We start from the raw sequence: 72,089 nt of genomic DNA on the forward strand, positions 1-72,089 counted from the left end.
GGTGGTTTGTTTCCTTTTTTTTTTTTTTTTTTTTTTTGGCTAAATTTTAATGCAAATTGAGTAGAATTACCTGAAATGCCTGTTCAGTTCTGAATCTTTGCTATTGCTTTATAGCTTCACTACCTACTGTAAAGCACATCTTCCAAACTACAGCATAAAAAAGCCTTCCAAATTATTCCTACTGTATGAGTGACATAAGAGCAATCTGATATTGGTATTTAATTCTTACCATGATGCCATCATTGCCATCAAACAAGAACACCTTATAGTCAAAAAGCATTTCCTTCTTACTCATTATCAGGACAGCTCTGTCTGCATCTTTGCATTTTTATGTTGAATTCTTTAACAGATAATTTTGTGAGGATTGGACATCTCACAAACATATTTCACATTTCTTTACAGTACCTGCAGACAACTCTAACTTGAATTTCAACTGCAGTGGTTGCTATACAGTAGATGAACAGACACAGTCTGATAAGAACTTCCTTGTTATATTGGCTGACTCTTGCCCTCTGAGAGCTTTAGCTTTCCAATTTCTTCCTCCTGGAAAAAAATAATGAGGTCCCTTCTGTGCTGCTCCATATTGTCAGTCATTCTTCATTGCAGTGGTCTTTAAAAATTTTTTCTGTCGAAGAAGTTGCTCTAAAGGTGTTGACTTGGTATACTGAAATAAATGCATTCATTCATCTTAATTATAAAAACGGTCTCTCTTTAAAACTCAGTAAAAATCTGGTTGGGTAAATAATATTCTATGTTATGATCCAGTTTTAGCTCACATTTTTCCAAACAGAATTATTTTCCTTTCATTGTTGAGAGCAGTATTGTTCACTATATAACAGCAATTATATTTAGTTTACCTACTTTTTCTAATTTTGTATAATATTTTGAATAAATCAAAACTTTGAAAAGAGGCTGAGAGTTTTGAAACCATATAACCTGTGTTTCTTCACCAAAGGCCTCTCAAAACTAGGCTGCTAATCCTGTGCTTTTGGCACCTGCTATTTTACACTGACTTTGTACTAGTAAATATTTTTCTCTAAGTGCACCCACGTACACTAAATAGTCTAGAAGGTACAGTTAAAGAAGTTTTATGCATAAAACATCTCCTGCCACATTACACATGGAAATTCCCACTTGAGCTTTGTGTCAATCCAAGATTGTTTTTCACTAAATGTTTGCTTTGATTAGGTTTCAAATGTATGAAGAGGGGTTGGTGAGGCATCTCCTGTTTGCAGCATATCACTCTATAAAATCTTGTGGAGGTCAAGCTCATTTTAATGAACTGTTCTACTAAAGAGTGTCATTAGCAGATTTCTTTTGAGAACAGGTCTTACATTGACTTGTACATTAATTTACTGAGGAGTAAACTATGTTGTACTTTTTCTAAGTTTAAATTGTTTAATTAAGCTCAGTCACAGTATTGAAAAGGCTGGTGCTTCCTATATAAACATTAAAATAGACATTAATGTTTTTTTTCTAATTTTAATTTTTTTTTCTTGCAGTAGTTGACATTTTAATGATTTCCCCAGCAGTAAGAGAAATCATTGATATAAAGTTCTGTCAATGGATTGGAGGGGAGATGGCTCTCAAAGCAAAATCCTACACCAAACACCAGAGAAACCTTTTTAAAATGTCGAGCTTCTATTTAAAAAAGTACAGGAATATGCAGCAGGCTGTCTTGGTGCATTCAGTGTCACTGCTAACAGGCTTAAGAATGGGTATTTGTATAACATTTGTTAACCAGGTCTAAAGAGATATTTAATTTCAGGTGCTGAAGTTGCTGTGTGGGGTTGTTTTATTCAAAAAACCAAAGTATTTTCTTTATATTTCTAATGACATCAATGAAAGTTAAGGAAATCCAAACTTCTCCTCCCTCACAACTCTCATTAGAACATGATGGAATAGCTCACAGGGGGATGGCATTCTAAATCACACAAATAATTTTTAATTAGATGCATAAATGTTGATAAAGAAAAAGCTAGGTAATTTCCTAGCTTTCAAAGATTGCTTTGTATTTTAATTCTGATAATACTGTATACTGTTGAAGCCATATTTAAAGTTCTTTATTCTGCTGTTGAATATATACCCAGATCCTCATTACCTCCTGACACAATGATAATGACTGGAGATATTGATTTTGGCTCCTTCCAGTCACCCCACATGACTCCACATGATGCTCTCCATAATCCTGTTTCTCCAGTCCTGCTGTGACAGAGGGAACTGGCAGGTCTGTCTCTCAAGGGAAATGGGAGTGAGGTGCAGGATGGGCTACGTGATTACATTCCTTGACCTGCTAGAGAGGATGAGCCAACCATTCTGAGTATTTCACTTTGCTGGTTTAAATAATTTTCAAGGCAGTCCGAGTTTGTAAAATATAGTTTTTGATATCTAAAAACAATCAAACCCCAAGAAATTAAAGGACTCTTGCCTAAACTACTCAACTGTACTTGCTCAGTTAGTTTTCATGGTTGACCTAATTTCTTCTAATAATACACATGAAAATGCCAGCATAGAGCAGGGAAGGAAAATGGGACTGATACGAGGATCCCACTGAAAATCCTTTGCAGGACAATATGCAAATCTGATAATGCAGAAAACACTGACTATTCCACACAGCCAAGGCCTATTCTTGCAGAGATGAGAAGGGAAAAACAAAACAAAACAAACAAAAAATAATCAAAACAGAAAAAGCAAAGGAGGAGCTCAATATGATGTTAGAAGCATAGATGCAACATTATAAATCAGAGAAACTCATGGTTGACATAACCACATAAACTGATACATGCAGATCTGCCCCCAAAAGAATTCTGAGTGTTGGGGACATGGATGTCTAAAATTTGTAACATCAGCCTCAAACACATGTTAAAAGGTAAGGTGAATTAATATAAAATGAAATTTATGATGAATATCTAAATCTCATAGGCTGGCTTTGCATTAATGTGTACCATAAACCAGTAAATTGAGGTATCCAGAGCAAAACAGCTGTGGATCATTACCCAACCTTTATGAATTTTGAGAGGGTGACTTCTAGTCTGGCCCTGTAGGCTTAATATGACCCCATCAGATACACACCTGGAGATATCACCATTGTGCTTAATTTGCAATGATTTGAATTTTCATGTTCTGACACTCTTCCCTAATTTGAGCCAAACTGCAAGGAATAGGAATAGCCACATTTGCTTCAAAAGGCCACAAGATACAAATAAAACACTAACATAAATCCATAAATTTATATAAGGGATTGATAAAAAAGGCTATCTTAGAAGCATATTCTGATCTTAATTATTTTCCATCATTTAGATTGTAAGAGCTTGTAAAATATGTGTATTCTTGCTCTGCTACCTAGAAAATAAAAACCTTTGAGATTTAATGGAAAAAACTGACCTACAATCTATTACCTGCTCCCTGTATGTTTCTACAGAAATATATTAATGGAAAAGAAGTTTTAACTTTAGACAGTAGAAATTATTATGCTTGATGAATACATGTTTCAAAACCAGGGTAAAATGACTGAGTTGCTTGGGTAACTGATACTTTTTTTCTGTGTTACTTAATTGCAAGGTCAATAGAAAGATAAAACAACAAAAAGTTGAACAAAAGTTCAAATGAACAAAAAGTTCACAGAAAAAACATGGAGGTAAAAGTGTGAAGAGTAAATATTCTTTTCTTTGAAGAAAAAATGGGTAGAAAAATATAAATTATAGGCAGAATTATTTCCTTAAGCACCTTCTGGCTGATTCTCCTAAATTACAACAAAATTTGCCATTTTGACAGAACTTATATTTTACAGCAGATATTTTGTGATAGCGAATTTTTTGCCTTCATGAGACTTCCTTAACTTCTCTGTTCTGTTTTTTTTCTTTCTGGGGAGAGGAATAGTCCAATGCTGAGCCTTTTCTAGTTTCTGTCTGCCAAGGATCAAGCGTTAGGAAATTAGAGTAACTACAATTCTGTTGACTGAACAGTTTTATTTACAGGCATGTGCTGGTTTGCTGTCCCACTTGATCAGTTTGTATTACTGTCTCCAGAAAAGAACCTCTAGTCTCTTTCTTTAGCATCCAAGGCAAAGCATACCTTGGTATAACTTAATTACTAAAGCAAACCACTCTGCATACTAAAGAAAATTCCAGCAGTTTTGCAGTCACGGGGCCATTGGCATCCCCAGCTGATCAGAGAAATTCATGACACCACTACAGAGGAGCTGAAGGTTTTGTCACAGAATTTCTGTAAGAAAAATGTCACATGCCAATTGTCATATGATTCAGCCTTAAGTAATTTCAACATTTAGGTGTCTCAAATTATTGTTTGAATTGCATATGTTAGTGAATGACAGTTTTTATAGTTTTGAAGGAGGAACGTATTTCCACTCTTGACAAGAGATGCTATACACCAATATTGTTTGGGGGTTTTGTCCTGAAAAATCAGAGGAAATTGTCATGGCATCATCACACATTGCTCAGTATCAAAACGTTGTATTGCATATTTGTCCTCAAATTCTCAATTGAGGAGACACAAAATTAAAAAGTGTAAAAAGTGCAACCCACCAAAGTTGCAATAAAACAGAAGCAATATTTTATAGGTCTGACTTTACAGACTTTTATTACATTTATTAAGTTTAACAACTAAGTTTTAGCTAAATGTTTATTGGTATTGTGAGAGTACATCTCATCTTTTGTCCACTACAAATGGTGTCTACATGAGGCTTTTAAGGTTTTAATTAGTCACAGCTGAAGATAGGTGAGATGAACCCTGCCTTCAATAACCTGCAAAACAGTTTTACTTTGAAAATGAGCAACTTACTGCTTTAGCAGTTACCTTAGCACAAAGTGAGAAAGTCACAATAATTTTTTTGTCAGTCTCTGAAATACTGTTAATAATTACATTGATTTGTCCAAAGCCTGTGCAATCTCATTCTCTTTACTAAGAATAGACCATGGCAATCAAGAGGATGGTTCTGTGGACCATGCCAGCAAGTTACTCCCAAAAATACAGACCTCTTTTCCCCACAGCAGAACACAAGTGAAAAGTGACTTCCCTCCCAAATATTCCTCAATAGCCCAAACATTCCTCAAATTCTGATTGCCTTGCTCCTGATTGGCAGCAGGTAAAAAAGACAAAAGGCTCAATAACCATTTTTAGGGAACCAATGCTGACCTAGGAGGCTCTGTTTCTATGCAGACACATTTCCTAATTTTCGTTAGCAACAGTTTAAATTCTAAATAAGAACCAAATTAATACTGGGACATGGAATCTCAAAAAAGGTAAAAATGCACACCAATATCCCTGCAGCAAAGACTTGGTAAATATTAGACTTTTTATGAAAGCAGCAAGTGAAGATGCTGGACGTGACTCCATATGAATTTGGCTGCCACCTCACATATTACCTGAGCAAGCCTCCCTGCTTATATCAGCTCCCAGTTTGTTTGAACAGGGTGGTGGGCAGGGACCAAATTAAGTAAAACTCAGCTAAACTCAGCTTGGCTGGGCTGGTTACACGTACTGGGCAGCTAATCCTTACACCTACAAAACTGCTGATACTATTCAACAGTGAAAAACTATTGGTTGCATTCAAAAATATCACTTGGATCATCTTGGATTATCAGAGACCTTCAGAAATTGTATTGGTAGAGCTCTCCCTTAGAATAAAGGGCAGAATTACATTATAAAACAGTTTAAATTCCAACTAATATTTACATTCATTAATAATGTCCAAAAAATACTGATTTTCAATTGTTTGGGGTTTTGACTCTATAGCCCAGTGATTTTTTTGTCTGCTTCTGGATGAAAATAATAATTTCCTAGTATAATATAAGCATCCATGCAAACTATGTCAAATGCAGATTTGATGTTGCAGAGCTTGTCATATAAATACAACTGTGAGGTATTTTTCTATGAATTAAATAGATGGAATAGGAATAGTAGTTGAATCAGTGTGGTTCAATGAACAAGAAAAAAAAAATTAAAAGTTCATCAAGCAGCTCTCTAGCTAACATCAAAATTTCACTTCTGCCTAACACCATGTCAAGCTTCCACACACCAGGGGCTCTGCAAGGAAATTCAAAACATAAAAATCATTATTTAATTTGTAACAGCAAAAACAAACAACACAAACCAGAAAATAAATCAGGAGAAACCCACCTTAGAGGGCAACTGAGGAGAAACAAAGGAGCCCTGGGCAGAAGAAAAGCTTCTATCTACCATACCTTGCTCTTCTATTGCCTGTAAATGTCTGCCACTAACACCTGCAGCTTCAATTCCCCAGCACAGCTGCTCTGGAAAAATTACACAGGTTTTACCCATGGAATTTCAGTAGGTATAAATCTAAACATAAATAATTTTAAAATAGGAGGAGAATGAAGAAGAATTATCTTTTGGATAAGGACTGAAAAAGAGATGAATGAAAAAGCTAAGCTAAAAATCATATAATTACATCTCTTTGTTAATTGCCCCAGTGTACTCCCCATCTCCATTTGCTATCCCTCACTACACTTGGATTTTTAGCACTTAAGCAGGTCATGCAAAAATTAAATTTGAAAATGTGAATATCACTTAAATATTCACGTGGCTGTTTCTACAACAGCCTTGGACCTCTAGAACAGGACGGTGCATGCAGGGGAGCTCTGGCAGCACACTGCAGCTGCACCAGCAGAGCTCCATGCAGTGACATCAGCAGCCAGGAAGCATATGGTGCTCCCAACTGGAAGAAAAAAAATCATCTGATGAGTCTCCTTGTCACCATCTCTAGGAAGTGAGGAAGGTGCTGGAGTAGGAGGAATGGCTGAGTCAAACACTGTGTCTCTGACTAGGGTGGGATGCAGCACCTGACAAGGCAATGTGTGCGTTACCTTTGATTCACAAACTTCTGTGACTTCTAAACCATATTTGCGGGAAAGTTCCAGTTTAACACTGCACCCACTGAAATCTACAGGCATTTGGGCTAATTGAACTTCACAAGCTGCAATCTTCTCAGTCCAGATAAAGGCACCAAGGCAAGGAGAGAAAGTAAATGTGTCTAAGGTCACCTGAGAAATTAGCACGGTATTTGGCTTGCAAAGCAGCAAAGCAGCAAAATTCAGCCTACAGGGACACATTTAAGTTTAAGAATATTTATGACCCATGGCCTTAAGTGGATTCTGAAATATTTGGCTGAAAAGGGATGGATTTGGACATGTTTTAAGCATCTATCTAAATATAGATTGAGATATTCTGACTACATCTTTCAATTCAATCAAAGGCAAGTATTTACAGAAGGATAGGTGAAGTTTTTCTTAATGATTTTTCGTTAATTTTTTTTAAAATATATTTTATTGTTTCTTATTTCTGTAAATATTTATTTCAGTTTACTCACATTCATTTCATAGACACTATTTTTCCTTATCTTCAAATAATCAGTATCAAGGGCTTCTTAATGCACTAAACATGGTATGGTTTGAAAATTTTTTTAAAGGAAAGAAGTGTAGACCTTCAAGATTTTTGAAAAATCTAGAGCTTCTCCTTTCATAGAATTTTGTGTTATCCAACTTTAGGAAAAATCATCATTACAGAGCAAAATTTTACTTAAGAAAATATGAAGATTCAGGTGAGTTCATTGGTCCATAGGAACATGAGCTGTCATTAAGTATATCAAGCTGCAAGTCATCATTCTGAGTCCTAAACAAATCTTTTCTTTTATCTGCAGAGCAGGAAGTACAGTAAGCCACAAAATTATTTACCTATTTTTGAAGTATAACTGATTGACACACCATGATGCTAGGAGTCCACTCACTGCTCTCTGTGGGGAGAGATGCCTTGTTTTTTAAGGACAGCTGATGTTGTACCATGAAAGCTCCAGAAGACTGCAGATCTCTAGCCAAGACTTCCCCTCAGCAGCAGCAGTGGGAGTGCAGGAGATAACCCCATATGCTGCTGGTATTCCTCTGCAGATAAATCCAGCTGTTGGAGGAAAAGCCTCCTGACAAAGATCTCATCAATGATCACCACTGGATTTACAAGTCTTCTGTAATCCCCAAAAGCTCCCAGCTGTGACCTTTGTTCTTTTTGGTGGTTTTTATAAATTCCACAATGGGTTTTTTTTAGAAAATAGATTAATATCCCATTCTTCCTTTCTGAAATCAAACAAGAAATCCTGTTATTGTTTAGGAAAAAATCCTCAATTTTTGGCTTTACAGATTAAACTTTATGGTGATGTTTGGCAACAGCATGGCAAGGCATAATTAATTGTTGCCTCTGAGGATTAGAAAATCTGAGAAATTTATCAGTAACTGGGTTTTCTGTTTGAAATAGTGTACTTAAAGACTTTAAAACTCAAGAGACAATCATCATCTCTAAGTTTCTGGACATCAGCTATTTTATCTCGTTATTCCATTTTTAATAGATAATGGGTTCAAAGAAGTGCTACTTCCAGTTTTCAACACAGTTCTAGAAAGAACAGTCATATGTCTTTAACAGACATTGTAAGTGAGACTGACTTTGAAAATAGTGCAACTTGTTTCATGAAGATTTCAGTTGCATGTCCCTGAAAGTTTCTACTCTTTTTTCTCTATCTCCTAATTTTTTTAAGATGAAAGAGATGATGAATAGAACCTTATTTTAAAATAAAAGAGGCATAAAGAGACTTATTTTTTTTAATATATCATCACTTGCCTTTTACCAAAACAAAACAAAAATCCACCACTAAGTGACAAGTATATGTCCCGTTTTCTCTACTGTGGCTGTAAATTAAAGGGGGAAAAAAAGTTAAGCCACTGAACTTTGGTATGTATACTACAGGGTTAACAACTGTGCTTTGATATATTACTGAAACACATTAAAATAGAAATCAAATTGGAGTCATATATTTTACAAAATATTTCCATTCAATCACACTAGCAGGACTTGTAAATAACAGAGCTCAAAGCTTTGGAGCAGATGGTCTTTCTGTTCTAATTCTTCATCTGATCTGCTGTATGCCAGTAAATCTCTGAGTTTCATTTGCTTTATTCAAATCCCTTGGCTATTCAGGACACATTGTGTCAAAGCATTCTGCTGTGGAATTTCAGTTGTTTTATATATTCCTAAACTAAAATAAAACACATGTATATTTTTCCTACTCAAATTAAAATACGATAGAAAGCTAAAGACTGAAAAAATTATTCTTTCCAGGTGACCTATTTAAATACTATATATATGTATATGTATATATATGAAAGGAATAGGCAAGACTTCAAAAAGTGCTTACTAGAAACTTAGAAGTAAAAATAGTTCTAACTACACTGAAAATCTTTTGCTATGTCAATTTTAATCCATCATTTAATAAATATATTTTACCACATTAGGATTCAATTGGTTTAACTTCACTGCTACTAATCACTTACACTAACATTAGGGTTCAAAGCATTGCACAGAGCTGTGCCAGGCTTGCTTTGGCTGACTGTTTATATTTAATAATATTGTTTTTAAAAGATATAGTTCTACATTCCCATGTAACATGAAAGACAAACTCTTTTTGAAAACTTTATGGAGTCATAAAGATGGCTGGAAAAAAACATCTGCCTGACATCTTCCTTTTCCAGATGTGACTGTAAAACTGCAGATATGCACATCACCTAATACTGAGTTACCTGGAGACCTATGTTCAAAGGCATCTTTCCTTTCTCATTTGAACAATTTGTTCAAGGATGAAATCATATGACCCTAAGGCTCACTGGTACTATGCACATTCCTATATATAGCTTGAGATTTTCAAAGATATTCTCTTAAGTTAAGTGCCTGAAATCCACAGATGGACTTGTTTGATAAGTGTATTACCCTTATTTATGTTTGGATTAGGTCAGTGGAATTCAGATGGAAAAGGGAAAAAGTAAGAATTGCAAGACACTTAGCTTTTTTCCTTCAAAAGAGCATTTTTTGCTGGTAATGACAATTTGTATTTTATTTTTTTAAGCAGTTGTTTTGATAACACAATCCATCATAAACCAGCCTATTTGTTTGATTACATCCGAATATTTTTAGCATTTACTATGGAATGACATGATAAGTGCAATAACAGCTTTTGAAAGGAAAAGATAAAATCTGGGTTACATGTGAGCACTGACGGACAGGAATCTCAGCCATGTCCTACTTTCTGAGCAGATGCGAATTAGAGAAAGAATGAGCAACTTCCAATTTTAGGTCAATATTTTCACTCAGTGAGAACTCAGGAAAACATATAATCCTTTGGCACACACCAATTGTGTCCATGGAGGCAAAAAGGCAAAGAATATCATGTGTAACCCTTGAAATTTTAGTAAACTAAAACCAGTTGCCATTGTTTCTATACTAATTAAATAAGTCAAGAAAACTATAGGATGCAGGGCTATGTCTCATGGGCTCTGGAACTGCTTCAGCTTTTCAGTTGCTCCAGATTTTAGGGTTACATTAGTGTACTCAGAGGTACATGAATCCCTGTCCATTCAATCACCTGCTTTTCAGCCTATCTTTCTGTCCAGCTACCTATCACAGACACACACAAAGAGTAAACTTACAACCTCTTTATTCATGAGTTATGAAGGAAAAAATTAAATACGCTGAAATGAAAATGAAAAGCTATGTTGACAATTGAATAATTATTTATTTTTGTAAACATATTTTATTAATCTAGAAAAAGTAGTTTAAGGTCATTGTAATGACTTAATTAATGCCTTATTGACAGGAATCTCAGTGGTTTTACAGCCACAAAATGTCCATGTACTTTAATAAAAATCCATTGTGGTGTTTTTGTAAACTCAGGTGAGGATCTCAGTTTACTTGTTGCTCAAGCAAAGTTCTCTTGTGCATTAGTACAATAACAAAAACATGGTAAATTGTGTTAGCTAAAGGCAAATGAAGGTGCAAACATTGCATATTTGAAAAAAATCCCTCTAACCACATAGACTGTGTCTATGCAATAGTGCTTTGAAAAGTCACTCCTTATAATTTCCTTGGGAAGTGGGTAGGTTTTTCTGTTCCCTACTTTTCTGTACACTGCTAACAGCCTTGAGTCAAAATGAGATAAGCTGTATTGGAAATGCCAAGAAACTAAGCAAAAAGTCCATTGTAAGCCTTTAAAATAACCTGTGGCTATTCAGTGCTGATCGTAATGACTGGGTAACTTGGTGCACTAGAGGACTTTGATAAACAAAATTTCAATTTTCCTTGTGCTTAGGAAAATCATTGCAGTGTTTAGACTGTTATATCAGGCACTTATCCAAAATGACTGCCACCTTGGAAGTTATTGCCAGCTTCAGCTATGAATGTCATTGGTTTCTTGGGTCAAATGCAAACCTTCTTGTGCTGTTACACAGACAAACAGATCATGCATTTCATGAGGATGCAAAGAATGTGCAATATTTAATTTAAAAATCTGGATAAAGCTTGCAAAAGATAGCTTAACTGTAATATAAGATAGCAATTCAGGTTATCTCTGACAAGATACATGGATTTCGATCTCCCTTGGAGCAGCATCATAGGAGGGAAGAGAAACTGAATCAGTGATGGCGTTGGGTGGAGAAGAGGGAAAGCAGATGGTATTTCAAATCCAGTAGGTGCATATGATATAAGGAATTTTTTTTTCATCCCAGAGATGCTGGTTGTGCATTATAAGGAAGAGATGCTTTGAAGAAGGACTTCATTTTATCTTTACATTAACCAGAGAAAGGACAGGTGACCATGCTGTGCTGGTGGCAGCAGTGTCTGGTGTGTTTGCAGAGGGCTTGGAGCTGGTGAAAGGCGCCTCGAGCTAAAGGCACGATAACCTGTGCCGGGCAGGTGAGCGCTGCCTGCGTTCCCCGCACACCGACACCTCTCCGGACCTGATGCATCCAACTTTCTCCTGCTTTCTCCGCAGAAGTGCAGCCGTCCGCCGCGCTCGCCCGGCTCGCTCCTGTCTGAGGGGGGGAGGTCTGGATAGGGGTTAAAGTGACGTTCTTGTGGGGCAGGACTGTGCCCCTGGGTGACGGCGGGTGGGGCAGGGCAGGGCAGGGCAGGGCAGGGCCACCGCCCGTGCCCGCGGGGCGGCTGAAGCCCCCCCCATCCCCGCCGCGGTACCGAGCCGGGCGCTCCCCGGGCTCTGCCGGGGCCGGGAATGTCCCGGCTTCGGTGTCCGGGGGACCCCGAGGGATAGCGGGACAGTGGGCAGGCAGCCCTCAGCTGAGCCCCGGGACCGTGCCGGGCAAAAGTGGCACCTGCCCGGCGTGTGGAAGTGGGGGAGAGCCGCCTGCTCCTGGAACAGATTTCCTACGGGTCTCGCCCAAAATGCGTGTTACCTGCGTTTAATTAGCATTGCACAGCATCTCTGTCCCCGTCTGGTTGCAGCCGTGCTCTGCCGCCAGGTCCCTATAGGTACACACGGTCTATAGGCACACGCGCGTAGGGCTGCATCCTCTACACCTCTGGCCAGCCTTCATTCATATTTATGCTGAGACTAAATTCTCGATCAAAGGTTGAACACGAACGCAGATCGGTTATATTTTTAATGTGCGACCCTTAAAATAGACTGTTTTGTAAACTGCAAGTGTCTAAAGATGCTCAGCGCAGCCTCCCCCGGCCGCGCAGCCTCCCCCCCAGTAATAATAATGCTGCAGATTGTAGAAGGATTTGAGTCTGCAGCCAGAGAGAAAGGGATTAGGGCGAGAGCACTGGAAGTTAAATTGTGCTGCATATAAAAAATGGGCGGATTGGTCTCTAGATGAGAGCTTGGTACCACCTTCCTTTCTAAAATAAAATCTCTCTGGCATGAAGTCACAGCCTATTTCACATCCGGTTTACCCTGGGACGTATTACTACTGTCTTGGTAAAGAGAAAGCTTTTGTTGTATAGCGGCGGTCGGAATATTGGGAAGAGAAATTTGGGTGCCCGGAGGAGCGGAGCAGCGGCGGCGATGGCCGAGGCGGAGTGAGCGGCGGAGCCGGAGCCGCGCAGCCTCCGCGCCGGCGGGCGGACACCCGGCAGGGCAGCGCCGGGCAGCGGCGCCGCGGACCCGCGCCCCAGGGCTCGGTAAGGGCGGCTCGCACCCCCGGCCGCGCACGCGGGCACACACGGACACACACGGACAGACACACGGACAGACACACGGACAGACACACGGACACACACGGACGCACGCCCGCACCCCTCCGGGCGCTCCCGGCTGCGGGCACCGCGTCCAGGCGCGCGGGCGGCTCCTCTCTCCTCTCCTCTCCTCTCTTTCCGCAGGTACCGCCGGATCGGGGTGATTTTTTTTTTTTTCCCCTCTATCCCTCCAGCTTGAAAATCCGCAGCGATCGATGGGCATTGTCAATGATGTTATTTATTTATTTTTTATTGCGGACCGATTTCCGCCGTTCTCTCGCAGATGAGTGTTGTTTGGGTTCGGGTTTTTCCCTCCCGCGGGCGCGGTGGGAGGGGTGGCTGCTCCGGCAGGGGGATGCAAAGTTGAAATGCCGGGAGGAAAACAAGTCTTGATTTGAGCCTCAGAGAGGAGCAGATCTCTCACCGTGAGTCAAAATGCATCAAAATGCCCCCTTTTTGCCCCCGATTTTGTTTTTAATTCCACCCCCCCCTTTTTTTTTTTTTTTTTTTTTTTTTTTAGTGGGCGCTGCTGAAACGCTCCCAGAAGCGTGGCTCTTGCTCCCATTTTGAATGGGAGAACCGGCGCTGGTTTCTCAGGCGGTGCGGGTGGGGGAGGCCGGGGTCTGCTGGGCTTTAACGCTGATTCAGTCTTTATTAATATTTGCTTTTTCCAGCTGCAAGAAACTTTCCTTCTTCGGGATTTATTGTGCCTGGATGGGTTTATGGGTTTATCGATGCAGGGGGTGGTGTTGGGAGAAGGGGGGCGAGCGTGGAGCTCAACAGATCAAAATAGTTCAGAATAATTCACTTTCTGTTCTTCATCCCGAGGAGCCTTTTGCAAAGGCAGAAGTTGGCAGGACCGGGAGAAGGTGATTTTTGAAGCCACAGATGTTGTCTTTCCCTTTCTAAAGGGGCTGATTACAGGGCAAGTTAAGATGCAGTCTTGTCCCTGAAGATCTTTATCCACACTTTCCTGCCACATCCAGCTCCTTCCTGTCCAGTTAGATTAGCTCAGCCCCACTCAATGAATATCTGCTGATCATTTGGCTATAAACACATTAATTATATCTCATTGCTTACATACCGCTTTGTAGTGGTATTTTATTGATTTAAATTGTGACTGAGCGTGTGCAGTGAATTGGGGGAGCTTTATTTATAGCTACAACATTTCTATGTACAGTGCTTCATTTTCTCGGGCACCTAAAAACTCCTCCAATTCACTGTTGGGGGAAAACACAGGATTCATATTTGTTAACCTTATTTATGTAATGAATCCTAAAAATCGACTGTATTCTGGGACACATTGAATTGATATGTAAAGGGACCTGCAACATCTCCTGGACAATTAGTTGAATCTGCAACAGATTCCACAAATATCAGCTAACTTTTTATTTTATGGTTTATTAGAAAGCAGAAAAAACTTTTTGAGTTGTGTTACTTTTTACTCAAAGGTAAATTGAGAGTAAAGGAATGAAGTCTGGAGAGAGTACAGGAGATGTTTGGAGAGGAGAAGGCTGCTAATGCAAAAGCATTTCCTAGCAGCATTCAGAGACTGGTAGAGATTTAGGAGATAGTGTGGAGGCTGTCAGCACACCATTTCATTACGAATTGTGCCCTTTAGCCCTAAAGTGTGCTTATGTAGCAGCAGATCATAGAGTTAGAATTTGCTCATTTTAGTCCTTTTCTGATGCTGTATTTCAGGGGAGGGGAGGATAGTTGTATCTCCAGAAGAAAGTTGCTTCCATCACATCAAAGCAAAGCAGTGGTTCTGAGAAAAGCACCACTCTCCTCAGTCACACTACCACACACTGACACCTTCCCAGAGGTTTGGAAGGGCTCAGGCTGGTTCAAGTCAAACAAAAAAGCAATTACACTTGTTTATCTGGAAATGCAATGGAGGTGCCTTGACACATTTTCAGCATAGGGAAACTGAGTAAGAATTGCCACAGAGTTTGGGGACAGCAGCTTTTACTTGTAATTGTTTTTGCTAAAGTTCAAGAGTAATGCATAAAGAACACACCCTTACCACAAAAGAAACCTCATCCTCGGTCTGTGGGTCTAAAGATAAAAGGTTACCAGAAGAACAGCCAAGGCCATGCACCCTGATTTGGAATGGCATCAGCTCTACTCTTGTGAGGTCATTGCATGACATCAAATTATTCTGCAGAAGTTTCCAATGTCAGATTTCTTTTTTCCCCTAATACCTGTTTTAATGTGGGGGATGTTAATGGTTATTTTCCTTCTAGTTCCAGAGTCCACCATGAAGAGATTTCTGGTGCTTTGTGACTGCCTCTGGGCCTGGAGCCTCCTCTTGAATGCACTGACTGAAAGAAGGTGGGGAGATATTTTTTATTGCACCAACATATTTTTGGAACCTTTAATTTAATGGAGCAGCATAAGACAAATACTGCATGGGCTGCACTACCACTAAGTGTATTGGGGGCAGTTAATCCCTGCTCAAGTCCCAGCTAAATCTAAGTGAAGTTTTAAAGAAAACTACTATTTGTTTGCATGAAACTTTTTTGTTCAATATGATGAAGAAAATAAGCAAAAAAAAAAGCTCCCTGAAATAAATTGAAACTAATCTACTCTTAAACACCTATACAATTTTTTTCTATTCTTATATAATGACTACTCAGAAATATAAGTTTCTTCAGAGAGGAAAAAAGTACAATGAAGGATTGTTTTTAATCTAATTTAAGTGCTTTTAGTAACTTTATTGTGCCTGCAAGCAGAGGCATAATTTAACTTTCTTGGGCAGGACCATGTGCTAACTCAGTAGTTGTATTGAAAATCAGGGAGACTGCTTGCATGAAGAAGAATTTGTAAGCTCAAAGCCCATGATAGTTATGTTTGAAAGACCATTCAGCACTGAGTATTTATGGAATATTTGTTGAAATCATAATCTAAAAATAAAGTTAGTATTAAGAACAATTTGTAATCATACAACACCTCGTCAAACAACTAGCAGCTTAACTAAAGACTATGAGCAGTTTGGAGCATGCTTGAAGTACTGTCTGCAATTCAAAATTCAGTGAAGACATTTAAGAAGACTCTCAGATATGCTTTTGCATTACAAGAAACATTAATGTGCTTGTCAATGATGTTACCTAATGACCAAAAAGCAGTAGAATATTTTTATTGTCAGTAGTGATCCCTAAAAGATCTATTTGTGCCTTGATCTCCACGGTATCTTCTTATGCATTCACAGTTCTAGAGGAACTTATTTTCTGACTGCCTTGAAGATTTAAATTCATGTGGAGTGGTAATGGGCAAAGGTTCATCTGCACAAGCACTTCCTTTAAAAAAAAATTGAAATAAGAGTGGATGATTCATGTAACAGCTGCTGTATCAAATAACATTTTGGAAAAAAAACACTTCTTTTTATAATATATTAAAACAAGATTTGAAGTATTCCTATTTGTCTGACCTAGCTAGAGAATTTTGTGAAAACATACTTATTGTATAGATATTTGCACATATATCTATGCACATAGATTTATTGTAGCTGTAATGGGTGCATGTGCATTCCTGATGTGAGAATTAAAATGCATTGGACCAGAGTTTAAAAATCCGATGGTGTGTCAGGAATATAATGACCTGTAGATGGAGTCCGTGCACAGTTTTTTATGAGATTGGGGTTTAATGTGAAAACACAATTGCATGCAGTAATTTTTTTCTCAAAATATACACACCTTACACTAAGTAGATCTGGGTTTAAAGACATTTTTTTGTTGTTAGTTGCCTTGCTTTCCCTCTGGAATATTGATAATGCTTTATGATTAAAAACAACTGATAAAGAAAATACAGAAAGACAGTCTTCCTATGTCACTCTTGTTATCAAAAAAAAGCCCAGCAATAGGGCTATTTTCATATGTGTGTTTTGAATTAAAAGTCACAATCCCTCTGGACTTACAGTCTACTCCATACGTGCACAAATGTTCAGAATCTTCCTGTTGTGACCATATGTCAGTTAAACCCAGCCCTCACAGTGCTTTTTACCTTTGCTAAAATGGTGGGAAGAGCAGGTGAGGGCACTGACAAATGTGATTTCCAGCATGGGAGCAGGGCACGGTATCCAACTGCACTAACTCCAGCCCATCTTCCTGATGCCTCCTCACAAACATATTCATTTACTTACCATTAACATTTCTGAAGTGTTTTCGTATCCTTTTTCTACCTTAATACTCATGACCTTCTGCTATCCTTGAGATATGTATGAAGAGCAGCTTTTTTTCTGACAATAAGTGTTAATATAAAATTTAATCCACTGAAGGTCCTGTGTTAAAATTCTGGGGAAGGTGTATGAGGAAATATCCTTTAAAAGATAAAATGCTTGCTAGTGACAGCAGGAGAACTTGTTACTTGGTAACATAGAGAAAGCATAAAAATATTGTCTGTGACTTAAAATTCAATTGTAGGCATGATCAATAAATATAAATCAATCTATTTTTTTCTTAAATGAAGTTGTATGATATGGCTAGAGGAATATTTTTTAAAAACTGTTAGGTATTTTGCCTTTTCATTAGAAATAATGATTAATATGCATTAAAACATCACACCCTGTAGAAATAAACTAAAAATTCTTAAAAGTTCCGTGGATGTCAGTCCTGAAACTGATTTAAATTTGCAGTGTTAATTACTCAAACCTGTGCTGCAAAATAAACTTGGAAGCATTTCCAGAGTACCTATGTACAGGGTATCCTTCCTCCTTCTCTCTGTATTTGATCCAAGTGGAATGTAAGCATGGAATACACAAAGGGTGTCTGACTGATGCAGCTCACAGAAAAAATATTTCATAGGTATTTTAACAGAACCTGATCATTTTGTGTGACATCATATTCCTCCTGAGAGGGTCTTTAGTGGTTAGAGCAGGAAAGACTGGCAGGGCACCAAGAACCATGTACCCCAGACACAAACCAGGCTGGCCAGTGGAAGAATCACTTCTGTCCCTAGACCTGATCCTAAGGAAAGTTTTTGGTGCTGTACTGTTTCTCCAGTTCAGTAGCAATGTGGGCAATAAAATTATGTTTTGAAAAGCAGCACTTGTGCTTTTATCCCTGATGACTCCACGTGTTTATAATGGAAGTCTTCCCAGCAATGAATGAAAAACCACTACGGGGTTAGGATTTAAGACAAGTGTAATCTATGATTAAAGGAATCATCTGTGACAGGGTATTAGGTAAAGGTCTCAGATTTAAGAGAAAGGTTGATTCTAGTGTCATCTACAGCAGACAAAAACCATTAAGCCTAAGGATTTTATTCTGATTTGTATTGATGGAATATTGTGGTAGCTGAGTTCAAAGAGCTTTAATTTTATCCTTCTTCAAGTAAAATTTCAGGACTTTTGACTGAGTTAGAGATATACATAGTGATCTGTAAGGGAAACTTTATATACACAAGAGATTTTCATATCAACAGATAGTTTTGTTATGCACTTGAAAGGCAAAGATGGAGATACTCCTCCAAATCTAACTGCTACAGGAAAATGAGAAATAAAAGCAAAATTACATATAGATCTATGAAAATGTACACACACTCAATCTACTTCTGTATTTAAAAAGAAGATATCTCTATTTTTGTCAGTACTTGTCAGTGTTCTAAATTACTGTATCTTTCTTTGTATGCAAACCGTTTATAGCTATTATGAATTAAACACATTACTCTTTGCTGACAAATGAGCATTTTCCTGAGGAAAACACATATTAGCACATTATAAACATTAAGAAATAATGAGATAAACATTAAAGAACTGGCGTTCTATTTGCTCACCATTTATAGAGGGACACTTTTTTATGATTTAAAATCTTGCAATTTAAGGAGAAAAATGTAAATAAGCAAGAACTTTACAAAGAACTACAATCTTGTTATATGGAGGAGGTTATGTGACCATAAACCAGTATAAGTGAGATTAAACAGATTTTGGAATTACTGTTTTCTAAGGTTATGGGTGGATTAATGTTTTTCAGTGCTAACTGATGTATATTTCAGCTATGGACAAACCTCATCACAAGATGAACTTAAGGACAACACCACAGTGTTCACCAGAATTTTGGATCGTCTTCTGGATGGTTATGACAACCGCTTGAGACCAGGACTGGGAGGTGTGTTATGGATATTATGATTTTCAATGTTGCACATTAGATAAATCAGTAAAAACATAATTTTTTTTTTCCATAATATACTTGTTTTAATTCTGTTTATATATACACATAAAGTAATGCTTATATATAGCATTTTTTTCCCCAAAAGCCATACCTTCCCTGTCTTTTGCATACTTGGTTTTCTCACACTTATACCCAAAAGAAGAAGAAACTGGTTCACAATTCAAGAAGATCTCTGAATGGGTAGTAAAACTTTGAATGTATAAAGAAAAAAAGATAAAAAAATACAACCTGTGATCTCACAAATGACAAGCTGAAGAATGAGGCCTAAATAGCCCATATATCTATGACTATTTTCATGAGGATTTGTTCTTTTAGAAGTGAAAGTATCAATCTACCCTAGTAGATTTTCATAGAGAAGTTTTTAAGATTATGTTTTTTCCTACTTAGATATGTAAGGATTTGTTTCTGTAATATTTTTTCTTCACAGTTTGGTAAAAGTCTCTTCTTCTCTTTTTCTCTCTTTTCTTCTTCTGCTCTTGGTGCTGAATCCAGAGAAAGGCATAAAACCACATATGCATAGTAAATATGTCTTTATAAAAACATTGTTACAAAGCCTGGTCTTCATCAACATCACTGTGTTCACTCTTTGATTTGTTGTACTGTGACATGAGCCCAAAATTGGGTCTTAAAAGCTTACTGTTCACAAACATGGAAATTCTAAATGGACAAGCACAAATCTGTTCTTTCCAGTGCATGGAGAGGTTGGCTTTGCTTCTTTCAGATGTCTTTTTTTCTGTTTTCCTTTTGGACTCTTCAGATAAAATGAAACAGAGCAACCCACCCCACAAAGTATAGTTCAGACTCTTTTCCTATAATCACTCTTAGAGGAACTGCAATATAAGGGGGTATTACATGAAGAATTCTTATATCATCTTCTGAGGATGAAATGGAAGGTGATTAAGCATAAGGTTATTCTGTAGTTTGAGGCTACCATCGTGCAATTGTTCTTGAATTGTGAGCCAGACTCTTCACTACATTGACTTCACTGAGTTTGAGGAATGGCTAAAGATAAAATTCTGTTTAAAAGGTATTAATTAACACATTTAAAAATGTCTTGGTCTGCAAATCTTCATGTGCAATTTCAAGTAATAGACAACAAAAAGAGTATTTTTTTACTTTTATCTACCAGTATTATTGCCTGCTTTCTTGTGAACCCTTGACCTAGGGTAGATAAATGCTCCTCTATTCTTTGTTTAATGGAACTGTAGAGTTCAGTCAGCTACTCTATCAGAGTAAATAAAGCACAGAAGACAAGAAATAAATGACACTCTGTAAACTGAGTCTGGTACATATCTACAAAAAAATCTGAGCATATGATGATTTATTATATGAGTTTTATAGCTATTATGGTTTTTTAAACATATACTAGAAGGGAAAACATAGGGAGATGCAGAGAAACGATTTTCACTCTCTGGATTGCAATTTAGAGAACTAAGCACATCAGTATAAAGTCTTATGTCTGTGTCTTTATATATACATTTCTGAATGCAGACTTCAAAGGTGTACTCATGAAAGAATCATCTGGTCCATTTGAGACTTACTCCTTAGAGAAAGGAAATTATTCTCTTCACAAAGTTAAATAGCAAAGTTAAATAGCAATCTGTATGGCTTTTGAAAGAAACAATGATTGATGGGAAGTGTGGGGTGGAGGGAAGGAAGGATTGGAGTATTTTCTCTGACTAAGGGTTAAAGAAGTTTAAATAATATTTGCATCCTTCCTTTTTTGAACTGTGTTGCCTATTCCTGCCTACAACCAAGAACCTCGAATATCCAATTTTCCTTCTGCACAGTATACTGTATTTTCATACTGTTGGTTCAGCAAATTTCTCTCTTATGTTTGTCAGCTTTGAACAGTAGAAATAAGAGTTCCATGGCTTTAAAAAAAAAAAAATTCCTCATCTGATTAAATTGTGGGCAGTAAATTAATGTTTGAAAACAAGTATAGTAAGAAGCAGATAATACTCTTTTGACTATTGAATAAGGCATTATTCAAAAGATATAAATTATAGATTTCAAAAACTAGGGACAAATAGCTAGGCTGATGTTTTCAGTCCTGTTAGCAACCTATAATAAAGTGTGTGCTCAGGAATTTGGAAATTCACATCTTCAAAACCTTCTTCCTAGGGTATCTAAATCTGAGTGAAGCACCTCAGGATGACTCAATTTTGACAGTTGATTTAGAATCTTGGTGTGTGTGGAAATGTATTCTGAAATGTTCCATGCATAAAAATATCCAGTGAGAAATCTAAATCAATATATAAAATATAGCATGGGTTTTGGAGTTGGAAGTTCAGTAGCCTCTCATCATAGCATGACTTGATACTGGAAATATTAAAATGTATGAAAAAGCAGTGGCTTCCATCATCAATGATGGCTTCTTGTTAAATATTTTGATCAGAACACATTTTTTATCCACTCTGAAGCAAAAGTTAAGAAATCTACCAATGTAACAATATTTTTAGATACATAGAATTAGCTGTAAAACTCATTCCTTCCATATTAGTTGTGATGTAATGATCAGAGAATTTAATTATATGCTACGTTGATAAATTTCATGCTGTTGGGCACAGTGTAAATCAGTGTATCACTGAGTGCACTATAGCACTCTTCCAATCATCCAAAACTGTCTATTCTATTCTTTCTATGCCTTCTGAGAAACAGCAGGTGAAGTAAAACAATGTGTGGTGCAGTTAGTTTGTCTTACAGAAAAGGGCACATTGCAGAAAACTCTGGTTATCCCAGTACGACCTCTCCTCCCGTAGTGCAGGTTTTCAAATCTCTACACCTACAGAAACAGAATTGTGTGCATGAACAGAAACAGAAAAGAGACCAATTTCTCTCTTTCTCACCTAAGGAATAAAAAGTAGATGATAGTTTCTTCAGTAAGGTTATTTGGTTTTCCTTCCTTGCCTTTATGTGTATGCATGAAGAATTCAGTGATGAAAATCTATCTTTAGTTACAGAAAAATTGTAATGAATTGTGAAAGGGGTTTGATCTTGGCTCTTATTTAGAGGAGTAAATTCATCCTTTTTGAAATAAAAAGCATGATATTTCTCAATCCCAAGTTTGCAAACATCTTGTTGGTGTGGTGAGCGGTTTTACTATTTGGTAGAAGAATTCTGGTGCAGCTGATGAGGCACCATGAAACCAAGAACAACCTTCTGGAGAAATCTCTTTACAAAGATTCATTGTAGCAGCTATACTATGTATTATGGGAAAGCCAGGATAAAAGGTGGAGCATTAAGATAATGAAAAATGTAGAGGTGTTGAATTTTGAGTCACTCTTTGAGCATGCATAGAATATGCTAGATTAAAATTAACTCTGCCTTTTCCTGTTTTTATATCTTCTTTTGAGGTATTACTTCAAAAGGAAAACTAAAAATCACATATGCTCTTAAAAGAGCACTGGAATGGAAATTATCATCAGATAACCCAGTAAAGCCATATCTGAAATTAAATGAGAACCTCTGAGCAGTTTGCCATTAAACAAGAGGAAAGAAAGAATTATTTCTCATTAACCAGAATATTAAACAGTGGAGGGTGACCTACAGGGAAAAACTATAGTGATTGAATATGCTTGTTATTCAAAAAATGGCATAATTGATAAAATTAATCTGATTCTGTTTTAAAAGAGCATGCAACATCATGTTATGCATTAGCACTTTTGCACTTCTTATCAATAATTATTGATATAAATTATGTTATTTACTTGTTTTGCCTCCTTCATATGTGGGCTTAGTCACTTAGTCAGACACTGCTAGGAAATAGCATCTGTTGTACCCATCCATAAACATGAACAAGTAGTCAGATTTGATTATTTATGCATGGAAAATAGAACTTCCAAAATGAATGTAAAAATGTTGTGAATGATACTAGAGGACACCTATTGACTCTATGAGTGGATAATCATTTGCAAAAGGCAAGGAGGAGGATTTGCAGAGACTAACATTGAAGCTGAAAAGAGGAAATCATGTCAGACATTAGGGAAAAAAACCCAAGGGAAGTCATGGAGATTATGGCATAATTTTCTGTGGAAACTACCTGGGCTGCAGAACTAGAGGTGATCAAAAATGGCCTAAATAATAAAGATGCTGATCTCTAGTCAAATACACAATCCTGAAAAAAAGAAAAAGAAGGATCAAATAGTACTGGGGAGTAGTGAAATAAGAAGCAAAATTCACTTCAGTGTGTAGAGATCTCTCCTAGTAAAGCACCGTGTCTGGAGTGAAAGTTAAAAAAATTGAAGAGCAATGAAAAAGGGTGGAAAAAATAAGTTCCTTGGGTAAATGGATATGCCATTTCCTTTTGTACAGAGTTGTCTTCATGTGGGGCATAGGGATTATCCCTGGGTTGGCACCACAGCAGGTTTGAAGTGCCACAGTGCAGACAGGGAAGACTTGCTTAGGGCAGGTTGTATTTGGTGATGAGATCCATTAACGTGAAATCAGGGGCAGCTACAGATTTTCTAAGACTTTCACCTTTTCCTAGCAAATCTCATCTGCCTAAAACTAAAGGATACCACTTGCCCTGGGACATTTTAAATTAGAATAATGATAAACGTGGCTTATCCCTTTGAGAGGGATTTTGTAGTAGAAAGATTAATAAAGAAAAAAAAAAAACAACAATGGGTTTGATCTGACAGACCAGAATCTTCCCGAATTAAATTTGGTTTTATTGTTGGGTTGAATGCCCAATGAATCACCTCAAGTGGATTATCAGCTTGAGTATTGAACAGAATTATACTTACTTTATGCTGTCATTTGTTGATGTCTCCTGTGTGATGTTTATCAAAATTGAGTGGAGCTGTCCTTAAGTGGAATATCACTCAATCTCAGACAATTCATTACTTCCAGAGTGGAAGGGATGGGAAAATGAACCTCACAGTACTATGTTAATTAGATTTTAAGATTCAGTTGTATGAGAACATTATATATACATGATAAAATTTCCTCTTGGTTATTGAGGTCCCAATGGAAATCGTTGGATTTTAACATATCTGAGCTAATATAAAGTTTAGGGAAAATAAGGGTTTTGTTTGTATGCATAATAAAAAGTTAAACTTAAATGCTTCTACTCTGAATGAGAAGGCCTCACCCCTACACATTATTCTGTAAGTAAAGAAGGACCAGATGCTACACTTCATAAAACTGAAGGGGCTGATTTTGGTCGTCTTTTTTTGCACTCTGTAGGCACCAGATTAATGTAAAGACAACTGTAAAAAGCCTTAGAAAATCGTAGGAAAATTGATTTAATACAAGAGTAGGGAGGTAGGTAGGATGTGAGAGCTTTGAGCTGTGAATTGGCATGTGCAAGTCCCAGTAAACTCAGCACAGACTGCAGTGGGTGATCACAGGACAGCTCACGCTTCTCCCTTTTGGTCTCTACTCCTAATAATGCAGCAGCACAAAATTCCTATGAGTTCATTTGTCGTGGTTCTTCAATCAAACTACCTTACAGGACAAAGCTGGGCTGATTGGTCTAAGTGCACACTGCACAGATATCAAAATTCCTTTCATTCAAAGCCAGAGGAAAAGTCTCCTCCATATTAATAATTATAGAATAATAAGACAGACATGAGACATACGGGAAGAACGAGTGCGTTACCAAAAACTAGAATTAACTTAAACCACCAAAATGTGCAATTCAAATAAATCTTGTGCTCAGACATGGGCAGATCATAAAGGGAAATATTTTATGTATGGTTTCTCCTGACTAATAGGCTTATTTCCTGCTGTTTAAATAATTCTGTATTTCTTATTTTGTTCTCAATTTATAATCCAGTCACAATTCTATAAATAATGATATCCCTGGAAGTTTAAATCAAAATATTTATTGTTACTAATTTTGAGTTTACTGTAGTCTAGCATCATTAGCAAAACACAGTATTTGTAAAGAGTAAAATTACAGTAGTTGAGGCTGACTGATGCTTTCATAGTTGTACATGGATCAATTGCCCAAAGCTGTGTTCCAGAGTGTGTACTCAGCTGCTTTTGTGCTGCTCAGTAACTACCTGGACCCTGTGGCTGCCTCACAGTCAAACCAGTAAGTCATTATTAATTTTCTTAAGGTTTTTTACTGAAATTGTTACATATTCTACAGGTATCCCTATATTACTGACTCTTGGTTCATGAGATAGATGTCATAGCCAAGAGACATAGTTAATGCATTTTTAAAACTGCTGTATTTCTCTTCAGCAATCCAGCCAGCTCCTGACATGAGCCTGTTTTGGTCAATGACTAAGACTTTTCTTTAGTTCTCAGGGATATTGTGAAGGTTTTGAATACAGCTCAGGATTTGCAATTCCTGAAGAAAAACTTTCTGAGTATTTGAAGCACAAATTCAAGCCTTCCCATGGTAATCAAGATGCAAATTGAACATGTATAACCTTGATTCTAAATATATAGCTCAACTGTATGAGTAAACACATGTCCTGTGCCGAAGTGACTCACAACTTCTGAAGCACTTAACAAAGCACAGTTGAATCATCTAATTAGTAAAACAGTAAACAAAATTTTCAAAACTTCCATATGGCTTTGGAGTGGCTAATCTTTTTCTGTGTTTTGATACACGCTTTTTCATTGGTCTTGAAAGCGAGGTACACGCCAAAGAAGAAAATAATTTGATAATCTGTAAATTGGTTTATCTGCATTTGAAGGGATTAGGTGCACTGCAAAGGTGTAATCAGTGTGAAGATAACAATCTCTTCTGAGTTCACAATCTGAATTTTCTGTTTTTCATGTGATTTATGTGCCACTTAAATTATTTTCAACATTATACAGAAATAAAAAGCATCACTTATATTTTCCCTCCCTTGGAAACCTCCCTTCTTAGTGCAAAAGTCTTAAGTTTCCATTTTGTGTCCTCAATTGATTTCTTTAAGTCTCAGTCTCTCTTCTATCACTACATGTCTCCCAAAGCCAGAACTGAGGATAGCACAACACAATATGCTGCTGATTCAGAGAGCATATTCTGTGCTCGTGCAAGGCAAACCAGCTGAATTATATTAAATAGAACCTTGCTCAGAGCTGGGACTCTTCAGGACCATCCTGTTTGAAGAGCTTCTAGAATCTTTTCTCTTCCAAAGTACCTCAGAGGAGAGAAGAGGGGTGAGGAACAAGGATGAAAAATTTTTAAAAGCCATTTGAGATTCACTTTTCAGTCTGTAAACAGCTAATAGATTTCAGGATGGTATCAATTTCTCAGTCTTAAGAAAAGGTGATTCAGTAGCTGGAGTCCATTCAGCAATGTTTTACTGGACCCTGTGGAATCTCCATTTTTCTGTCCACTGTTTCATATCTGACCACAGCCTCTTGAACTTTTGTGAAAGAGATGGGCTGAAGGACAGAATCCTTTCCTCCCAAGCCAAGTAATTTCTGAACAACCATATGCCTCTTTCAGTTCCAGAAGTTCAGATTCTCACCATGAATTTCTTTAAGTCCAGAGACAATTAGATGTCATGATACTGTGATATAATACTGAAATTTCTTTAAGTCAATTGAAAAGTTTTCTTTATGTCAATTGAAAAGTTTGTAAATAACAATTAGGTTACATATTAATTCAACTGGACACCCAAAGAGGAAATTTCACCTATCCAATGCTTTTCTTAATGTCACTGTATTTTTGTACATGTCTCAGTCACAGAATATGTTTATATCTACACACATTTATAAAGAATAAAAATAATATTAAGCAGTTCAGCCACATCACAGTATTTTACTTTCCTTGACTGTGAATAATACATTGGAAATGTCATAATTTTAATGAGTCCTGAGGATTACTTTTGATACCACCTAATTTTTGCATTGATTTATTGACAGAAGTCATCAACTGCATTCCTAAATCAACAGTAGAATCATATCTAACGTTGTTTTTTGATTTTTGCTGTCTCACAGAAAGACATATTTTACTGTATCTATACTAGATATTTATAGGAAACTGTTTCCATTTTTACATATTTAGAAGTTGCACACTTTTTTTTTGAATGAAAGACCTGTATCAGCATTATGGAACACTGATTCTCATCAGAACTTTTGCACTGATACAGAAATGTGTATTGTAACTGGCTGCTTAACCCTGATTCCTTATTTTACTTCCCTTCAGTCTCAATTTTCTTGTCAGGTAGAACAAATTGTATTTAAACAGTCCAAAGTCTTTTGAAATCAGATTGTTGTATTAAATCAGGGGGATTTCATTAATTATTTTCAATATTTAAATAACATTATACAAATAGCTACATATATATTTCTTAGTCTTATGAAAACTTTTGTCTGCTGTATGTCTGCTTACTATACATGTATTATAGTGTTTTCTTTAGGATTACTTTTAATATTCCAGGTTGCTCAATTTATTTATTTTTTTTTTGAAAGTTATTTCAGAAATGTTATCACTCGTTCCATGTTTGAAACTTCTACCAAAATCCCTATGCTGGCTTGTGGAGCACAACACTAAATGTATTCAGACTTATGTCACCCTAACTTTGGAAAGGGTTAGCTGCATTTAACACTGCTCGGATTCCTGCCTCCAGGTGGTGTTACTACCTGCATCTATATTTAATTCAACAGGGTTATTTTGATATATGGCATTCTGGATGAATATTTTGCTATGTGTGCCCTAGAAAATACCAGTATGCTCAGAAATGACAGATCCTTTGTGTGTACAGGGAGAGGAGAGGAAGGGGGGAAGTTAAGCTTGGGTGTTTCTCAAAGTGTCTTTTGCCAGTCCATCTAAAGAAGTCAAATGTCTGACCTCTTTGCTGAAATCAACACCAGTTTAGGCATCTCAGCACTTGTGACCGCTAAAATCACTGGTTTCTTTTGAAATGTCCATTGTGCCATGGAGCAAATGGACATCTGGAAATCACAGAGGGGTCCAGCTTTATGATCTAGCATATGCATATAATCTATGTTATGTACATGTTACAGATTTCTGAAGTATTAGTTATACTAATCTATCATTTAGGCTTATAGGACTGGAGAGCTCATTTTCAGAACACATTTGCACATTTGTCATGATTTCAGTGCAGAAGTTTAGCTGATGTTTATTTGGAAAAGTTTAAACTCCTTTTTATTTATTGAAATAAAGGGTAATATAACCATTTCCAACTTCTACCAATAAAGTATATTCTTGGTTGTATACACCATAATGTATTCTCTCTCTTTCTTCTGTATTCTTGGTCTCAATACAAAATACATCACTTGCAAGCTCAGGGTTAATTATTAGAGACCTTATTTTAGCTTGCTCAGGAACTGAGTGCCCAACGAGGTTATAGAGTACTGTGTACAATATTCAGCACTGGTTATAGTGTCAGACAAGATTTATCAATCAAAGAAAGAAAAGGTTTCCACAACAGCAGAACTGCAGCTGCTGTACTGTTGCATCTCAAAAAGTTCTGTGGAAAAACTGTAATAAAAAAAATGGTTGCTGCCAATATTGACTCTGAAAATACTTCTACAGTAAATTCTCAGGATCGTATTGCAGAACAATTTCAGAATGGCTAATCAAAGCCAATAATTTCTCTATTTATTGTGAGAATTGTTAGTGGTTAGATCTAATGAAGGCTGTTTATAGACACTCACTGTCCTAATTTCCTGCTTCATCAGAGCGTGTAACTGAAGTGAAGACTGACATCTTTGTCACCAGTTTTGGGCCTGTTTCAGACCATGATATGGTAAGTGATGGCCTATATTTCTACAGCACTCATTTTCTCTTGTCTTTTTAATTTGGAGGATGAAAGATCTATGCAATAACTTATTTACTCCTTTTAAGGCTGGGGCTTTCTTTAAGCCCTTGATCCGAAAAAGCCATCAGCTTTTATGTGCTACCATTCCTGCTGCTGTGACTGCATTTAAGTGCCCTGAAGTTAGAAGCCTCAGTGACTTTAATAACGTGTTTTAACAGACTTTATATTTACTAGATAATATATTATGAAATGCATAGGGTTTGGATCTGTATTCTTCTGAGAGTGATTGCTTAGGTCCTTGCTGGCACAATCACTGATCCAATTTGCCAAGAAAGATCATCATCTTAAAATGCAATTAACACTTATGCCTATGGTGTGACATCTGTACAGTCTAACCTGTATTTTTATATTAAAATCTACTGATCAATGGAAAGTGACTTTCCTAGATCTTGGCTGCTAAAAAGAGAAGATTAATGAGAGAATTAGTGTCACTTCTTTACGGAATGAATATTAAAACCAAATTGCCAGATAACTGCAGGGAATGGAGATGTTCAGAAAACTGAATGAAGATGTTGTGAGCCCTGGTCTTAAGAGATGCTAAGAGTTGTGTAGAAATATGGATAAGGTACTTAAAATTTTGCATATAAATGAGGTTTTCACAAGTAGGTTGCTATTGAGAGGGATAAAGCCTGGTCTGCAGCCACCAGTATCTGCTGGATGCTGTATTAGGATGAATACTAGAAACATCCTCATTAATTTAAGTGACGAAATTAAAGCAGTTCAAACTTGTAGTTGGATACATTTAGCTAAATACACTTGCCACAAGAACGATTCAAGAAAAAAAAAGAAAAAATAAGTAGAGGAAAGGGAACAAATTCCATTTCTGACTGCAAAATTGTCAGCTGCTAAATTTGAACTTAAAATGTAGACAGGCCTTAAACACCAGGTTATGACAAGTTTCTGACTACTCATGTTAAGGAATGGAAAACCAGAAAAAATAACTTTTACAAGACAGTTTATTTTTCTAAAGAAACTTTATGAAAATACACTATTTTTTGATTGCTTGTACAAGCATTTATAAAACTACAGTCAAATTTATAATTGCAACCAACGCCATGATACCCATACCACATTGACTCCTGTCTTTCTGCCAGGTAAACAGGAGAAAGAATTCATCATCCTCTTAATAAAATGTGTGACCAAGAAACACAGAGGCAGGTGTTCATATATTTTGAAAACTAAAGAATTCACAGAAAAGTATTTGGTGTAAAACTCCTACTCGCCTCCCATAAAAAGTAACGTGTGTGCAGCCTACTCATGTTAAACCTTTTATTGAGGAACCAGGTGTGAAATCGGAGACAGAAAGATAAATTGTTTACCAGAATAAAGTGTTTATATTAATTTCACTGTACACTTTGCACAGGGAGATGTGCTGTGTGCACAGACAGGTTGGTAGTAGCTACCCTCACAGGTTTCCCTGTGCAGCCCAGGCTGTGGGCTGTGGGAGGCTGCACAAGCAGCAGTTTTGGCAGGCAAGGGGAGGATGTGCTGTGCCTGAGCCCGGGCTGGGGCTGCCCAGGGGATCTTCCAGCTCACTGAGTGTTAGGAAAGCACAGCCACACCGGGATGCTGGCACACCTCAGCCATCATCTGTCTGCAGGGATCCAGTCAGGCATTTCCATGGATAAGGCAGGGAGTGCATGGTGCTCCTACCCACTCTCAATACACTCTTCTAACAGTATAGACATAACTTGTTATTCTATAAATAGACTACCTTGGGTTGCTCTTATACTTGTGAATAAAGTTAAATGGGAGAAAAGCACTTTTAAAAATAGTATCATCTCTTTTGGAAGAACTTTGCAGGTTTTCAGGCATGTTCACATGGTGGACTGAACTGAACAACAGATATTTGGCTATTCTCATAGAAACTGTCATTTTTGTGAATTTTTTTGATGTATATTATCTGGAATAAAAATAATTTCAAAATTAACTTTTTCATAAAGACAGATTTATTTTTTTCCTAGTAAACTTTTATTCCCAGTTTTTCTGTACTTTTTAGCTTTTTGGGAATGGTTATCTCTCACTGCCTTCCTGTACTGAACCTCATGTAGACCACAGAGTGGACTACCCTGTGAATAAACAATCTCCAGGGAGAAGTATTAGAAGAGTAAATTAGAGAACATTTAAGTCAAAGTGTTATGAATATTCAATACCATATAATTTATTCAAAGTGCATATAGGAATATTCTTTTTTTTTAACCTGAACACTGTGGAATGAAGAGTCTCCACTGTGGAGAAATTATTCCAAATTCCACCTCACTCATATGTCTGCACATAGGCTACTGCTATTGTACATAGTCTAGAGAAAATCCTTCTGCTCCCTTGTCCTGTATGCCCCTCTGCTATAGAAGAAAGTCCTAATCAGAGTATCTGATGGCTTGGCCCTAAAGATCAGCTGTCTGTCAGGATTCATTTGAGGAGAATTAATGTACATGCTTAAGTAGGTAGTGAAAGCTGAAGAGCTGAGATATCTCGGCCAAAATTAATTCGCTCTATATGGTGTGATGATCTGGGATAGGGAAAGATTCAGTCTGTGCTAGGCATGACCTGTCAGCTACTTTTTAATTGAATTTTATCTTATGCTGTCAGGACCCTTATCAAATCTTTCTTTTCCAACAAATGAACCTTGTATTTGTATGAAGTGAAAAACCAGACTCTTTTCTCAACCTGTACCACCTCCCACTCACCCCCTTTGCAGCTGAAAGAGAAGAAGGGAATGGCTTACATGCATGCTGAAATGATGTAATCTTCTGGGCATGTCTTTTACCTTTCCCATGTGTGTAGGAGGAAATTTTCTTTGGTGCTAGTAAAACATGGAGGAAATCCAAAATTTTAATGATGGATACTGTCTTTTACACCTCCTCCTCTCCTACTCTACTGCACAGCTGGGACAGGATTTTGTCACAATTCAACCTGAGGCCATGACCCAACAAAATTCTGAAGCAAGTAATTGGTCACAAGTGCAAACAGCTTTCATTGAAGCTGAATAAACAGACTTCAGCAGCTCACTGAGCAAGTGATTAAAAAATGGAAATACAACTATAAGTATGCACCCAAATGACTCACAGGTCTGGGATATAAATAAAATAGAATTAAATTAAAAAATCCACCAAACAAACCCAAAATTGGAACACCCCTTGTAACTACATTTCCATGTCAACAAAAAATTTATTCAAGCATTTCGTACCCTAAAAGCAGGAAAAACACACATCAGTAAGAATAACCATTCTGTCTTGCTAATAGTCATACAAGGAGTAAACAGCTCAAAAGTGCTTATGTTATGGAGCTGCTGGTTGTTAAAAAAAAACCCACAAATCTAAAGGAATTTGCTGTGGAGACATTTTGCATGCTCCTTGCAGAGTTTTTCTCATTACTAACATGTCAGGACAGCTCTTTTCCTTATAGCTGGCTCTGCGTGTCTTCACACACAGGGGCTCTCTCTATTTCAGGATTTGGCATCTCCATTCACAGGAGATCTCAGCAAAGGTTCCAAAAGAGTCTCATTCAGAGTAATTCAGAATCACATTTGGATAACTGCCTTTGATGTTTATCACAATATCGAAGATGGAAGGGGCAGGATAATCCCATACTGAACTTTCATGTGAGGAAGTAATTCTTTCCTGGGAAAACACTGTACTATACTGCATTTACAGTTTCTCACATTTTTGCCCCAAATTCATCTATATTTTATGTATTATATTCCAACATATCTTTGTTACTTTCACCCTCTCCCTCTTAACTTGGTTCCTGTTACTTTTTCAGAAGTATTTCTTTCATTTTATGCTGAGTGTTGGGTATTTTGGTTGTCCCCATGGCCACTGCATGGCAGCCACTGCTTCTCTCCCCCACTGGCCCAGTCCATGTGGAATCAGACTGTAACTCTTGGTCCAAAGGCGTCCTCAGCTTGTGCTCTTTGTAGTCCAACCATTTAGCCCAATGAACCATTCCACATCTCATCAATCAGATCATGTAATACTAGTGAACTGTGAGCTTCCTGCAGTTTATGCTATTTCTGCATGCAGTTTCTGCATGTTTATGCTAACAAGACATTTAGAACAAAAGGCTATAGTAAGACCCTGTCCCACAAGACTTTTTTTACTCTGACACACATTTCATATGCCACACATACTGGCCACCTATCTGCAGCTTCAAATTAGAGTTCAGGTGGGGAAAATGTGATTTATTTTGTTTCCATTTTATTACATCTAACTCATGGGCAACTTTTAAAATACTTCCTGATTTTTATTCCATTAAAAACAGTAATGATATTGTAATTGTTTAATAACCAGCTTCAGGTACATTGTAAGTAATACAGAAAAATAAACATTCTGATAATGACTAATTTCATTAATAGTCATCTTGCTTCTAGGGAATGGTAAGAACATACTTTTCAAGTTCTCATATTGCAACATATGACATCATAAGTGTTTCCCTTTTTTTCTGAATTGATGTAGGAATACACTATAGATGTATTTTTCCGCCAAAGCTGGAAAGATGAGAGATTAAAATTCAAAGGACCTATGACTGTTCTCCGGTTAAATAATTTAATGGCCAGCAAAATTTGGACGCCTGATACCTTTTTCCACAATGGAAAGAAATCAGTGGCTCATAACATGACAATGCCAAATAAACTATTACGAATTACAGAGGATGGGACGTTGCTATACACAATGAGGTGAGCTCTAAAATATTATATCTTTCATTTAGTTTTACAATTTAACTTGTGAAAGAATATTTTCCAGATAGGAAACTGGTTCCTTCTTGAGCATAATTTGATTCCTGCTTAATAATTATTTTCACAATAGGCCTTGGGATGATGGGCAAACCAAGTTATTTGCAGCGTTTATTTTTCATCTCCTGCTGTGCTACCTCTACAATCCCTGGATATGTCTTAATGCTTGATTTTTAAAAGGATCTTACAGTATTAGGAATCCATCAGTTTGCAGAGGATCTTAATTTGGCATTGCTTTCAAGGATTCCAGCAGCAAGTATAATAAAGCTTGAAAGTTTAATACAATCTGTACTCCTAAATTGTGTGCAAGAGTCTTTAATCTTTGGATCCTATAGAAAGCAGATTCTAAGAACTAACAGATGTACACAGAATTCACTGACCATTCCTAATATTTCTTGTACTTGGGATTATAGAGTATGACAGAATAAAAGCAGACATTTCTTTTCATTGATTAAAGCATTTGGAGAGTTTGGAGAAAAAAAATATTTTTGTGTTGACCACATTCATTGGAAATATATATTCTCTTCATGGATAACTGAACTTTAGCTGTCCAATTGCTAGAGGAGTTAAATAAATCCTTTTGAAATAATGATGATATACAGTCATGCAAACATTCTGGATTAAAAAACTACAAATTAAAAAATTAAAAAAAGGGTATGTTGTCTCTATAGAGCTCCATATCATTGCTTTTGTCTCCCATGGATTCAAAACAAGGTATAAAGGGATTCTGTTGACTTCAATTCAAGATGGACAACTAGTACACAGGTGAACACTGAGTTTTCTTTAAAAAAATTAAAGATGTTTTAAAAATCAGTAGAAGTGTTTGGAGAAAACAAATTCTCCAGGCATTTGGGATGTTCAATGTATTGTGCAACATCTTCCAAGACTGGCTAGACTGGAGTAGAATCATCTTGGTTGGTAGCTACACAAGTCCAGGTCAATTTTCTTGTCTTTCTAAATGCTCAGCTGTTAGAGATTTAATCCACAAGAACACTAGCTTGGCAGCACGCTGTTCACGTGTCTCTTCTTTAGATCATAACCATTTTGATTTCCTCACCTCTGCAAGTTCCCTGATGCAATATTCAGCCTACTCTTCAAGTATTACTGTTCATTCTCTGTTGACGTGTGATGTGTGTGACTGTTTCTAGTTCATTTAATCTCCTTTATTGAGAAACATGTTTGCACTCAAGCTGATAGCAACATGATTTCAGCAGATGCCTGAGCACCCAGAGTGGGCCAATTTAATGATGGCAGCAAGGAAATAATTGTAGCTGCTAATAGATTTTTATCCTCACACGAAATTAGAAGCCTGAGGATCCCTCTGATGTACCATGAGGAAGGGCAGAGGGGCAGAGCAGTCACACCCTCAGCCAGACAATTCAGGTCCAGTTGTAACTACTAATTAATCACATAACAGATACTGTGCTGTACTTACGGTGTGTGTCTTAACAGAAGTCTATTTGCTATTTCTATGAAACTAGAATAAATGTGTCCTTTTGCTCATTAATCCATTACAGATTGACTGTGAGAGCAGAATGTCCAATGCATTTAGAAGACTTTCCTATGGATGCACATGCTTGCCCCTTGAAATTTGGAAGCTGTAAGTTAATTTAAATTGAGGTTTCTCCCATTTTTAGGCCACTTTAAAAAAATATTTTGCAACTGAGAAAACATCAAGGTTTTAATCTTGTGTATTTTTCGCATTTTTGTCAGGGTTGTATCTTCACTGTTTATATATATATATAATGATCTGTTTTATGTGTCTTTAATAGCCTATAGTGTGATGCCTAGACATTCACAAAAGATGAAAATAACAGTGCTCCAAATACCTAGAAAAGTAGTTTGTCACATAGAAAATGTTGTTAATCTTATTATAGTTGCTTTGTTTTGTTAAAACCCCAAATCAATCTTAAAGAAAGCAATACACACCATGGATAACTGAATTGGTCTAGATGAAAACAGTTTTGCTACTGTAGTCTTGGTATGTTTAGATCAACATTTTTCCCAGGATTAGAAGATACTCATATACATTCATGGAACATTTTTGGAAGTGAAAAATCTCAGAAATCTCCAAATAGAGTCCTACATTTGCAGCATATATAGTGCTAGATGAGAGAACATACTGAACAAAGTCATGTAATTAAAATCAGTGCAATAACTGACGAAGCTTTTGGTAAATTGAGAATTCTCCTCACAACTTCAATTTGAATAGCAACCAACCTGACACTTAGCTAAACATAATATTTTTAGAAATAAAATATAAAGAAAAAAAAGATCTAGTTTACTCTAGTTTGTTTAACACAAACAAGGGAGTTAAAATATACTGAAGATGTAATAGTGTGCAAATTGTTTCCTCAATGGCTACTTCTTTACTAACAGAAATGGGTCCTCTTACTGACAATGGTTACTTAGTGGCTTGATCAATTTTAGAAGTCAACAAACAGAAAACCCCATTCATTCTTCACATGGTACAGGACAGGGTGATAATTTACTTTGGGCTGAATAGTTCTATGTTTGCCATGAGACAGCACGGATGTCTTGTCTTTAAAGGGCTGCTAATCTCCTAGATAAGGCTTAGAGAAGAAAAAGTTCATACAGCCTTGGAATATAACTGACAAAAATAGTTTGCTCCTTGAATGTTAAGTTTTCTTAGAGAGCACTGCCAATAAATCTTCCCAAATATCTTGTGAAACAGAGTGGAGTGCAGGGAAGCTTTTCTCCAGTTTATAACAGGACAGATACTGCAGTGGGTTCTTGACTAATAAGAGATCTGTGCACCCAGTGAGATCAGGAGTGGCTGCAGGATTGAATTTGTTTTGATGTGCTCATTAAAGTGTCCCTGCAGGCATCGTGCTGGAACTACAAGGTAGGAAGATGGCTAATCCTAAAAAAACCTGGTAGTGACAATTTAAACCAGGAACAGTTTCTGAACAAATTTTACTTACTAGATGGAATTTTATAGACTTGACAAGACACGTATCACCACATCTGTGCATCACTGAACCATAGGCCAAACACCAGATCTTCCCTAGTATGAACAATATTTCTCATTATTCTCCTGCACTGAGTTCTTTCTAGCTCTGTGTCCCAGACCAATGTATTCTTCATTCACAAAGTGCATGGCTTTCCACATTATGCCTCAGTTAAATGACTAATGCTTGCAGAAATTATTAAGTAAAAGGGGTAAATAATGTGGATTTGCATAAAAGTCCAGAACCACACCAGAAGGTGTGAACAAGACAACAGAAAAACATGCAAGTGTATCTGCATCTTTTGTGTCTAAATTGATTTTTTTATCTCTAAAAAAATATTTTCATAATGTATGTAAATTTCTTAATTGAACAAAAAAAATACTGATATTTCTGGTAGAAAGGCCATTTCTTACACCACTCAAAGGCAATAACTGGCAATCTAAGCTCAGAGTACAGCTGTGGACTGTCGTGTTTTACAGGTTTTTTTTCATTATTTTTTTTTGTTTGAACATTAATTTTCTATGGCAACTGTCCCAAATTGGCCCTAGAAAAACAAATAACAACAAATGCTTGGAAGGATCATTGGACAAAATCAAGGAGTTTTCAAGGAAACTTTTCATTCACCCACTAAATTCAGGCAAGATCCTAATCTGGGATCCTCATGGGGAGGAGTTCCTTCTGTAACATGGTTTTACTGCAAACACTGCACGAAGAATTCACTGTTGAAACAGCCCTTAAAGCTGGATCTCTCCCTTCCTTCTCATCAGATCATATGCCATAATTATGAAGTCATAGAATATTTATTTCAATATTTTGTTATTAGTATAAATAGAAATATCTCCAACAGGACAAATGGCAGGGACTCACTGTAATACATAAAAAAAGAATGTATCTTATAATTAATTGACACTTTTAAAGTGAGAATCGTATTTAAATACATTTGGGACATTTTTGTCAAACTAAAGCAATTAATTATAATCATCTTAATGGACTGGAAAATTTACTGGAAAATGCATTTAATTGTCACAAAATCCATGCTTAAAGTGCAGACTACAGTCTAACACTTAGCTCCCCAAGGTAGTGTTTGCCTAGCTCCATTTGTTTTAGATTAAATTGGATAAGAGTTTTTCTACATCCTCCACTGTTACTCATCACTTGTTGGAGCTGAATTCCTAAATGACTCACAATAGAGGAGTTGCACATCTCCTGTGGACTCTGCCCTTACTGTAGGGACCAATAAATGTTTAACCCAGACTCCAAGACTAAAGTGATTTGCCAAAGAGCAGCTTAAGCTAGAGGTTATTTCAGTGTAAATTTAACGTGACAAATGCTAAAGAAATTCTGGAACAACAAAATGCCATATGTTGGCAAAACAAAATCAGAAAGGCAGATGCTCTCCTCAACTCTTACCACAAACATCTGATTGTCAGTTTAAAACTGAGGCCACTCTGGAAACCAGCAGTGACGGGAGCAGACAGCTGCACTGCTGCTTATGTAACACGAATTGGAAGCTGAGGGGGGCAGCTGAATCGAGCACCAAATCTGGCAGCTCATTTCTTGCACTGCCCAGTGCACCCCCTTCCCTCTAAACCAATCCAGTCATTCTCAGTAGCTCAGAAAAGCACTCCTCTCTCTTCCAAGCTATTTTCATACTCCAGAAAAAAATGCTTGAAAATTAATTTTATTATTGTCTTTATGTGACTAGATTAGCAAGTCACTTTCTGTGTTTACTGTGGCCATTATTTTTAAAGTCACAATTAATTAAGATGTAGATTTGCTTTTGCCATTGACTCCAAAAATTTATTCCAAGATATGATACAGTGCTTAGGGAATATGAAGCCTGAGGATAAAAGCACTCTGCAGCTTCAATAATACAAAATCAAATGTCATGGAATTAATTTACCAGCACATTCTATCCAACCAACTCTTCAATTACTAGCTGTTATCTCTTACACTGATAAGGTAAAATTACTAACTCACAAATGAGGTTAAGTGAATCAGATTCCTCCCTTTCCCTTCCTGCTTGTCAGTCTGAAAAAAGGTAAATTCTCATCTTGTAGGTAGAATCCTACTGTCATGTTGGATGCCCTAAGATGTCCCATCCAGCTCCAGCTGTCTTTGGTGGATGCAAGCTTGATGCAGATTCTGGCCACACATTCATTCCCATTCATGCCTTTAGGTGTAAAGAATTGCAGGAGATGCCTCTGCATAGTCAATTAACTCCCACCCAATTGTCCCGAGTGAGAGCTGCCAGATTCCAGACTTCATAAAATGACAGCAGTATTTTACTATGGAATTAGGATTAAAAATATTTATGTGTAGCTCAGTTCTGGAAAGAGCACAAATAACAGCACAAAGCCCCTCAATGGTATGTGTAGATGCTACTGAATTATCTGTGTAACACACCAGACTGCTGGGGCTTGGAGAGCCCACAGTACTTTTCTTTTGCTTTGTTCCAAACTCAAGTCTTGAGTGTGAGGACTATTCAGAAACAACCAAAGCAAAAAAAAAAAATAAATAAATAGAGTAATTGTGATTTAAACTCACTCTTTCCTAGACAGCCTCAGAAATGTCTGCTAGGCCCAAGAACAGTGTGATGGGGGCATGGCCAAATCCCCACATCATATTTGGCTGTAGCCAGGCTGAGGATGAGAAGATTACTGAAGACACTCTGAGAAGGACTTTACAGAGGCCCAGACAACATCACACTATGAAAAATTTAAAAGTCTGGGGCTTATCTTCCTTTACAATAGCTAGAAGTTAGAAAAAGCAGTGGGGTTCTTGCATGCTCATGAAATTCCTCTTCTCATTCTCACTTCTTTACATAGGCTGGAAATATATGAGAGAAATATTTTCATACCGTGGAGGACCAACCTTAATCCAGCCCTACACCAGATATCTAGCTATTTTGTAGAAATCAGTTGTACTCCCTATAGATAAATTCCAGTAAGATGGGGGTTTCCACAGATAATTAAAGAGAATTAAATATTCAAACTACTGCTCAAAACATAGTTCTGACAAAGCCATAAGGCAACAGAAAGTGCAAAGCTTAAATGCAATGTATTTCTTTTAAATTAGATGCTTACACCAGAGCAGAGGTTGTGTATGAGTGGACACGGGAACCAGCAAGATCAGTGGTTGTTGCTGAAGATGGCTCTCGACTGAACCAGTACGATCTGCTTGGACAAACTGTGGACTCTGGAATTGTGCAGTCCAGTACAGGTCTGTGAAAAAAGTTTTGGAAGGGTGATATTTAACTGTCAGGATGTAATTCAGAGCAGGATTGAAAAATACAGAGATATAACAGTGAGACCTAAATTATAGTATATATACTTCAGATTAGGAAAACATGACTCTGAAAAGATAATACATCCTGGGATTATTTTCCTACTTCAACTGGTGGTAAAAATATTTAAACAATTAAAAAGCTTCCTACAGCGTCAGATCTAGCCAGGAAAAACAATAATTCATGTAATAAAGAAGCACTCCTCACGTTCTTCTCATATTATCTGCTTACTATATAGGCTGATAAAAATAGCATAACAATAGCATAACAATCCTCAAAGATCATGTTTCTGGAGGCAGTGAAGTCACTAAAAGCAGTACCTAGTTTCTCAAGGAAGTATTTAGAGAGTGAAAAAAAAAACCTCATATCAAACTCAAAACCATCTGAAACATCCAAACTTGATTTCCTCTAATGCTGGCACCAGCTTAACTCCAAAAATTTAATGAGATACAGAAATACAGCTTACATTTATAGTATGATATACCTATAACCTTGAAGCTGGCTACAGCTCCTTATTTTTTAGCTTTGCGGTGCTTATTTCAAATTTCTTAAAGTTTATTTTCTAATAATTCAGACAATCTAAATGCAGTAAGAAACTGAGTACAAGGTATGAACAAGAATGCTGTTGACCAGATTGACTGGTCAGTGGACTGAAAGCAGCACTGCTTTAGGCAAAGTGGTTGTATTGCTTTGGATACACTTATAACTGCATAAACCAAATTTCCTAACGTGTTGTTGTTAAAGTCAATGAACATTTAAGGGAAAGTGAGTCACTTTGAGGTGAACTGTAATTTGTGTCTGAATTTTTTATTAAGCTTGTTAAAATGTATTCATATGCTCTATTAAGCCAAGAAAAGCTCTCACAGACAAGTTTGTAGATTACTGCTTGGACACTTCTGTTAAATTGATATAAAAGTAAGTGGGAGGGCAATAATAAGAACTTTTCATAAGATCAGCATCCTCCTATTGCTGAGCACAGAGGTGGGCAACAAGCAAGTAAAAAGAGGAGAACTCTTGACCTTCCTACAGATGGAAATGTTGCCATTGGCTTTTCTGCAGCCAATAATGCACCCCAACTGCCCTTTGCTGGAAAATCAATAGGATTTGAGGGGAACTGCAGGGATCTCAGCTCTTGGTTCTCTCAGAGACACCTCGCCAGCCTGTGGGGCTGCCTTTGCTCCCTTCTTGCTGCGTGTGCTCTAAGGGCAGTAGGAAAATCAGAAAAGACTCATGAGGGAACTTAACTAAACCAAATAGAAATGCCAGACACAGCTCATTAGATAGCAATATGAGGAGCATGCTATAAACTGTTAAGAAGGGCAGACAAGAAATTTTCGAACAGAACTGAAACATAAGTTTAAGATTTCTTCATGCATTTCCATGAAGAAACAAACAATTTGTTTTTCCCATGTTATTTCAAAGGTTTGAATTCTGCCTCCTTTTTCTAACTGAGGAAACTCTTTACCATTGCTGTCTATAAAGTTAAATACATAAAATATGCTGAGAAGAAGATATTGTTGTCCAAATGCTGAAAAACAGCACGAATAACTAAATGGAATGGTTACCAAAACTGAAAACAATCCCATTAGAATCTTTCTAGTATTTACAAATTTGTAATCCTCTTTAATTACTACCTGATAAGAACACACGGTTGTGGAAGAAACATATTTATTGCTTGCAAATTCAATGTCTCAAAGGAAAATCCTTCATTATTTGTTTTGGAAAGAAGAATGCTTTGCTTTCCCCATACTAAAGATATAAGAAGTGGTTAATAGCCCTTTTTTTCCTTCTTGAGGAAGGTGGGCAGGTGGTCTCAACAGCATCCTCCAGCATGTCTTTGTCCTCTGATCACCTCTGAGTTAGTATATGACAAATGTAATGAAAGTTATGAAATTCCTCCCTGCTTTCACAGTTGTAGATAGTGACTCATCTTACAAAAAGGCAAAATGAATTGAAGTCAATCTTCACTTAAGAGTTCTCAACACACCTTTATTAGGCCAGAAAATAAAGCTCTTTTTAAGGATTCTGTGGCTCTTTAGAGCAATCTACAACACCTTGGGCAAATTTAAGATGATATTCATAGTTGTGTGGAATTCTAGATAATTATTTTCCCAAGGATCTGGGTGTAGCCAGGTTATTCCAAACATTTTAAAAACCATTAAATGATTTCATGGATTTATAGAGGGCTTTTTTTTCCTATACTTTCTTCCTTGGCAAGTAGGCCACCTGCAATCCTTATTTATGGATATAGAACAAGATAACTACAAACACACGATATTTTAATGACAAGAGAAGCTTGAAACATTACAACTTTTTTATGGTATAGTTTATTCATCCGTTCTAGCAATGGAATATGCAGGTACTACAGGCTTAAAAATAGTATTAAGTGAAATAATAATTATTGCTGCTGCTGTTTCGTTTAAGCAGAATCATCCATTTTTTATTTGTATGTAAAATTACTGTTACTCTCCAGCCACTGATTCATATTGACTCAGAAAGATTTAAAAATTATCCTTTTTGTAAGCACCTTGACAAATACTTGAAGGGCTTGTGCAAGTTTCTATTTATATAGAATTACTTTGCCACCTTGAAAACATTGCTTTGCACTGAGAATCATCAGGATTTATACTCAAAACAGTTAATTTTTTTCTTATCTCTGTAAATCTGAAGAGATGATACTGTTCTTAAGAGTTTTATTTTACTGAGTTAAATAGTATAAATAGTAAATGATAAATACTTTATTTTAAATTAATGGCAAGGAAAGCCTTACTTCTGTACCTACAGTAATAGAAAAAGTAGTTACAGCTCAAACTAAGTCCCCACATCAAACCTTAGTCTGATGTGGTGCACATTAACTTTAGGCACTGATAAATCTGTTTTTTTACAAATAGCTTACAGAACACTATGAAATGGCTGTAATATAACTTTACTGAATCATCAGCTATCTTCTGTGGGCACAGGTTAGTTTATACCACCTGCACATTTGACTCAATTATTGCAATATGCTGTAGACTTAAGGGCTAACTAAGAGTTAAAAACTGCACCTACAGAAGCACTGAACACAGGTACAAACTCTTCCAGACTTCTGTGGATATTCCAGTGTGGAGAGTCATTCAAAAATTAATATAGATGCAGACTTTGTTTGACAACTTTTAAATGTTTCATAATGTGTATTACATATAAACTAATTTAAACATTGGAATAAATAAAAGGAAAACCAGATTTATCTGCACACCAGTTATTTGTAGAAGACTTCAGGAATTACAGTTTAGCTAAGAAAAAATACCTTTCTTCTAACTTCCTTGGATAAGAAAAGATAAGAGATAAGAGAATATAAGATGTATAAGCTACAACTTGTGAAAGCAATCAGACACTGAATATAGGCAATATTTTGCTCAAGAGCTATTTGAAATTTAGACTGTAGGGAATTTTATGGTTGTATTGCAATTTAGTACATGCTTTCAAAATAGAATCACAGTGGAATTGGAAAGTTATGAGAGTGATCAGCAGCTGTCACAAATGTGGCAATGCTATTCAATTAAAGAAAGCCATGAAATATGGAATGCTAAAGATGCAGTAAATAACTGGAGTGCTTTCACTTCCTGCAGTCATTTCAATCAATCTTATCTACTATCTTTTAATAAGTGACTGCCCAATAAGTGCAGTCCATTGGTACTGTGGAAACTTAAGAACATGTTTTTGCCTTGTAACTGAAGTGCAGAGCATTATTCCAGGCCTCTGCTTTGCCTAACTCACTCCTCTCAGCATTACCTTTATCTGACTCCCAGCTCAGACCTGCTGCAGTGCTTAACAGATGAGAGTAATCCCTGTCTTTTTTAATTGCCTTTATGCTTTGGATCTTGTTCTCATTTTCCAGAGGTTAAAAATACTTTGATAATTTAAGCACCTAAATAAAGCTTCAGAGTACAGTGGTGTGTTCACTCTGTATTCTTAGCTTGCCATCTACAATCACTGAATTAATTCTGACATACCATTGTGCGCATTCTATATCTGATTGCATTAAAATAGTTTCTCACGTCATATTTTAAGTAGATGAAATTAAATTATTGGCTCTCCTAGCTAAGACTGGCACCTTTTGTAAGATCATAATCTCTGGTACAGAGAAGGAGGTTGTTTCAGTGAAAGTTAAAGAAAGGTGAGCAAAATTCAGGTAATAATTCCCACTATACTACAGCCACTCCTATTTTTAAAATAAAAATTCCTTGTATATCCTTTGTTTTACCTCTTAATTTAAAATTTATTCTCTTTCCCCCCTTTGCTACTGTCTTTTATATTGAAAGAGTATTGTCACATTTCATAAATAAGTTTTCCTTAGGGTTAGAAATTGAGCAAGATTGCTCAAATGAATGTTCTTCTGGACTCTGCATTACAGAAATGGGCATTTGACATGCTCTGTGCATAAGCAGTCAATGTCTAGACATAGTTTTTCAATCAAGTTTAAGCTTTTCCTGTACAAGAGCAGTTTTCTCCTTCCAGCTGCCTACATTTTAAAATAGAACTACAGTAATTTCACATGTCATCTCTAATCTAGACAGACGTTTCCATTCCGTTACGTGTCTACTTGTTTCATTCCTAAGATGTTTGTTGCATAATAAAGAAGAATCAGTCTACTTTAAAAAAAAAAGTTTCTCAGTCTTTGGAGAATATACTGTTTTCCAAAATCCATTTTAATTTATATAAATAACAATCTGAAAATTAGCATTATTTGCTCTGCTGGCAAGAAAGCTTTATGGAATGATATTAGTATGTTAGAATATTAGATATATTTATTTTTTAAAGTATAAATAAAAATTATTTATATATTAAAAACCAATTAATTTTCATTGCATTTGGATTACCCAGCTCATACAATTTTGTAGCTCCAAAAACATTAGTGCTAATTAAAATATTTTGTATTATTCTTGTAGTAATCATTTACTGCAGGAGAGAATAATAATTTACTAAGGTACTAAATTTGCAGAACAGGGACACTTCAGAGTACATAAAGCACCGACAGTGGTAATGCAAACACCATCGCATCAGCAATTACATCTTAACCTTGGCCCAACAGAAACACTTTTGGGAGGCTGTCTTGATTTAGTTTTTAGATGATGTTTACATGGGTATGCTGTGGTAGCTTTCCATCTTCTAATAGAATAAGACCTTCTATAGGAGTTTTAATCAGCCACCAGTTAACGCAGACCTTCATTTCACTACTCAGCAAATATGAAAATACGTAAATTTAACTAGCGTTTCCCAGAAATATCTAGTTTTGTATTACTAGGGAAAAATTTAAAAACCCATCAGGTTTATTAAATGTTTTCTCCAGAGCTGAACCATTTTGATTTGAGGACTTTTATTTTATAATAGGGATGAATGTAATGAAAAAATACTTCCTATAAAGACCTCTGATGTGTATATTTATAAAGGCTTTAATGTTCTTTTTTCTTGGTTTTAGGGGAATATGTTGTTATGACTACACATTTTCATTTGAAGAGGAAGATCGGTTATTTTGTCATCCAGACTTATCTGCCATGCATCATGACAGTGATACTGTCACAGGTGTCCTTCTGGCTTAACAGAGAATCTGTTCCAGCAAGAACTGTATTTGGTAAGAAAGACCTCCTGGCAATCATGAGGAAATCTGCTTTCAGAAATGTTATGGTAAAAGTAGTTATGTGTAACACAGTATTGGAGAATACTGTAAGCCAGGACATGTTGCAGCACACAAGAGCTAACAAATTACATTGTGAAGATATAGGTCCAAAGCTTTTAAACTGATTTTGAATGATTGTTTGACTGAAAATACCTCAAGACATTCATTACCATTTGAACTTTCCAAAGCAATCAGATTATGAATAAAACATCTCTGACAATGGCAATAACGTTAATCATGGGATTATCAAAAAGGCTTTAATCAATGGGTATCCATCATTTGACATCTTTAGAACCTCTGAAAATTCTCATTTTAAATTTTTTTTTTCCCTTAACCCCTTTTACAGGCTACTGTTGAGATCAACAACAATTCGTTGTGCTTACAGCAGTGATTAGATGCACTCAAGGAATGTAGTGAGAAGGCAATCTAACAGACTCTCAAGTTAAAAACAGTTGGTTCCTAGAGTTTAACCACTGCTTGCAAATGTTTATCTTAAAATTCTCATATTCTTTCATATTCTTTGGTGATGTTAATCTAAATCAAGTACATATTTAAAAAAAAAAAAACAAAAGGCAACAAATTTTAATTTAGGAAAGCTAGAACCTGAGATATATGCTATGTGACCTAGTCTTTGGTGATATCCAGATGGGACTGCTGAACACCTTTGGCAGGAGGCAGAAGCACCCCCAGCCAAGCTGGCTTTGACACTCATTTTGCTGCCTCAGGGCACTGCAAGGGCAGGATGCTTTGGGCCTCTGGCTTTGCCAAAGAGAATTAACCCATTTATGCAGGACATGGCAAAGCCAGAGAGTCACTGTTGAGAAATGCGGCTTCTGAAGCTCTTGTTGAACAAGAGTTATTTTTATGGATCTTCTCTTGCACCCTTCACAGCTGTGCTTTAGTTCCCCAATTTCTCTGGAAATCAACCACAGCTTGCGTAGCCTTAGACCTCACGAACCAAGCAGTGGCTTTCTGTTGATATACAGATGTGCACTTACAGGACAGTGGTTTAGACTACAGTATAATTAAATTTGATTTAAATATTTTTGTTTAGATTAGCAACTATAATTAATTCTGAATTTTTAACATCAGCTTTGCTGAGAACTAATCTACTAGGGACTTTTATAGTCAAAGTATTGAAATGGTAACTGTTTTACCTCCTTTTGCACATACCATTTAAAAATAAATGTCTGATCATCAGTTTGAAAAGCTGTACTGTCACTAGATGGAGAACAGAATTTCCTGGTCTCAATGGATAATATCTAATACTGCCCAACTTTCAAACTGATGTCTTCAGAAGCTCAAGAACCCACAAATTTTCCTTTTAGATGACAGTTATTTAGTAAATACTCCTGGGTTCTCCATCATTATGTACCGTGAAAACTTTTTCATTTCAAAATGGCAGTGAAACAAAGTTTCAGAACACCTTGCATGAATGCATATACACACCAAAACACAGCTTTCATCTTTTAGCCCACGTAATACCACAGATAATAAAACTTATAAATCTTTCTTCTGCTGCTATGTAAGAGAAACATAAGCTCACTAGTAATAAGTCAAAGAAAACATTTGGTTTCATGTCAGGAAAGAGAAATTGCTTCCTCATTAGGCACTAATAATTCATGTACTTCACACTACCACATAAATATGTTGTTCATTAATTGACCTATTTTAGACCACTGTTCATTTCCACTGACACTCAGTGCAGCAAAAATGAACTCGCCAGGCACATTCAAGACATGACAGTGCAGTTGTCAAGGTAACTTGTGGACGTGTGATTTGATGTAAATGCCTGGCGTGCACTCAGAGGCTCATTTTTCCAAGCAGCTGCAAGCAGAGTGAATTCAGTATAGTTCTGCTTTCTCTCTGGGCCAGGTAGGAGGAAAGGTTCAGCAGTGAGAAGCTCTGATGTCAGAAATGTAAATTACATTGTTGTTCTTATATAAAATCTTTGCTATCTTCAGGGTGTCAGTGAATAAAGGGACAGAAATCTGTTGTAGTGGTTTTAGTTTGCCAATCTGAAATTTCCCAGCCAATGTACCAATTAAATGTAGTGAATCTAAAGCTGGCCAAATAGCAGTGCATCTGTTAGAATTATTTACTCATTTTCTGTTGAGAGATAAGATTTTGGAGGAGAGCAAAGCAGGCTCAAACTTTAAAGGGTATAAAGAAAACTTTACTAACAGAAATAAAAGAAAAATAATAAGAAATCAGAATAAACCTTCAGAACATTTCTCCTCCCCCAACTTTAGAGATGGTAAACAGTCAGTTTACCACCTCTAAAATAATCTTTCTTCAGTCCACTTAGGGAGTCTCTCTTTCCATGCCATGGAGACTTCTCCACAAGAAACAGTTCTCTCGTGGTTCAGTGTCACCGTGAATCAGCCACCCAGGAGATGGAAATCTATTCACATGTGAGAGTCCCTCCCCTTGACTTACGGCTTTCCCTACAAGTGTTTTTGAGGGCTCAGTCTTGGGCTAATGGAGTACACTTTTAAGGATGAGCTGTTCAAAAGCAAAGGTTCTCTTCATCTATCTCTAAAAAAATCATTTTCATCTCTGGGAAGAGAGGTTTTCTTCTTCCCTGAGAGCAAAGGGTCCTCATCACTTTTGTCTCTCTCTTTTCAAGGTTCTTCTTTGGGTCACAGCTACTTCAACAAATGCTTACTTCAGCATGGGTGCCTTTACTCATGTCTACTTTGAACACTCCATCCCCCCATGCTTTTTCACGAATCACAGTGATATTCTAGTGTATCATAGCCCATCACCGTGGCCTCACAAAAGAATTTCAGCCCAACTAAGGCATCTCCTCATTCTCCGTCCATCTGAGATTTGACTCCTTCTTTACTGACCTTGGTGTCTTGATGTTGTTTCTCTACGTGTCTTCACCCTTTTCTCCCAGTTGAGAGAGGATTGATGTTTTCAAGTTTCATCTGTGCAGTGAAAGAATTAATATCTCCCCCGAGCACGCTGATGTCCAAGTGATCTCTGCCGGACGGCGGCTGGAGCTGTTTACGGTGACCGCGCTGGGGAGGCAGCTGGGACCTCAGCAGCCAGCCTAGGACTCAGCAGCAGCACACCACCAGCTGATGGCTTCCCTTCCCTCCCCCTGCCCGGTGGTTTGTGGTGAAACTCAGCAGCGGCAGAATTCCAGCCGAGCTGCAGCCGGCCTGGCTGTGCTGGGGGAGTGGGGGAACCCGGCCCGGCCGGGGCTGCAGCAGAGGCCGGGCCCGGCCCCGCCAGGCCCACGGGTCACGCTGTGGAGCGGGGCCGGCCCGGCCAGCGCCCGGTTACCTGTTCAAAAGCCAGAAACAAGAGCGGTTCCTGGGGCTGTTCATTTTAAAATGTGAATCTCACATTCAGCTCTCTAACTGGCTTATCAGCATGCCTGTTCTCAGAACCATCCAGCAATTGGTTTTGCCAGACATGGAGGAAGATCTTAGCAGCTTCTCTTAGAAAATCACTTCCATGGGCTGGTTCCTTCCCTCCTCACCAAAAATCAGTCAATGCTAAACCAGCACATCTGTAAAACCATTGATTCAAAAAAATAAAATAACACATAAATCTTGGTTCCCTTGAATATATCTTTGAAGTATAATAGCCTAAATAAGCTGAAACAAGTTCTTTAGTTTTCTAAGTATCTCAGAACTGCTGCGAGAAAGAACTAAAGATGTTAAATTGTTACATCTGTAGTACAATTTGCAGGGCATGAATAAAGAACAGCAACAAAATCTTTCAAATACCAGGAAGAGTAAAGTAGTTCATAAATTATATTTCCATTCCAACTTTAAAAATAGTATTCTAGTATAACAACATCAAAGAATAAAACATAAAAAATGTTTTGAAAATCAAGCAACTTCCACAGAATTTGAAACCTGATATCCTCATTTAGAAACTGAACTCACGTGGGGCAGCTTGTAAGAACCAGGGTGTAGAAAAGGCTTTCCCACCTATAGCAGCTGGGAAATGAAGCACAAATGAAGCCCCTGGCCTGAGGACACAAACTCTTTGCTTTGCAGGAGTGACAACTGTGCTGACCATGACGACGCTGAGCATCAGCGCAAGGAACTCACTGCCCAAGGTGGCCTATGCCACGGCCATGGATTGGTTCATAGCTGTGTGCTATGCCTTTGTCTTCTCTGCGCTCATCGAGTTCGCCACAGTCAATTACTTCACCAAGAGAGGATACGCGTGGGATGGCAAGAGCGTTGTTCCAGAAAAGGTAACACCGCCTCATATCCATCCCAAAAGATCATACTCTGCCATGCCTGGTCACTCTGTGGGAGGGGGTTTACCACAATAAAAATTCTTATTATGTAGAACCGTTTTTACTCCAAAAGACTTTCCTCCTGTGTCCACATACAGCATTTCTATGCCATGATTACTTAGACATTTAATACTACTTCTGACATATTGGGTGATACTTAATGCTATTAATAATGAAATACTCTACTGAGGTTTTGACTTCTGCAACTGAGCAGAAAAAAAGATGTATGTGTATTATTTTAAAGCAAGGCAATTAATTTTTTCTCTTTGAACAAGAGAAAGTGTGCATGCCTCAGTGTAAATGTAGGAAAAAAAATGTTGTAGCTGCAGTATTTGATAGTTCCCAAGGTATAGTGCTCCCCAACATGAAGTTCAGAAGGGCTGCTCTATCATGACGAAATAAATCATCACAGGAGTTATTTTTTCCTTTCTTAGCCATAAGAAAAATTTTATTTGTTTAGAAGGAGGAATTGAGAGTTGTGCTGGGAGTGTGCAATCCTGATCTGTACCTCCCTGAATGCATGAGCGAAAACTCACACTGATTTATTTTGGTCTGGGATCAGAGCTGGTCTGTAAACCTAAGGTGCATCAAGAAATTGTTGAGGACATTTAGGGGATGAAAGAGAAGTTTCCCATTTATTGTGAGGTACCATGTCTGCTGCTTCTGTGAGCAAGCTCATTCGGTTGGGTTAACTTGCTGAACTGGTTATCATGAACATTCACAGACTAGAGATTCAACAGAACAGGTATTTGGAGGAGGAGATGTAACTCACTGGTATGCAAAGATATATTTTTAATTCAGGATCATATGCATATATATTATTTATGTATATTAGTTGCATAAGTCAGTGAAAAAAACCTCCAAATTAAATTAGGGCACTTATACAATGGCAACTACTACGAAAGTATTGTAGAGTGAGTGAAGTAACAAAACAAACTTACACTAATGAGCTGCACAACTGCTTCTGAATGTTGAGTTTTCAGTTATTGATACTATCATTGAAAATAATTTTTTAAATATTTTTCCTGTTTTCATGACATTTGTTATTAAAAATTAACTGCATTGATAGAACTGTATCCTTAAATATTAAATATTACCTTGCTAATTTATCCTCCCTTGTAATGTAGTTACTATAGTGAGCTGTTTCATTTGTTACAAAGAAAGTTACATTCTAAAAAAACCCCTACACCAATAAACATGGTTTAAAACATTGAAGATTTATGGCTTTGTGCTCATTAGCAGGTAAGGGGCTTTATGTGTCATTTGCTGGTACCTGGTGGTGTGAGTTTTCTTTAGTGAGGAAAAGCGAGCAAGGCAAGCTCACAATGATTAGAGCATTGCAGCTTAATCAAATTTAGAGCTCTAATTAGCTGTCATATTGCTTTTTCATGAAGTTGAATTTGACATGAAATATTAAGACCCAGGCTGGTATCAGGGTTTTCTGTGGATCAGATTTCTAGTGACATTTAAATCTATTTGAAGGGGTTTCCTCTGAGACTTCAGTGAAGCTGCTCTTTGTCTGATGGATTTATTGCTCCTCACTGGAGTATCTGAATGAGAAGTAAACAGGACTGTCTTCACACTCAGCAACCATGTTAGCAGCCTCCCTACCTGGGAGGGGAAAAAATGGACAGCCAAAAAACCCAGAAAACGCCCAAAGCAAAGCAAGCAAGCAAGCAAACAAACAAACAAACAACAAAGAAAAACCATAAAAAACCAAAACCAAAGCAACAAAAGAAGAACAAAACAAACAACCAAAGCAAAAAACCTGACACACTTTTTTTGTTGGTATATTTCTTGAACCTGTTTATTCCAAACATTTGAAGTTTTTCTTGGCTTGAAGCTCAGAATTTTATTGCCGTGAATTAAAGAACATCTATATCAGAGTCATTAGGTGAATCCCTTTTCTTACTAAGTAGCATAATTTTAACATTTGAGCCTACATTTCTTTCCAGCATGGGGCTCCAAGCTGTTCCTCCATGAGTATCTCCCCACTTGCTCTCAGGCTTTTGCAGCTTCATTTCCTGTTCATGTGTCCAGCAGAAGTCTGCCAAATCCCTGAAATGTTCACATCTTGAACAAGAATTTTTTAATCAAAACTCCATTATTAGGGGGTCAAAGTAGCCATTAACCTATAGCTGATCTGTCATTAAGCACTGTGACCACATAAAAAATATTGCCTCCTTGGGACAGCTGCTTCTTGAAAACAGAGAATTGTGCTTGCTATCTTGTGAAATGACATAATAGATCAAATTCCACTGATATTTTCTCTTCAACCGTATCTTTCCCCCATCCCAAGAGGATAAAATGGATAAAATTTGCTTTTCCTTTTTGTGGCAAATGCTACCTGAAGATTTTTCTAAGCTGTTGGAATTAGCTATATTTTCTTATCTGTTGGAATTTTTGCTATATGTTTTATTGTTGGGTTTTGTGCTCATAATTGGAGTAATCCTTACACCTTCTTAATGACCCACCACCTCTTTCTTCTGTGTTTATCCTTGGACAGTGGCAGAAGAAAGGGTTTAGTCTGCCAGAAACTGAGACATGCCCAGATGTCAAAATTCACTTTTTTTTCCTACAACTAGATCCCAAAAATAGAATACTAGAAAATATAAGGACCTAGGGATAAAATAAGTTTAAATAAGCTCAAGAAGTCCTCCTCCACTAAAAGATATTCAATATATTCTTGCTTTAGCAATGTAAGTGGATGAAGTCACACAGACATTAAAGTCTCTGCATATGGAATTCCATTTCAGCCATTATGATCCCATTTTAAGATTCAAACATGAAAACTAAGTTCCTAATCCATAATGCATGTTCCTTTGGTGTAAACCATTAGTGAGTAGAATACTGACAGCTTTGCATCTTATTGAATAAACCACTCCTTTAGAGCATGGTTACATGATAATTTAGTGTGTCTTTTTGTGTATAAATTATATTAAAACTCTTCGTATCACAATATTTGTCTTAATGTTCATTAGGCTACATTAAGAATTTGGCATCATGTAAATTTTTATCGTAATCAAGGGAAACAGTTTATGGGAATATTGAACTGTGAGTGGTTTGTCACTGCTGATTATCATTAAAGGTGATTTTGCCAGTGAGCCTAGCTATCAGGTCTCATTATTTTTATCTATCATCTAATTTGGTTTACCTAATACAAGTAATACAAATGGATGATTTTGTCTTTGTTGTCACCTAAATATTTTGCATGAGTTATATATGCAGAACTAGCTTCTCTCTTACAGCTTATTACACTTTGTGGTATGAACTCAACTAATTGCAGAATGTTACAGTGCTTTTTCATAATTTCATCTGTTGAGAAGGTATTGAGAATGAAATTTTTTCTTCTTTCTTCAGCCAAAGAAAGTGAAGGATCCTCTCATCAAGAAAAACAACACATACACAGCTGCAGCTACGAGCTACACCCCTAATATTGCAAGGGACCCTGGGCTGGCAACCATTGCTAAAAGTGCAACAATTGAGCCCAAAGAAGTTAAGCCAGAAACAAAACCTGCAGAACCCAAGAAAACTTTTAACAGTGTCAGTAAAATTGACCGGCTATCAAGAATAGCCTTCCCATTGCTTTTTGGAATCTTTAACTTAGTCTATTGGGCTACCTATTTAAACCGAGAGCCCCAGCTAAAAGTTCAAACTCCACATCAATAACCTCATTTATTCGTATAGTTCTGTTTTGTCTTTTGCTCTGGGAATTGCTTCCCTTTTTCACATACAGTAATTCCCATTTGCTCCATTGCCTCTGTCTTAAAGAAAATAAAGGTTTCCTTAGTTAGCAAAAGGTAAAATATATCTGTATATTTAATAAAACTGTGTGTGAGGGGGAGAAGATTATAAACTATATACTTTGGAAAAGTGATTTTGGAAATGGAAAAGAGTTGTAGAGTAGTTGTTTGGAAGGGTAAAAAAAAAAAGAAAAAAAAAAAAAGAAACCATTTGTAGCAAGCTTAGTACTGAATATCCCCAAAAGATAGTGTATATGTACATGAAAAAGATATTTTTATTCAGAAGATTGTTAGGGAGGGGGGGAAATATTCTTTACAACATTCCTGATTCACATCCTAGACTGTATCATTTATTCAGCCACTGTTTATAATCTTTTCAAGGATGTAAAGCTTTCCATTTGCTGAATCCCATAAAATATGTTATTTTCCTAATCCCTTTTCTCTTCTATGTTTCAAACTACCTGACTTATAATATTAAATAGTCTTTAATGAGAAAGGAAATCTACTCACTCTAGGTACAGTTTGTCACTGTATAGCACATAAGATCTAATGGTAACAAATGCTTTAATCTGCTCTCTTACTGCAAGCTTGTTCCAAGCATTAAGTTGTCACTAGTCTAGATTTAAAACCAGCTGCACAACCAAGTGCAGATCCCAAATTTCTATCACCTGTGTAATCCAAACAATTCCTGGATGCTTTAAAGATAGCTTTTACTCATCACTATGTTTTAGAGAGTTAAAACAAAAAAACAAACAATAAAATTTTTGCAAGCTCTAGATATGTTGAATGTATTCTTTTATAAAACGATACATTAAAAGAAGCTTTAGACTGAGATTTATGAATAGCAGAAAGATAAAATATAGTATTTAAATAATATCTGTAAATATGCAGCATGAGATTGTACATTTTTTTACTTTTTTAAAGTTGTGTTCTTAAAACATTGTGTAGGATTCACCTCTTAGCTCTTAATATGTTGTTAAATGCTCAATAAAACATATTTAGAGCCTGAATTAAAGGAAAAAAAAAATCAGTGGTACTGGAAAGCTTACAGAAATAAATAAGCAGAAAGTGCTTGGAATTTTTTCCATTTGTAAAGTGGTTAAGTGTACAGCAGCTTGCAATTTGACAATGTCATCCAATGTATACTATTAGATTAATGACTGGTCTTCTCAGGTCATGCATAAACACTGAAGTATGGGATTATATTTGGTAGGTAAAAACGGTGAAATATTGGCTAAGACAGAAGTTCACCTGTATATTACTGCTATATTTGCTGAAACATAACTGTTACATTAAGCGATGTAATATATGTAGCATTAAATACAAAGAAGTCATACATAAAAGAATGTACAGGAAAATAGATTTTATTGAGTAAACTTACTACATTTCATTTTTACTGTAGCAATATATTTGTAGGAACAATATGTAAGGGCTTTAAATACAAGATGTCCATTTTGCAGGTATTGTGCTCCCTTTGAAAAAATCCTAGTCAGTATCATTACTGCTAACTCTTAGAAATAAACTTTCAGATAAAGTTTTTTCAAAGAGATTGGAAGAATGGTGGATATTTGCAAGAATCAATTAAAAAAATGTATGCTATTGAATGGATTTTGAAACAGTACTACATGAGCCTCTAGAGAAACAGCTACTGAGAGTCAAGCTTAATAGGCAGTGATTTTTAAACTCTTAATAAATCAAAAAGTTGATATTCTCCATCTACAAAAGGAAATATTTAATGTTTCATTTAGAGATTTATTTTTTTTAAATAATGCTTCATTGTCTAACATTTAGTCCTGTCTGAACTTGATAAGTTTGATAAGTTATCTGATTGGATCTTATTTAAAAGGGGATGTTTCATCTCTGGTATCATGTGTAGATATATGTATAGAAAAAAATAAACTATGGCTCTTTAACTTCTGTGTTCTTGTTTATCTTGTTATTTTTGGCATTAAACTAGTGTGTTCATTTAGGGCATTTTATCTTTCTAGCAATTCATAGCTACCTTTTGGTCTGCATTTTGCACATTAGATGTGAATATTACTTAACTAGTCTGCTTTTTGCTATGCAATGATTGCATTATATCACCTCTTAGTTAGTCTATGCCAATAGTATTATACTGTATAAACTTGACTGCACAAAGACAAGGTATTCTCTATGTAGCTTTTTTACAATGCTTTGCTAAACCATGTAATAATAGTAAGTCTTCCTTGAAAATAATGATACACTCTTATAGAGGACAGTTTCTGTTTACTCCTGAGATAATTTTAAAAAGATGACATTGAATGTTTATTGCACCTCAGTGCAGTGATGTGGCAATAAAACCTAAATCAAATAGAGGTTGTTTATGGCAGAAGCATGTATTGCTTTACAGAGTTTAGCAAAAGCTCTTTATTTTATGTCAGACTGTAATTCTATTACAATAATAAAGCTAAAAATGTTCAATAATGCAAGTGAATGTTTTACTTTGGTTTTCTTTAGTTACTGCCTCTTATGACACATTGCTTGATTAGCTGCTATTCATTGAAAAACTTTGTTTCCTTGGATTTGGTAATGAATGCAGTTTTAATAGATGTGATTCTCTGTCCAGTGTTTTCCAGGGGCAAATATAACAGGAATGTTTCCCAAATCTGATTTGACATTCAGAAAAGATAGTTCACTCTGTACCATGTATACCCAGTAAGGCAATTAATTGCATCAGATGAACAATTGTTAATGTTTTGTACCACAACATTGAGTTACACAAGGTAGGAACAAAATAAAATGCATTTTCTCCCAGATAAAATGGCAGATAAACCAGAGACTGAGAGCAAAAATATTTAAGATAGAGATTTAACTGGTTAATAAACACACAGATCTAAGAAAGACTAGAAAAGAACCTCAGGCCGTATAAAATAATATTTCACTTATTAAATGAGTTGTACCTTTCAAACAAGCATATGCATACCTTGAAAATTTTAATTTTCAACTCCTCTTTCTTTCCCAAATAGAAAAAAGGAGCGAGGAAAAGTCAATCCAGTGCATTCAGCCCTAAAAATTTCTTGGAAATGATCCTGGAAAGCAAGGCTTGTGGTCTGTGGAGAGAGATATGTACAGATGTACAGCTCTAGAGGACTCAAGAGGCTGAATGTATGTGCATTTGTATATAACAATATTCACAGCATTCTTAAACATGAGTCCTACAGAAGGCTTCTTCAAAATGGAAGGAAAGTCTGGAAGGTCTCAGATTCTATTAATTTATTATGCTTTCCTCTATTTTGAATGAGGATAATGCAGTCTGAATCCCTTTTCCTTGCCTCCTACAAGTGACTCCACGGAGATGAATCCCTATGAAAACCCACACGGGCTTTTCTGGAAGACGATGGTAAAGGAGGTGTTTGAACACCCACCTCCTATGTACACATGCCAGATGCAGAGCATACATGGGGATTCTCACATCTTGCTCAGACATTTTTAGGCAGAATTTCACTCAAGTAAAAATGAGTCAAAATGTCTAGAGGCAACAAGATTTGACTCAGAATAAAAAAATATATAATAATATTCAGTTTCACAGTGTGGAGGAACAGCCTCATCAGGTGACAGATTCACAGCCTCCAGTCAGTCCAGCGTCACACCCTGACACAGGAGTTCTGTGTTTGTTCTGATATTACATCAACAGAAGCTTCTTCTGTTTCCTTTCAATCATCCCTAGAAGCTACTGCAGGACTTTCTCAGTGATCAAAAACCTTTTTTACACCACCAATGACTTCTCTAATTAAATTCTTTCTCTTGGACTCTAAGACCTGGAAAACCTGATTTATTTTCTATCTCCTTCTATTTTTTATCAATATGATAAACAATAACAGCTTATGAAACACCCTAATGTCTGGAAAATGGGGCACACATGCTTCAAGGAGCAAGAAATAAGATAACTTCTTGCAGCCTGTGCTTTTTATCTGAAAGTCTGTCCAAATAAATTAGGGTGACTGGGAAAAGTGAATTTTTTTTTATGGACTATAAAAATATCACTCATACTTTGAAATATAAAAATGCAAGATCTCCTCAGACTTTCTATAGCAGATCCACTGAAGAAAAAAATCCTCTCACTATGCATAAACATGACATAGCTTAAATAAAAATGCGTTACAGTCCTAGCACATGAATTTTGCAAGTGAAGTGTATTATCAGCTTGTCAAGCTGTTGCTGTCATGTTCCATCTGATTACAAAGTAAATCAAATACAAGAGAGGTAAAAGCCTTGAAACAAAAAGTTTCTATAGGCTCATTCTCTCTGGCCATAGGCCCATCCAAACTGGCATGATGACTTCACAGATGCTGATGAATTTATTTGATTAAACTGCTTTAAGGCATTTGAAGAGGCTCTGAGTGGATTTTGCACTTGCAGCACAGCTGTTACAGGCATCTCACCCAAAGACTAGAGATACTTCCCCTCCAAAACTTGCAGATCAACCAGCAAAGGGCACAGCTTTTCTGAATGTGCTGTCAAGGGAGCAAAGATGTGTTTGCTGAACTCTTTCCTCAGCCAAGGACATTTGAATGCAAACAGACACAATTAATTTCTTTTCAAGTGTCCTTATATATGCACTATCTGATCAGCCTCAAGTGGTACAAGCCTAAGGATCTAAACCAGCCCCAAGATGTTAAATTTGTTTAGCTGATTTCCTGTTGGCTGCCCAGCACACTACCTTTGCTACACTCTTTGTTTGATTTTACATGTATCATCTGATTAGCACCTGCAGTGCCTCATAGGAAAAAATAATAAAGCTGCCACAGAATTAATGAAAGTTATTTAAAGACCTCACATACTTGGAGATCCTATTCCATTACTGACCATAGCAGCAGAACCACACTTCAAAGAAGTGGTTTGTAAGCTTCTAGGATGGCTCTACATAGTGATATTTATTAATATAAGAAATTTACTGCAAGGATATGAAAAATTCAAGAAAAAAAAAAATGAAAGAGAAGAAAATCTTTTAAGGTTTTCTAAAACCAAATATAAAACATAGTGAAATTAAAATAGAAAGATCTTTTGCCTAAATTAAATTATCTTTTTATGATATATTTTATAAAAGCAATAAAATGGACACCAGCCAAGAATTTTTAAAATGAATACAACTTTTGAATCAGAGAAAAAGACAATGGAGGTCATAGTAAAAACCACTGCTGATTGTTAGGACCTGCTGTAGGCACACAAATTTAAGAAAGAAAACTAACATTTTTCAGTTAAACATAATCAAATAAGAGTTCATCTATTTTCTTGAAGAAACTGTTAATAATTCAGGAGGCATTTCAGAAGAGGTTTTGCTTTGATTTTGCTTTTGTACAAAACACCACAAAACTCAACTTCTGTTTTCATCTTTCTCCTGCCTGAGGAGCTGTGGCAGGCAAGAAAAGGTGAGGTACACCGTTCTCCAAGGTGGTGATGTATTTGACAGGAAATAGAAGAATTACAAAAAACATTAGCTTTAACATGATCATGTAAAAAGTATTTTTGTAGTTACACATAATGCTCAGCTACACCTCATGGACATGACAAAATAATACATAGATTAATGTAAAAATGTGGCTTGATAGGGTTTGGTTTCCTCTGATATGCACATCCCTACCTTGCCTCACCAGCCCTGATTTGTAGGAACTCTGCTAATTTAGACGAAGTAAAATGGGGCTTTGTGCCATTAGGGCCTTTACCTGTTTGTTCCTGACCAAACTCTGCTCTGAAGAAGGCAAAGAAAATCTTAATGAAGTAACTGGAGCAATGTATCCCCTTTCAACAGTTAAAGGACAGTGTGAACTATGAGAGTAATGAATGTACTGATGCAATGTTTAATGGCCACAAAGCCAGAATGTTCATGCCTGCAAGAACTTCTTTTACATACATGCCATCTAATCCCTCCAAAGAAAGACAGATTTTTAGAAAAGGTAAGTATTTTCCAGTTCCAGAGGATGCCATCCATGACTTCACTAGCAGCTTTCTAAAAATGTATTGGAGCTGTGTTCTGGTCACTGAGCTCCTGAATATCAATGCTTATGTTCATTTCTGATCCTAACTCAGGCTTTCCTCTCCAACAAAGTTTGCAGGGCCAATAGTTCTGCATCCATTTAACAGTTTTTTGAACAGACAGATTTTTGGCTTGCAATTCCCAAAGAGTACAGAGAAGAATAATTTTAAGACTACTGAGGCTGAAGAGAAAGGTTGTTATGGACAATACAAAGAACTGGTAAAGCAGAAAGTCCTTATCATAGCTTTAGTTGATAACTAACCATCCATCATTCAATCCCCTGACAGCACTGGTCTGCTCCTAGCAAATGAGTTAATAAAACAACAAAAATGCTTTCAAGTGGAGACACACAGAATTAAGCAAGTGCCTGATGCTTTTGAAAATCTCATTATTTCTATCCATGTACAGAATGACTTTTAAAAGCATACTGATGATGCTAAAAACAATTATAACATGAAAAACAGTAGACTGTGCAGCAAGTTCTGCTAACAAAATTTAACAAAATTCTACCAGAGCATGAAGCTAAAAATCTTCCTCTTGCAGCTACATGAACAATGCCATAAATACTTAGGTAGCAAGCCATGGAAACATGGGTTTCAAGACTTTGAAAGAGATAAAGAATTCTAGGTTATATTCACATTGCTGCAAAACATTTTCTTAATTATATTACAGAGCTTGAAATTTATATTGAGGGTTTTCATAGGTCTGCATGGAACCATTCATCAGAAAAATTAAAGACACCAGTTACTTGTTATGTTCCTATATCAGGCATTAGTCGTAGCAGTAGGAATAACAGATATTCAAGTAACTCAATTCGGTGCTATTTTTATCACATTATTCAAAACTGACAGAATTTATCTTTCAATACAACTTTTATTTTTCCTAAATACCACCCTTGGTTAATTGAAAAGTAAAAGATATAAAAAGCAAGAATATTAATTTTGTTACAGCCTTAGGTTCAAAAGCAATAAGTAAGCTTCAAGAGATATAACCATGTACCTAAAGAAAAGCACTTTTATCTGGCTAGTGCAATAAATAAATGTAAAGAAGTTTATAAATAAACATGATTAATTTATTAATAAATGTCTAGAGATAAGAAATAGTAATAGTTCTCTGATGTAACAAAAGCTGATGTATTTATTACTAAAAATAATGTACTTAGAAACAAGAGTTGTAAGACAACAGGCTGTTTTACTACAGCCTCTTAATGGAAATTACATGAATAATGAGTCTCGGGAGGCACTTTCCAGTGATAAAGGTAAATATTGGCTCTAAAAAATGTCAGACAAGTTATTATATCTCTGTATTGCAAGCAAGCTACACAGATTATTAGCTATTATTTTGTTTTATTATATCTAGCATTTAATAGCTGGGAATGTATATTTAAAAGATAAAACGACTGATAATATCTGAAAGCACAGTCAGTGCAAAAGCAAATAATCACCAATTTGTTTTCACACCATAACTGTGGCTGGATGGCGAGCAAGAATAAAGGAAAACAAGCTTACATCAAGGGCAGTGCAGTGAAGGATCTTGAACAGAAACCACCACAGAACAAACAGAACTGCAACAAATCACATTAAAATCTCAGATGGAAAACATATCTTGTTTCTACTACTGTTTCTATACTGGAACAGAGAAGATCTTGCCTGAGATCTCAGCTCTGGTACTTGACCCATTAAAGAGTGTTCTTTGCATAGTTAGAATGGACACCCTGTTCTCCTCAGTGCACACAGAGAAAAATAAAAAGACCTTGCCTGTAATACACCAGAGGGAATAATTGAAAGTAAGGAAGGTGTAAAGTCAGAGTTGAAGTATTTTAACACAGGCTGAAGAAGGCTGGCAAGCAGCAAATGTGCACCTGTATGAAGGGAGGAGGAGATGATGTCAGAGCTGCTGATCTGTAACTCCTGGGTTTCTTCAGGAACCAGTGCCTGCATGCCCAAGCCACCTGAACAATGTCCCCCTGCCCACTGCCCTGCCTGGCAGCCCCTGACCCAAACAGTCTCCCTGCAGGAATGTCTGGCCACAGATTTCTGGGGAAAATCCTCAGCCTGGGTGTGGGGCTGTCTCTGTGGTCCTTGCTGAAGGAACACTGTGGCACCACTGAACAGTGAGGTTGACAAGGACACAAAGTTGTCCTTGGGCACTCTTTGCTCCTAAGGGGGACAAATTGTTCTCACAGGAAACACCACTCCTTATCTCTGAATAATTCTGATTTAAATGTATTAATTGCATTAATTTGATTATTTCCACAGTTAAACCATTAAGACTGGATGTATGCCAACAATTTTTTTGTACAAGAAACTCAGACTTCTGCAGGCAAAAAACCACAGCCTGTTAGCTGCAATAACTGGTAACTGGGTGTCAGCCCAGGGGTTCTGGTTGGTTTGTACCCCTGGGGTTTCTCTCTTGCTGTGCCCCTATTAGCCCACAACCTTAAACTCCACCCTGGCTCTGTCCCATAAAACCCATCACCCAGCCTCTGTTCTGGGCTTTCTGTCTCTGGATTTAAGCTGAGTTTGTTCCTGTGCTGAATGAATGCTTTCCTGAGCAGAAGCCCATCTCAATGGAGTCCCATGTCAGTCACTGGTAACTGTATCCTCCCTGGACAAGATCCTGCAGCCCCAGAATTCAACAATCTGAGATTTAGGAACTGTTCATCTGAACATAACTTTCAGCCCACTTCTGCACAGTCAAGAGAAAAATATTCACCATGGTCACAATACCATATTTTAGGTGATAAAACCCAAAGGCTTAGCTATGTTTTAACTGTCCAAGGACTCAAATTACCAAGTCTCTTTCTGGGTGAATGCGGACAGGTCACTTTTTCAATAATGTGAAATGGTAATAATAATGTTGAGCTGCTAATGGATGCTTATATTTCCCTCTTTAAAAAAATGAGGAAGAATTTAAGAGGAAGAATTATTTACAGTTCACCAGATTTGAAAAAATCATGCAAGGATCTACTCACTTTGCTCTCCCAGGCTTCTTCAATGACGTTTATATTCTGCTGAGAAAAAAAAGTCAGGTATCAACTAGGTATTACTGCCATTAGCTCTAACAGCAGCTAGGATCTGTGATGTGTAATTGGGACTTCTCAACAGTGAATGCTGTACAAAGAGCTAAGAGGCAGGTAAATAGAAAAAGACAGGAAAAGCTGGAAACCTCACCACAGTAATGGTAATGTTCATGTACATTAGAAGTCTCAGCACTGGAATGTGCTATTAATACCCAAAATTCCAGCTTGTACAGCATACAAGCACATTGTGGCTAAGTAAATTTTAAAAGAGAATTTTAAATTAAACAGAAATACATTTTGTAGAAATCTTTTTCACCCCAGCATGTTTCTAGTGAAAAATAAAAGACATTAGGATTTTTGAGATAGATGGTTCTCACACAGTTTATGGAATTCTTAGCAGAAGCTTACAATGTCATGACAACACCTTTGGGTTTTGTGGTTGCAGGGTAGACACGTTCCCTTTCTTGCAGTGAATTTCTTCATAAAGAAGGAAGTTTCCTAAGTTTGAATGGTCTCTCTGTGGTGACTGATTCCCAGCTGTAATATATTTCAAAATAACTGTCTTAACTCACTCTACCCATCAGACACACTCCACAGTTGTCACTTCTGATGTTCCAGAAACCACCAGTCTGACTTACATTTCTTTTGCCATTCATGTCACTGCTGGCCAGCACAGAGCAACAGAGGTCAAGGGGCAGAGCTGTAAAACTATGCCAAGATGAGGAAAATCAATTCTGGAGCCCAAAAGGCAAAACTACTGATGCAGAAGATTACTAAATACAACCAGTTGCCTTATGGCTCTTGAATCTTCCAAGGAAGACACTGTGAGACTGCTATTCAATAAATATGAAACACAGGGTGAGTTAGAATTTGGATTTTTCTATTTTCATTGCTCCTAATTACTGTTTGCTTGGGGTGGGGTGGGGGGGCCGTGGTAGACTGTTTATCTCTATAAAATACATTAAAAGTATATCTGTGGCTAACATAATAGAAAGAGTGCAAAACCTGCTGACCCTTAGAGAAATTTGCATCAGCTCTGGGACTCTGCCAAGGGCACAAAGTCATTGAGGAAAAATAATTATGTCTTAAATGTGTGTATTTAGATCTTAAATTGTGGTATGATGAGGAGGAACTCTCAACCCTAATGAAACAGTTCTAAATCTCTAATCAAATAATTAAAATGCTATTAATTTTTTTTTTTAATTTATACACATATGTATGATTTTTCTCCCCAAGTTCAAGTGATTCTTCTATCTGCCAAAGCTTTAATTTGCACTTAAAGTTTGATGTCTAGACACCTGCAACACAACAGGATTCATGCACAGGATACCACACTACATAATTTCCTGAGAAGGATAAACAGAACTACAGAACCACAGTTCCTCCTAAACTGTGGAAACCAATGGAAAATTTGGGGTTTGACACTCACTTCAAGCTTTCTTTTTTACTTAAAGCCATATGTAGAACATAACCACAGTTTTAAATGAGCCAGAGCAAGCTCCTCATGGGTGATGTCCATCCCAGTAACCCCCAAAATTTTGTTCCAATTTCCCATGGAGATAAATGGTGAGCTACTCAAATGTGTAAATGACTTTGATGCACATAACCTGGAATTCTGATTCTAAGTGGATATTTCAGCATGTATACAGAGGCAGAACTCTTCACTCGCCACCTTTTTCTCCTCCTTTCTCCACAAATTCTTGTTGTATGGGCATCATTTGCCTTACAGTCTTGAAATTTTCTACAAAGCTGTTTTTCAAGCTGAGTTCTCATGAACTGGGGAAGTTAAGTCAAATGTGATGACTGAGCACATGATGGCCAGATATATCCTAACCACAGTTAACCACTGAAGTGTGGGTGCCTATACCAGTTTGGGGTCTTGGCCCATGCAGGCTGAAATGTATTGAATTTCACCCTCGACAGATCTTGTTAAAATAATAAATCATGGAAATTCTGTTCTCAGTGGTATTAACAGAACATTTGAGCTAGAACTTACTTGCAGATTCCCTCAATTTTGCTAAACCTCCAATTGTGTGCTTTTGTTTCACTCTTGCTTTTGCCAAGACTTGTTAAGGCAAGATATAGGGAAGAGACTTGGGGAAAAAAGTGAGATGACAGATTGTCTCATGCATGGGGGACTGTGGGATTAAGAAACACAACAAGCTTGTGGAAAGATTTTGTGGCTGCAGGCAACCTATGTCAGAATTAGAGAGCAGTAGTCCTGGGACAGCAGTGCCCCAGAGCTGTGACTTGTAACAACTGTATATGGCCTAAATACAAAAAACAACAAAAAAAAATAAATCCCCATTTAGTCATCTTCAATCTAGTCAAAGGAGACAGTAAGACATAGAAAGGAATAACTAAGTAGTTGCTGCAATCCAGTCCATTCTGAGACTCTTATCCTGAATTAACACAGCCTTTGTATGTGATAAAAAATTAGCTTCTGGAGTAAAGATTTATTGTTACTCTCTGTAAGATGTTGAATCACCAAACTGCATCTTTTTTGTGAATACAAACTCCCTTTTGTTTTTTGGATATTTTTAATATAATTTTCCTCCATAGGAGAAATTGTATTTGGACTCAAAAAATGGAGAAATGAGTTTGACCCTACTGAGTGTTAAACAAATACTGTAATTCACTTGGATTAGATGATCAGGTACTCAGCAGATACAACATCAACCTTTGTGTAATCCAATCTTAATGAATCAGTAACGTACCTTTTGAGAAACCTGAATTAGGAAGACCAATGTACAATTGTAAAATCAAACCATAAGATGTGCAAGACTGAGCTATCAATATAAAAAGTAGCCTGCTAAATACTCAAACATAAACCTTTACTGCCTGTGCTCCATAAGGTTTTTTCTTTAAAAGATACATATATACTTTCTTTTGATCAATGTATTTTTGCTCTAAAAAAGATTTTGACGAGATGATGTTGGTATTTTATTCCTAAGTTTATAGGTAATATAAAATGCTATAAAAAAAAAAGTGTGTCTATATATGATCACTAAAATGCAAGGTTGATAATGTAGCAATACTATTATTGTGTTATTGAGTGATTCACAGGAAACAAATATCAGACCAATAAAATCCTGCTCAACTTCCATGAGTTAATAAAGTATGTTATAAATGTTAGGTATATTCTGCTATATAAAACATTCTTATATCTGCAGTCTGTCTTGTATTTTATACTGAATAGTACAAAAAAATGTATTATGTACAGAAGACAAAAAGAAAGAGGAAGAAAAAAGCAGCAGAAATGACGGATTTCAGAGATTCAGCCAGAAAGCATTAACAAGTAGAAAAGCACTATGTGCAATACAAGGAAGATTCAAAGAAATTGCAGCAGAAAAAGATAAGAGGCAATAAGCTTCCAGCCACCAGTAACAATATTTGAGAATATTAATGTACATGCCAGTACTTTAGTTGTATTTGTATTTCTACATTTTTGATTCATGTTAAGAAAGCAAGATTTAAGTAGTGATTTGACTTAGGACCCTCTCCAGATACATCACAAAAATTCTGCTAGCATAATAATTGAGCCAATATAAATATAATTAAAATGAGATTTAATTCCTGATTAATTTGGAGAAAAGACATCTGAAAGAAAAACAGCAGGGAAAATATTCCTGCACCCTAATCAATACAATTGCCATGATCATTTCCTACCTGACCAAAATATCCAATGAGAAATTTCAGCCCTAATTAGAAATATCGGTTTGAATCACTGAGCTCTAGACACACATTCTGAGTTGACAATTAGGAGGGTTTTATCTGTGAGCTTTTTGCACCTCAACATTGAACTGAGATTTGAAAAATTTGATACAGTTTACAGGCTATATGTGCTGAGCCATGTGTAGAAAAAGTGTGTGCCAGAATCTGGCTGGGATAAAAGAAAAAGATTTTTAATGACGTAACATGTTCAATTGTATAGAAATAGAGGATCCCAGGGAGATACCGTGGCCCTATTGACAGCACAAGTGGCAGTTTGTAGCAAAACTCTATCATCATAATCTTATGAGGTGATTAAAGACAAAGCCTCAATTAATAAGGATTGTTATAATGTGATTTGAAGTGGATTATAGTATCATTTTACTTCCCGGGTCTAGCAGATAGAAATAGCAGATGAGTGCAGGATCTTATTACCTAGCAATAAAGTAAAAATCTACGAGCCCCAACTGGGAAAATAAAACAAAAAAAGTAAGCTGTCAAATTACTGACATGAGGTCTAGGCTTATGCTGCTGCAAACTGACCAGGATACAATCCCAGGGTTTGGGAGCTGCTGCTGAAAAATTAAAAATTTCAACCCAATACAAAGCAGTCATGAAGTAGGAATATGAAAACTGGAATCAAAGCTCCAAAGAGAATTCTTCTTTTCACAAGAGAAGTGGAAAATAAATAAAATGAATTGGTGTTGGTATCTACTTTTTTTTTTCATCTACAGTAATAGGATATTAAATACAGAAATCCTGTTCAATTCTGGAAGAGAAAACTGAGACAAAAAATGAGAAGTGCCTGAGCAACACAACTAATGCATACCATGTGACCTAATATAGATCAGAATGATTTCTTAAAATAGAATAAATTAAAAACTGTCTCTGAGAGAATTGAAGATGTGGACAAGTAATCTGTGCAGCAGTTTGGACAACTATACATAAATGTATATGCTACCTGTTTCATGCTTTGTGACCAAGCAAGTTGACTAAACCAATTAATAATATGTAGCAAAGTCAAATTAACTGCCCTACTGTGATACCCTCTGTAAAGGTAGAATTATTTTTTGTCAGAAAAGCCAAATTCCCAACTGAAGTGAGGAAATGAATCTGCTTCATCACCAAATCCTACTGATATATGAAGTGTAAGCTTCTAGTGCTAATTCTCCATCACAGCACACACTGATGAGACACCCATGAGCAGACCAGCCTGGGAGTCCTCTCTGTGTCATCTTGATTAATGACCAGTTCAAAGAGATATTTGTAAATGCTTATTTGGTCCCCCATGAGTTTCAGTCAGCACAACAGACAGCTCAGAGTCCCACACAATACTGTGGTTTCCTTGAAAAAGGCACTTTTATATAAGTGAGAGCTCTCCAGGAAATGACCATTAGCAAAGGAAGAGACAGAAAAGTTGATAAGGGAGCCAGACACACAGATAAGAGCAGATTAATATCACAAAGAGAAGCAGTTCTTCCAAGTTCTGCCCAGTGTTACTTCAATACTATGCTGTATCTCCATCCCACTCAGGATATAAACATTATCTTAGACTGCTCCCCCCTAACCTGTCTGCCTCATCCACCCTGCCCCAATCACTGATTATTTCCATGTCCTTTCAGACACTGAAAGATGCTGAAATAGATTGGAAGCTCTCTTTCCAGCTCTGCTGGAACCATCATCAAAAGATTTGAGAGAGATTGCATATAACCTCTTTATAAAATTAATCAACATTCCTGACAGACCTGGCCACTCAAATACAAAATCAGTCTCTTCTGAATCCCCATGATAATCAAAGTGCTATAGCCCTTGTTATAAATAGATTTAAGTGATCTTAGCTCACATGCTCCATCACTGTGACAGACAATCTTGCTATCACAGAAGGATTATCATAAATGACCTGGAAAATTCTGTTAACCCACAATGGCTCCAGAGCAGTTATAGTGCAGGACACCTTAAAGCAGTTATTTCTGTCCTTAACTCTTATTGATAAAAAGAAAAATCTACACTTGGGAGCATTATTTTATCTACTTTTCTTTCTCCAAAGCTTACTTAACTTCCAGAAAAACATTATGAAAATAACAGACATGGTCCTAAAAAAACCCCAAAGCAAAAAAGAACAAAACCCCCAAAAGAACAAAACCACAAAAACTGAAACACATCTTTCCTTATTTTGACTTTAAGATACAAGAAGTCAAGGTTAGTTGGAAGGCATTTTCTGCAACACATAACTGAATCCAGGCTCTTTGTACAGATACACTCCAATTAGCCTGTGACTGACAGCTGTCAGACTGGTTCATAATCAGGAATCTTTATAGTAGATATTCAAAGAGACTCAATAAAAAAAGTCATAGAAAATTGAATTTCGTTAGTAATCAGACTAGTGTTAGTTCACTGAGATTTTGTTGTTGCACATGCTTCTTCATCCATTTCAAAGACAGGCATTTAAAGATATAGTCAGCTTTTCCACAGCAGAGACACCTAGTGAGGTTTATAGATGAATGAAGTAATCCAAGAATGAAAAATTAAATTAGTTCACCTATGGAATAATACACTTCATGAATATCTCTGCAATAGCTTAAACTAATGAACAAGCACATGCAAAGAAAACAAGTATATGCAAATATGCAGTAAACATACATGTAGTTTAATTTTACAAATGGTAAAAAGGGAACTTAATACTGGAAATGAACATTTCTAAAATTAAGAATGTCTTCCTCTGCCAGAATTACGATAATGTAACATTTTGTTTATTTAAATAAAGGGAAGTTAGGAGGAATGGCCACCTGTTCTTCCTGAATGCCTCATAGTTAATGCCTGAGATTATTCATTCTCCCTGCCTTTATCATTATTCACATCATAAGCAGGGGCCATACTATGTTGATCCAGATACTATCGACAAATGGGCTAGAGAAATTAGTGTGGTCTTACTGACTTTTCACAGCAAATTGAAAGCTAGTTTTTCTCACTATCTCTTTGACACAAAAAAAGCACTCCTGTTCAGTGTAGCTGAAAATCACCAAATGCATTCTCACACCTTCTCTCATTCCCTGCCTTCAACAAGGGTCTCACTAGAATAGTAATGTTTAAATTGATATATTCTAGGAGTTCTGTGCACTGAATTAAACCACCAGTGACTAATCCAGAGAACCAGCTTGGTACTCACAGGAAACAAAAGCAGCCATGAAGTGACAATTAACAGATAAGATCACATCATTTTGGACTGAGAACAATGGCCCTAATTACCACTCTCTTTGCTTAAAAATTACCTCTGTGTTTTCCCTCTTGCATGCTTCTCATGTGGACCAAAAAAAGAAATGAAGCATTCTGGAATGTGACAACTAGACACAGTCTGGGAATGGCCTTGTCTTACTGAGCTGATTTCATTGTGCTCCTACTTCTAGCATCAGCAGTCATAATTAAAATGTCACCAAGAAATTAAAAATGTTCTTACTCTGCACCATAAATAAAGCTCTGTTTATTCAACCAGGAGAAGGATTTGTGACACAAAATACCCTTCTACACTAATTTAATGAGCTCATTTTCTGGGGAGGATTAACTGATAAGATGTTTAGATGGAACTTAATTATTCTTTGTGAGATAAAGTAACAAATTAGGCTATACTGTGTGGATTAGAAAATAAGTAATTTATTTTTCTATAATTAAGACCCAAGTTCAAGCACCAAGTAAGATGGGTTTTGTTATCAAGAGACTGTATGCTACATTTTCCCAACATTCCTGAGTTTCAGCATGTTAGTTTAATATACAGAATTGAAGAACATTTTTTAAAAAGGAGATACAGAGGGAAAATAAGTGGGGAAAAAAATGCTACAAGCTTTCATGATAAATATTTACATGTGAAGCACATTTTGTATTCAGATTTCAGAAGCATTTGAACTATAGAGCCCAACTACTTCCAGAATCACAAGATGACAAATTGAGTCTTTTATGTCTGTTCTATTGTTTATGTGAGGATTTTATAGAGTGGTAAGTATGAATTTTATCTATATAATCACAGAGAGATTCTTAATACAGATTGTGCAGTTATTAGACATTTAACACTCAATAGCATTATACACGATCATTCAGTACTCCATCACTAGGACAGAAGCCATAGACAAAAATCTTGAGATTTTTCTATGGTTTTCTTGCTGTGATTTTGGAGTCTGAAGTTTCATAAAATGCTTCAGACCACTGAAAGCTCATTTTAGGTAAACTATCCAAATTCAGCATGTTTAAGCTGCACATCTGTGGCTGGAATACAGAAACCATAGAACCACAGGACAAACACCAAATCACTGTTGGGGTTTTGGGAGTTCACAGTTTTGCTTTGTTTTGCTTTGTTTTGTTTTGTTTTGTTTTGTTTTGTTTTGTTTTGTTTCTTAAGGAATTTTTCCCCATACGTGTTGCTAGGAGATAATAATGGCCAGATACTTAAAAGAGACAGAAGAAGTTGCCACAGCTCAGGGAAGGGTGCAGCTGGTTGCTCTCTCTTTACCTAGGGTTTTCCGTGTAGGGCAGAGATTAGGTGAGATTTGGATTGGGAAAATTAAAAATTAAATTTAAAAAGTTTAATAGAAAGACAAGTAGGAGATAGAAATAAAATAAAATGTACAAATACAGCCGAGTGCCTCAGCATTCAGCCAAGAGAGCACACCTAACTAACAAAGGATTGTCCCTTAAAAACAGAACCCTATCACATATTCATACATTCTCATACATGATTCAAACATTCCTCTTTAGTTTTAGATGTTCCTTTGTTTAGCTTCAACTCACCCCTCCCCAATAGATCAATCTTCTTGGCTCCACTGAGTCTCACACTCCCTGATAACAGAGGTTCAATAAATTCTTCCCTTTGAGCTCCAGTCACTGCTGTCTTCATCTGGATAAGATAATCTAAGGATGCAGGGGGCATTTCTGACTTTTTTTTCAGTCTCTGGGTTAAAGGAGTTTTTATTTTAATACCATGCTACAGCTTAACATATATAAGTATTACACCACTATTTCTAAGTTTCATCTATAACAGAAATAGAAGAAACAATATGAATACAGCAAAGTTTTCTAACCTTATACATATAACATTAATTTAAATATTTGTGAAAAACCAATAATATAATATGTATCTACAACAGAGGTTACATTTTTCATTCCAAGGGATGCTCCTGCCTTCCTTAGCAGGCACCTGTCTTTCAAACCAAGACAATCACCTGACAAAAATCAGCAATTTTTTAGTTTGGTTTCATTTGAATTGAAACAGGTCCATAATTTAAAGCCTTCTTCTCCATATCATCAATAGAAGTGATACGCCTGGATCCACTGAGCAATGCTCTGACCCTGGTTCATTCAGGACTTAGACAGAAAAGGCATCAGCATCCACAGCATCTTCATTGTTCTCTTGCCAGAGAACCAGAGAGACTATGCAGAGCAGGCAGAACTAAAGTCAGTCAATACTATAAATTCATAACCTTTTGAAACCCACTTTGTTCTTCTGCATTAGCATTTGCAATCAAGCTGTTAGCTGCAATTACTGAAACCAAATGCATAAATAATGACTGATCATGTAAATTAGGTCATCTATTAGAATGTCTCATAGAACTCTCATTTAGAGGGTACATATAATCTCTAAAAATATCATAGGGTTCAATCTACCCATGGCAGGAAGGTGGGGAAGGTCATACATTTCCAAGTGCCTTTAGCCTTTAGAAGAGTTTGAGGATCTGCAACACTGTGTATGTCCTCTTTTAGTGCCCAACA

General features: G+C 36.7%; 1 protein-coding gene across 3 annotated transcripts; it reads left to right on the forward strand.

Moving 5' to 3' along the window:
- Positions 1 to 12,623: 12,623 nt before the first annotated feature.
- Positions 12,624 to 56,057, forward strand: GABRA1 (gamma-aminobutyric acid type A receptor subunit alpha1). Of its 3 annotated transcripts, none has more exons than XM_005523474.2 (10): positions 12,624 to 12,787; positions 15,291 to 15,378; positions 19,036 to 19,148; positions 28,812 to 28,879; positions 33,406 to 33,626; positions 35,201 to 35,283; positions 39,734 to 39,877; positions 45,400 to 45,552; positions 49,617 to 49,819; positions 53,225 to 56,057. In XM_005523474.2, exons 1-10 carry the CDS (start codon positions 12,730 to 12,732, stop codon positions 53,531 to 53,533), a joined length of 1,440 nt encoding a protein of 479 aa, XP_005523531.2. In that variant the 5' UTR covers positions 12,624 to 12,729; the 3' UTR covers positions 53,534 to 56,057. The 3 variants fall into 3 exon arrangements, with proteins under 3 accessions (XP_005523531.2, XP_087919725.1, XP_087919726.1); XM_088063599.1 differs by lacking the exon at positions 12,624 to 12,787 and adding an exon at positions 12,869 to 12,990; XM_088063600.1 differs by lacking the exon at positions 12,624 to 12,787 and adding an exon at positions 13,337 to 13,469.
- The last annotated feature ends 16,032 nt before the right edge of the window (positions 56,058 to 72,089 follow it).

Source organism: Pseudopodoces humilis, chromosome 17 (genome assembly GCF_049639895.1).
Source record: "Pseudopodoces humilis isolate 2021_Gansu_Grassland_sample_001 chromosome 17, ASM4963989v1, whole genome shotgun sequence".
Lineage (NCBI taxonomy): Eukaryota > Metazoa > Chordata > Aves > Passeriformes > Paridae > Pseudopodoces > Pseudopodoces humilis.

Coding starts and splice junctions, on each gene's coding strand:
- GABRA1 (XM_005523474.2), top strand. CDS start 12,730: ATGAAGTCACAGCCTATTTCACATCCGGTTTACCCTGGGACGTATTAC. Junction 12,788..15,290: donor GACGTATTACTACTGTCTTG/GTAAAGAGAAAG, acceptor TTTTCCTTCTAG/TTCCAGAGTCCACCATGAAG. Junction 45,553..49,616: donor TCCAGCAAGAACTGTATTTG/GTAAGAAAGACC, acceptor TTTGCTTTGCAG/GAGTGACAACTGTGCTGACC.